The sequence below is a fragment of the Lissotriton vulgaris genome, chromosome 2_1 (genome assembly GCF_964263255.1).
Source record: "Lissotriton vulgaris chromosome 2_1, aLisVul1.2, whole genome shotgun sequence".
NCBI lineage: Eukaryota > Metazoa > Chordata > Amphibia > Caudata > Salamandridae > Lissotriton > Lissotriton vulgaris.
The window spans coordinates 1145965650-1146037738 of NC_141687.1; the positions used below are offsets into that span (position 1 = coordinate 1145965650).

The 72089-nt window shown below is 42.6% G+C and overlaps 1 protein-coding gene across 1 annotated transcript; it reads left to right on the top strand.

Moving 5' to 3' along the window:
- Positions 1-257: 257 nt before the first annotated feature.
- Positions 258-30001, top strand: LOC147731720 (uncharacterized). The gene is made up of 3 exons (XM_086954243.1): positions 258-2733; positions 6567-8892; positions 29997-30001. The coding sequence occupies exons 2-3, from the start codon at positions 6636-6638 to the stop codon at positions 29999-30001; spliced, it is 2262 nt and encodes a 753-aa protein (XP_086810369.1). The 5' UTR covers positions 258-2733; positions 6567-6635.
- Positions 30002-72089: the final 42088 nt, after the last annotated feature.

Sequence of the window (72089 nt, forward strand, 5' to 3'; positions counted from 1 at the left end):
TTGTCTCTCGGTAGGATCGAGAGACAAGAGGAGGCCAAAACAAAGGGGGAAATTACCATAAGGGGGCATAGTAGATCCTCGTTGACCCCCTAGGTTTTATGTGGAGGTTTTAAAAGGGCCTAGGAGGGTCGAAAAAAAAAGATTTTTTTTTGCGTGGTAAGCGCCAAGTTCGCGAACCGGATAGCTTTCTGGGCAGCGAACTTTATGGATAAAAGAATGAAAGACTTTTCTAATACTGTATGTTAATTGTTTGTTGTTTTTCTTGTTTTTTTTTGTTTTCTTTTTTTTAAAGTGTTTTTTTTATTTTGATTCTTTTTCATAATTTATTAAACTTTCTAACATTTCAGTGTCTGAAATGTCATTATTTTCTTGAAATATTGTTTGCAATCTGTGAGGTTGCAAAATGTCCTCATTTGCAAGGAGGACATCTACTGCTTGGACACATTGCAGCAGTTCATTATCCAAGCTTTCATCCATAAATTCCATGTCAATTGGTTCAATTAATTCCTGGCTGCTCTCTTGCAGGTCCATCTCAAAAGAAACTTGCTGCTCGCCTTCCATTTTGCCTGAAATTTGGATTAAAAAAATATATATTAGTAGAGATAGGGCACTGTTGGGATTAATTTTAGATAGGCAGTTTTTATCAGTGAATTTATCTTTTGGCAGTGTATAGTATGAGAGTGGAAATAGGACTATAAAAAAGTGTATGTGATTTAACCAAGACAAGCCTTACTCCATTGATAACTATAACAGAGAAGTCTATCTAAATACATTACTACTACAGAGGGATAGTGTATATCTAGCAGAAAAAGTCTACTATATTAAGTCATAGTGCACAATATATTAAATTATAACTTACCTTCACAAAGAAGTTGAAGTTTTTTGAAGCTATTGAAATAGGAGGTACAACAAGAAGTAGTAGTCAAAATGGCTGTGTTTCCTTCTCTCCCTTTATATATATACAGGTATATAACCAATTAAATGTCAGGTAATAAAAGTAGAAAATGAAAGTAACATTTTCATTGGTTGTCAATTCCAACAATTCAGATGTGTTTTGTGAAGTAATTTACCTCACGGTACTTGGAGAGGTCTACAGGCTAAATGGCTAAATGGAATTTCAATGAAATTTGTGAGAATGGAAGGGATTGTTATGTAGTATGAGCTAATCTATATTTGGTGAGAGTGTCTCTAGTCGTTTTTCTGTAAATTACTTTCCCGCCTTTTTTTAGGACCGCTTTCCGGGAAGCTGCCCGGTTAGCGAACCTTAAGCGTCACGGGAGTCCACCATTTTGTGTTTCGGTCGCATTAAGATACAAGATGGAGGGCAAATAATGTTTAGAATGGGTAGAAGGGGTCATGGTAGACTTATCTTGACCCCCTAGGTTTTCTGAGCGTGGCTGAGGAGGCTTATATGTGCGGAAAAAAAAACTTTTTTTTAAAAAATTCCGCGAGGTTAGCTTTCGGTTAGCGAACCGGGTAGCGCTCCGGGGAGCGAATTTTGTGGAAAATTAGTGAAAAAAGTTAGAGAAAAATAATAATTGTGAGTGATCAGATGTAGGGTAGCTCTGAGAAGAGCTTTTGGGTTTATGGTACATTTAGGTACTTATAAGTAGGTACCAATGCACAGTCTTAAATTCAGAATGAAAATTCTGTTGCCCTCATCTGAGAAGTGAACTCCATCTCCTCTGTAGATATCTTGCATGTAGTAACGCAAGTTATTGTTGTACAGAGAGCCCATTCCATGGTCTCTCATGTAAGCTGAAACAGATTTGTTTACATGCTTCCTCGCTTTCTCAATTTGTGGACAAAATTGGTTGGACCACCTCCATTTCTGTCTTTGGCATATATTGGAATATACCAAGGCAGTTTGAGGAAAAAGTGCCATTAATTGCTCAAAGGTGTCCTTTAAAAGCATTTCCAGACCTACCCCTGTCAAAGTGCCCAAATCATTACCTCCACAGTGCACTATTAACAGGTCAGGTTTAGGCAAATGCATAAAGGTTTTCACCAATGGTATCAATTGGTGACATTTTAATCCTCTTTGGCCCAACCACTTAATTTCCACATCTTGTAAATTGAGGTTACGTAAATTTCTGCTTTCAGCATACCTTTGAGCCCAGTGGATGTAACTATGTCCAACAATCCAGACCTTAAACATGGTGGGAGAAGGTTGTTCTGCAGTCAGATGAAGTGTGGTAATGAAAGGGCAGTTGAAACAGTAGGAGTTTCTAAAGAAAAAAAACTGTGGATTTACAATGCTAATGATTCATTAGCAGTGATTGGTGCATTTCCATTTCTGAAAACAGAAAGTTAGGGTGCATGGATGTGTTCTTTGAAAGATGTAATTTGAATGGTCAAGGAAGAAACATTTAATGAAAGATTGCACTGGATACGCAGGTGCACTGAGAGTTCAGAGTTCAATTGAAACATTGTTGTGTGAATTTGCAAACATGAGAGGTCTTCCAGGAGGTGGTTGCTATGGAAACAAGGCAGACAGGGCAGAGGGGGGAAGGGTTTTGATTTGAAAAAAGTGAGGGAAGAGGTATGATTGGCTAATATGAGAGATATGTGAAAAGAATATCTGTATTTCTGTGCTTTCAATAGCTGCAGCCTTTGGAGTGCATCCTTTTTCTTCTGCTGAAGACAATTTGGTGTATTTCTCAGACTGTTTTCAAAACTCAAAAAAATATTTGCTAAGGTGAGAAAAGATTTATTTAATTTAGATAGAGAATAGTATGATTTAAGGAGAAAATGATGAAGAAAGCTGTGTTTTTAAAATGTGGTTTTGTCTCTAGTGATATACAAATAGAATTTGTTTCTTTGAGAAATTGTAATTGCATATTTGGTGTAACATTCTGGCATGCAGTAACACAAGATATTGTGATATATGGAGCCCATTTTATGGTCTGTTATGTAAGCTGAAACAGAGATGTTGCTTTTAAAAACGATTTAAGAAATCAATTTCATTTCTGGATATGTACTGCTAGAGCTTCATAGGTTGTTTTGAGCCATATTTATAAGGTATTTGAGTGTCTAAGATGTTATGTTTTCCTTTTAAAATGTAAAGTGTTCCTCATGGGGCAAGTGTCTTGTAAATACGCTCCCACTTGTGCTTGGCAAATTTAGATTTTGATTATGGGAGTTACCTAGCCATGTTAATAGTGTCCCAAAAATGGTGCTAGTGAATTGCAGAAAACATTTTCATGTGTCTCAAGGACATTTTTAGTCATTTCTTCATGAATGCAGGTATATAATTGATTTATATGCTGTGTTTAAAAACGAATTTTGAAATCAATTACATTTCAGGATATGTTCTGTTAGAGCTTCATAGGTTGTTTGGGGTCATATTTAGAAGGCATTTTAGTGTCTTTGATGTTATTTTTCCCTTTTTAAATGGAAAGCGTTCCTCATGGGGCCCTGAGCAGTTCTTAGCCATGTTATTTAATAGGAAGTGGATAACATGGCTAAGAGCATTTGCTGGAAAGTGCATGAATATTGCTGACTTTTCTGCGATGTTATTTTTCCCTTTTTAAATGGAAAGTGTTCCTCTTGGGGCAAGTGTCTTGTAAATACGCTCCCACTTGCGCTTGGCAAATTTAGATTTTGATTATGGGAGTTACGTAGCCATGTTAATAGTGTCCCAAAAATGGTGCTAGGGCATTCCAGAAAACACTTTCATGTGTCTCAAGGACATTTTTAGTCATTTCTCCATGAATGCAGGTATACAATTGATTTATATGCTGTGTTTAAAAACGAATTTTGAAATCAATTACATTTCAGGATATGTTCTGTTAGAGCTTCATAGGTTGTTTGGGGTCATATTTAGAAGGCATTTTAGTGTCTTTGATGTTATTTTTCCCTTTTTAAATGGAAAGCGTTCCTCATGGGGCCCTGAGCAGTTCTTAGCCATGTTATGTAATAGGAAGTGGATAACATGGCTAAGAGCATTTGCTGGAAAGTGCATGAATATTGCTGACTTTTCTGCGATGTTATTTTTCCCTTTTTAAATGGAAAGTGTTCCTCTTGGGGCAAGTGTCTTGTAAATACGGTCCCACTTGCGCTTGGCAAATTTAGATTTTGATTATGGGAGTTACGTAGCCATGTTAATAGTGTCCCAAAAATGGTGCTAGGGCATTCCAGAAAACACTTTCATGTGTCTCAAGGACATTTTTAGTCATTTCTCCATGAATGCAGGTATACAATTGATTTATATGCTGTGTTTAAAAACGAATTTTGAAATCAATTACATTTCAGGATATGTACTGTTAGAGCTTCTTAGGTTGTTTGGGGTCATATTTAGAAGGCATTTTAGTGTCTTTGATGTTATTTTTCCCTTTTTAAATGGAAAGCGTTCCTCATGGGGCCCTGAGCAGTTCTTAGCCATGTTATTTAATAGGAAGTGGATAACATGGCTAAGAGCATGTGCTGGAAAATGCATGAATATCGCTGACTTTTCTGCGATATTCATGCATTGCGGCCGTTTTTTTTCACATTTGCAAGCACTTCTTAGCCATGTTATCGAATGGGAGGTGGATAACATGGCTAAGAGCATTTGCTTCAAAGGTTGTTTGGGGTTATACACCATTTTTGGGAAATTAGTAACATGCCTATCTAACTCCCATAATCAAAATCTAAATTTGCCAACCGCAGGTGGGAGCATATTTACAATAAATTTGCACTAGGAAGAATGTAAAATAGCATACTAGATACTCAAATGCCTTATAAATATGACCCAAAACATCTTATGAAGCACTAGTAGTGCATATTTCCAGAAATGTATTGGTTTTCATTTAATGATTTACTTCATTGGTAGGCCTTCACATGTTTTTTTATTTTGATATTTTTCAGTGAAAATCTTATCTGCAACCATGTGTTGGCCTCACCTCAAATAAACAAAACAGGTGATGGACTGAATGTGGATCAATGACACACATTTACCCCAGTCTAAAGATCAGGGCCTAAACAAATCTTTAGATAGGCTACATCTTATCGTCATCCTGAATTAATGATTTAAAATATTAGGGAGTGATTTATGAGTGTTGTATGCCTTTTTTGTACCATTGAGTGTCATTTTTGTGATGCAGTGCTGGTGGAAAACATTTGCTATGTTAAATAATTAGTACGGCATTAAGTTTTAGATGACTGTTATTTATTTACTGTTTGGTAATAGTGGTTAATAACATTTTATATTATATTTTTCCACAGATTCAACTGCAGATTCTTTCATAGTTTTGAAAATGCCTTCCAAAAGTCGCATACGAAAGGCTAGAAAACGTCAAAGACAGCAGGATGATGTTTTATTGCAGCAGTCCTCTTCCCCAAATACTTGTCAAAACACCAAGAAAGGTCCGGGTAAGAGCACGAAATCATTCTTAAGAAATATTTGTAGTAAAAAAAGTTTTGCTCAAAAAAATGTTTCAGTTCACAAAAAGAAAAGTAATTTAAATGGAAAGGAGAGACCCATCACAAATGTTACTGGTAGAGGAAGAGATAACTCTGTGCATGATAGTAGAAGGAAACAACAGTTTAGGGACATTCGAAATCGAATGTTCCGTAATAGGATATTAGTTAATTTATTGAAAAGTATTAAAAAGAAAGGCCAACAGAAAGCGGCATTTTATAAGAAGAAGAAAAATGTAGAGAAAATTATTGATCATGCTTTTGAAATTAAGCGAAAGTTGTTTATTTTGGTAATCAATAGAATTAGGAAACTAAGCAAGGTAATTTCTGATTTCAAAACAAAAAGTAGATGGAAGAGAGTAGTAAATCGTACTAACTTTTGTGAAGTTTTTTCCGGAGAATGGATGCATAGTTCAAGTTCTGAGGCATTTTTTAATGAGGAGACTTATTTTCAGGATAATGATTTGGTGCATGCAGTTGACATCAGTGGTCGAGCTTATGAAGTGAAGGATGGTTGTCCAGTTGAAAAAGAACAACTTGTGACAACAGAGACAGAAGAGGCGCTAAGTGATGAGGTTTTAGGAAGACGTCCTAAGGGTCCTGTGTACATTTGGAAGTGTAGTTCTATTTGCAGTGTGCGACAGGTTTCCATCAATTTGCTTTGTGATTTTATACGGACATTTAATAAGAAAAGTTTGAAGCAGAAAATGAAGTTGTTGCAGGATTTAGATCCTTGCAGAGTGAGACAAATGACAGGTTTGCGTGGTCATTCACTGGCTTGTCTTTCCAGGAGAGTATGCCAGAGTGTTTTTCATCATTTCAGGATGCTAGCAGTGCATCATAATAAAGTGAGAAAATTAGTGAGAATGTTGTATTATGCTAAGAGTCCAGCAATTATGCTTAAACAATTATGTGCTGCTCTTTTGCATGGTTCTGAAATAGATGTGAAGAATATTTGTGAAGAAATTGAGTTTTGTTACTTTGGTAGTAAAGATGAGAATGTTCAAATTGACCCTGAAGTAGAGGGTAATGTGGAAGATAATGTACAGGTTTCCAGTACAGATAATTTTCAGAAGGAAATTGCCACGTTTCAGATGAAATCAAGTGAGAGGCCTAATTTCACTTGTGTATGTTGTCGACGCACTTATTATAAGAATCAGACTAAGGTAGTGGATTTATATGCAAAAAGTGAAAGGGAAAATAATAGTGAATGGAAGGATTTTGCCACATACTTGATGGTAGAAAATTATTTTGATTTGGGATCGGATCAACGTGTGTGTACTTATTGTTGTAATAAATTAAACCAAAACCAGATGCCTGCTAGGGCAGTTCATAATAATCTGGAATTGGTTGAGATTCCTTCTGAATTGAAGGATTTAAATACTTATGAATCTATTTTGATTCAAAGTATCCATCCCTTTCAGGCTATTGTAAGAATGGAGCCGAAGACAGGGAAGTTGCCTCCAGCAGATTTACAGAGAGGATTAAAGGGAAGAGTTGTTTATTTGCCTCTAGATTTGAAGAAAAACATTAACACAATTGGAATAGAAAAAGTGGAAGAGGAACCTCTGGTTATCTTGGTTAATGGGGTTCCGACAAAGAATAAGAAAATATGGCAAGATTTAGTGGATGTTAGGAAAGTCAAAAAGGCAACAGTGTATTTGAAGAAAAATAATAAGTACTATAAGAATGTGTATGTTGCAGAAGAGGAAGTAAGTGATGAAGAGGATAGCGATTTGTGTGCTGGCCAAATTGAGAAAGTAGAGGCCTCTAAAAGTGAAGAAATATATGAACATTATAGTGTTCATCCTTTGCATTCCAAGGAAGTCATGGGGAATGCTATTGAGTTGTTTCAAATGAAACAAGCCAAAGGGAGTCCCATTAGTGTTTGGGAGGAAAGTTTGGAAGCTCGGTGTTTCCCACAGCTATTTCCCACAGGTCAAGGAGGAAGATATGATGAGCGACCTCATCAAATTCCTGCCTCTGAATACCGGACTTTACGATTGTATGCAGCAGATCCTAGGTTTCGGCAATGCATTCCCTATTTGTTTCATCTCCTGTTTGAAAGCGATCTGTCTGGACTGTCATATGCAGTGAACCACATCTTAAAAAGTGGTATACAGATGCGAAACATCTCGGCAAGTGACTTTATGCATAAAGTCAATGTCCAAGACAGTATTTTGGACTGTCACTTAATTAATCTCATGGCGTGTCAGCGTGGTACTAATGAGTACTGGTACCGTCGTCATGGTGATTTAAAATGTATGCTGAGGAACTTAGGAACTCCAACATGGTTCCTCACTCTGAGCTGTGCCGAGTATGGCTGGGAAGACTTACTTGAATTTCTACGAGAGGCAAATGGAAATATTGAAAACATTGAATTCAAGACACCTGGAGAACTGTGTTCTTTGGATCCAGTGAATGTATGCAGGTACTTCAATCATAGATTTGAAGCTATGATGTCTTTCATCACAAATAAAAAGAATCCACCTCTTGGAGAGGTGTTGGATTTCTTCTGGAGAAAGGAGTACCAAGCAAGAGGTGCCCCTCATATACATATGTTGTTGTGGATCAAGGATGCACCTAAATTTGGAACAGATCCGGATGACTTAGTGATGAATTTCATCGAACAGTATTCTACGTGTGCTGTTCCAAACGCAACGGAGAAGAAAAGTCTAAGAGAACAAGTTCTACGTTTCCAAAGCCATCGTTGTGGAAAGTACTGTCGTCGTAAATTCAGAAACAAGGACAAGTTCTACACCAAATGTCGTTTCAACTTTCCACGACCGGTGATTTCTAAAGGAAGAGTGAACAGTTTGATGTCTTCGCTGCGACATAATGTGACGAGGAAATCACCCAAGAATACATACAATTTGAAAAGAAACGAAGAGTCCAAGTACATCAATGACTACAACCCAGTGATTTTGTCCATGTGGAATGCTAACATGGATATACAGTTTGTGGCTGACAACTGTATGGCTGTGGCTCGGTATGTGACATCTTACATCACCAAAAAAGAAAAGACCGAACTGAAGGATATGTGGGAGGACATTTCTCATGAAAAGAGCCTCAGCAAGAAGTTGTACAGTTTCAGTCTGAAGATGTTGTCGCATCGAGAAATCGGAGCTTACGAATGTTCTGACCGGTTGTCTTCAGCAAGTCTCTATGCCAAATCCAGGAGTCTCGTTTGGGCGAGTCTTGGTCTTGCTGCAACGCGAAATCGAGTTCTAAAACCTGTCCGGGAAATTGAGTATTTGGCAGAAAAGGAACCAAACAGTACCGACATTTTGAAGACCAACATGTTGGATACATATTATCCAAATCGAAGCAGTCACCTTGAGAATGTTTGTCTATATGAGGTTCTCCAAAATTATATATTCAAGAGGAACATCAAAGAAGATATTGAGAAAGGAGTGTATGCTGTAATTGGAAGTGAGGGATGCCTGGTCAAGCAAAGAAAATGCCAATTAGTAAACCATCGAAAATTGAGTGGTGAATCTCCAGAAAAAAAGGAGTTTTTTTATTTAGCACTTTTGCAACTTTTCAAGCCTTGGCGTGCAGAAGAGGAACTGCTTGGAGATTTCCTCTGTTACGAAGACTCTTTCAATGCAGCCAAGGAGTCCATAGAATGTCCTGCTTTTTCTAAATATCAAGAAATGCTAACTTTGGAAATTGAGCAGGAAGCAACGATTGCAGCTGAGATTGCCAGAGACAGTTCTCAGGACAGTCAGAGTTCTGTTTCATTGAGTCAAGATCCACTTGGAGGACCTATTATCGAAAATGAAGCTGCCACTGCTATGAATGAAGTGGAAAGAGCCATGGCACATGCTCAGGAGGATTCAGTTAACTTAGAAGACTTGGAAAAACAACTCAACGTTGAGCAGAGGAAAATATATGATGAAGTTACCACGGAAATTGAGCACGGATTAAGTCATGAGAAGAACAAGTGCTCATGTACATCGTTGAAGCCTGTCCGACTGTACGTGAGTGGAGAAGCGGGAACTGGAAAAAGTTTCCTCATTAAAGCAATCTCTTGTTATTTGCAGAAAAGGACTGAGTCATCGCTGTCTTGTGTTGTCACCGCTCCTACTGGACTGGCAGCACATAACATTAAAGGTATTACTTTGCATCGTCTACTGATGCTGCCGGTGGAGCATGACAACAAATTACAATACAACAAGTTATCTGGAGATGCTTGCTGTGAAGTTTCCAGAGTCTTGAGGAAAATGAAACTACTTATCATTGACGAAGTAAGCATGGTTTCCAATGTCATGCTTGCCTTTGTGCATTTGAGAATGCAAGAAGTACTTAAAACTGAATATGATGTGTTATTTGGTGGGAAACACATCATTGTTTTCGGAGATCTTCTGCAGCTGACACCAGTAAAAGGTCAACCTGTGTTCAAAATACTCACGCATGAAGATACCAGGAAGTGCCTAGGGAGCATTGGCAACGTCAATATATGGTTAAACTTCAATTATGCAGAACTGCATCAAAATATGCGTCAGGCAAAGGATGAAGATTACAAGAATATTCTACAAGATATTAGAATTGGAAAAGTGACCGAGCATGGGAAAGAAGCTTTAAATGCACGATTACTGTCAAATTTATATCCCAAACAAGAAATTGTGCCTGAGAATATTTTTCAGAAAATTACTGAGAAGAAATCCGGGATATGTCTCATGCCAACTCTTGCAGAATGTGCCATCTTCAACAACAAAATGTTGAATTTAGAAAAGCAAGAGATTGTGAAACTTGAAGCTATCGACAAATTAGAGCATATGGGATCAACAATTATTTTGTCAGACAATTTGAAATCAAAATTGGATTCATTAGAGAAGACTATATCTAAAACAGCGGGTTTTGAAAAGACTTTGAATGTGTGTTTAAATTGCCGAATTATTTTGAGAAGGAATTTACATGTAGAAAGAGGTCTGGTAAATGGATCAATGGGTAATGTTGTTGATTTTGAGAAATACAGAAATAGAGATGGAATAGAATTTTTAAGAATTAAATTTGATGGCATTGAGGAAGTACAGCAAATTGGTCGTTGTTCTGCTAGGTTTTTGCTTGTTAAAGATTTATATGTTCGCCGTAAGCAGTTTCCTGTTTGCTTGGCATATGCGGTGACAATCCATAAATCGCAAGGTTTAAGTGTAGACTGTGCATTGGTGAATATTGGCAGTTCTGTGTTCAAGGAGGGTATGGCATATGTGGCATTGTCACGAGTTAGAACTTTATCGGGATTGTACTTGATTGACTGTGATGTCACAAACATTTGTGCGGATCTAGATTGTGTTAAGGAATATAATAGGTTAAGAAGAGAGTATGCACCACATTTGCCTCAATATCCTTTGTTTGAGAAACGTGTGGTAGGCCGCAAACGTAGAAATAGCAGTAATAGTAGGGAGGTTGTTGCAAAAAGACTAAAAGTCAATGAACCGAAAATTGTTAGCAGAAAGAAAGTGGATTCTGTTGAAGATGTTGTCGGTTTTCAATTTGAAAACAGTTCTGGTGTCAACTGCTATGCAAATGTAGTGGTTAATGTTCTCTTTTCACTAGAGAGTTTAAAAGAACAGATTCTGTTGAATTCTGAACAAATTTTATGCTGTTTTTTGAATTCTGTTTTCGAGAAATGTAGCACTGATCGAACAAAAGTAGAAAGTGTGTCTGAAGTTCGTTATCTGGTAGATGAATGTTCAGGTCAAACAGACTTCTCTGAAAATAATCAGCAAGATTGTCAGGAGTTTTTAATGTATATGCTTGATATATTGCAAGTTGAGGGTGTAGATGTAGATCACCTGTTTGGGCTTTCTTATCAATGGCAGCATGACTGCGAGAACTGTATGGTATCAAGTACTACTAGTGTAGACTCAGAAAGATTTATATATTTAACTTTGCCAGACAGTAAATCAGTCTCCTTTAATAAGCTAGTAAATGCAGCGGATCACAACATGGAGTGTAGCCAATGTAAATGTGATATGATGTCAACATTATTTATACGTAGATATGGCCAGTATGTCATTTTAATGATCCAACGTTGTAGGCCTGATGGATCAAAATTGTCAACTTTAATAAAACATTTTGTGGCTTCTCAGCTGTCAATATCAGGGAGGACTTTTGTTACTGTAGCAATTATCTATCACGATGGTCCATCAACAACATCAGGACATTATACAGCTTACTTAAAGTCTGGAAATGGCTGGTCATTCTGTAATGATTCCGTTGTAACGTTCAAAAAAAATTGCCATTTGACCTTAAAAATTCTTACCTGGTGTTTTTAAAACCAAAATTTTAAGTAGAGGGAATGTAAGTCTGCAATGCTGTCTAGATTAAAAATCCAACTATATAAACTTAATGCAAGTAAGTCTGCTTCATAGTAAGCAGTATCAGTGTCATAGGAAAAGGAAAACATGAGTGACAAAGAAGAGTAAGTTATTAGTAGTCCAGGATTGTGAAAATAATCTCAAATATTTTATTTTTGAAAGTTGCGAAAATAGAAAATGTCGGGATTTGATTGGAAGAATAACAAGACTTGCGAATCGCGGCAACATGATTTGGCCTAGTGGAAACATGTGATATAATGAGAGAAGTCTTTTTTTCTATGTAACATATTTTACGTATCGATGGAGGTTTTCTTTCAGAAAGTGGCGGGCTGAAAATATTTGTAGCACAACAGAGTGGATGCTGTTCATAGGAGATCGTTCGACGTCATTGAAAGTAAGTTAATTTTAAGGAGTTTTGAAATCAGATTTCGAAGGTTGTATGAGTTTTTTAAACACAGTCATTTTGATTGTGTTTTTTTTTCCCCGCTGTTGCATGATGAATACCTTCAAGTCACTGATTTAAGTGAAATTTGATACATTCTGAGAACAGCAAAAAGAAACCATTTAACATGTATAATTAATGTTATGCTTTTTGTCCTTATGATATACATTTAGAATTGTGAGGTACATATGGGTAAGCTGAGTTCTGTAAATATCAATTTTAATGCTTTCAGTGCTGTACTTCTGGGTAGTGTTTTTTTTAAAAAAAGAAAAGAGGCCTCACCTCAAAGAAAGCTCTTGAAAGCACACATCTTATTTGCATCCTAAATCAAGCATTTACAATGTTAGACACAATTTTATGATGGCTTTACATCTTTTTTGCGCTGCTATTGCATCACTATTGTGAGACATTAGCAGTGCAAGAAAAAAATCATGTTCCAAAATAGGGCTCAGTTCATCAACATCAAGATACAGTTTCTTTAGAATATATATCTTTAGGATTGTGTAGGGGACGTAGAGAAGCAGAGACTTCTGTAAATGTCAAAGTTGTTGAAAAACTGTTTGTTTTTGAACCTTTTCCCTTGTCTTTTCTAATTTTTAAATACATGTTTTAATATTTTTGGAAATGTTTGTTCTTTTTTTTACAGATTGAAAGTATGAAAAAATATTTAAAAAAAGGTAACAAGAATTATAAGGTAAATGCTTTCTACTCTTTTTACCCGCAATGCACTGCTGATGATGTTATTGACAGTATCTCTCATTTACTCTCTATAGCTGTCTTTCTTTTTACATTATTCTCTGTTTACTTCCCTTATACTAACTCTTCTTTTTTTTAAAAAAATATTTTTTTAGTTCGCTTAAAGTTCGCGAACCGGTCAGCGAACTTGAAGCGAACCAAAAGAAATAGAGCTTGCCAGAGTGATAAACATTCTAGCAATTTTGATTGAAAGGGGAGGTAGTTCTGAAAATAACTGTTTTTTTTGTTTTTGTTGTTTTATTTATTTATTTATTTTTTTTTAACATTTTTTGATTTTTTTGTATTTTTAGAACTGTTTTATGTTTTTTTTGTGTTTTTTTATGGAGGGGAGACAACAAAAAACAGGCATTGAAAACGGCTCAACTGGAGCAAAAAAAAAAAATTATTTCTTGGGTGCATTAGGGCATTTATGATTTTCGTACGCCATGTTCATCAGGTTGACGCTCATGTTGCCATATGACAACATAGCACCACAGTATATACAACTTAACTTCATATGCTGGAAGTTGGGTTGAATGTTTGGCACAGTTTCTTGTGCCTCTCTTCCCGTCAATGACATTGTGGAGGTCGATCTGGCCACAGGAGTTGACGTGGGATTGTCTTGAAGATCCCTTAACTCAGCCCTGCTGTAGTTTAAGGGGTGCCACCTGCTCATGTGTCGGTGCATCGTATAGTTTCCCATACTGTATTTCTTATCTGTGCCTCTCGACAATCTGTAATCACAGATGAGGCAGGTGGCATACTTAGCATTAACCTTCTTTGATCCAGGAGGGATGGAGAAAAACTGCCAGATGAAATTGGTTTTTCGTTTTGAAACCCGGGGCAACTCTTCGACAAATTGTTGTTCCTCTCTGTCCTCTTCTTCTTCTTCCTCCTCTTCCTCCTCTCTGTTAGTGATGAATTGACTAGGTGGTCCTCTCTTCTTATGAGGAGGTGGAGGTGGTGGTGGGGTTCCACCAGCTGCAGCCAGTACAGAAGCCATTCTTCAGATCAAGCAAAATGGTCTTTCTCTCACCAAGATGAAAGTCAGAGTGAGGAAATAAGGAGGGGTTTACATGATTTGGGGAGAGCAAAAGTTCTGAACCAATGAAAAGTGTTATTTTTAGGTCACATGACCTAGTCATACATCATTTGGAAACCAAAAGTGAAATGAACCAATGAAAAGTTTGATAAACAAGTCACATGACCTGTTCCGCTTACGTTACGCGGCGCGCGCCGCGTCCCAGATCGCTTCCGGTTCGCGGTCCCGACCACTTCCGGGAGCGCTAACGCGGCGCGTCATTAGACGCATTACGCGATAACGTGATACGTCGCGCTTCCGCGACGCGTCACAGTTCCGCTAACGTAACGTTGACCGGTTCGCGGACTAGATCGCGGCATCGAGATGAGCTAACGGAAAGCTTCCCGGTTCGCGAACTAGAAGCGAAGAAAAAAAAAATTTTAAAAAAAATTATCAATAAACATCTAAATATATTTTGGGATTTAAAGAAGAATACATTTTACAGCTACAGATGTTAGCTTTTAAAAAACCAATGAAATTCACAGAAAAAACCATAGGTTATAGACCATATATAGTTAGAAATTTGCATTTAAAAAACCATTGAAATTCAATGAAAAAACCATAGGTTATAGACCATATATAGTTAGGGATTAGCATTTAAAAAACCTTATTTTATTTGCACAAAACCATTGAAATTCCATATATAGTTAGTTGCACTAACTATATATCGCGGACCCGCAATCCACTGCTAATGATGTCACATATTACATCATTCATGACATGGTCAGTGACATCACTGATGACATCACTGATGACATCTCAAATGACATCACTGATGACATCACTGATGACATCTCAAATGACATCACTGACTTCTCATTTGACATTACTGATTACATCACTGATGATATCATTTATGTGATAATACATCTTCAGACTCTAATATAACCTTAGATACACTCAGTGTAAACAGGCACTCACAGACTGTCACACATCCATGGAGTTACTCACACACCTAGTCAGTCATGCAAAGAATCAATCACACCTCCATTTCCTCAAATATACAGTTATACACACCTTACGTATTCAAACATATACTAACAAATATTTACTCTCTTATACAATCCTTGATACAAGTTCACAATGATTCATACAGCCACTCTCACATTCACTGGCTCTTATGTTCAGTTATTTATATATGTCAACTCTCACATGGACTGTGTTTTACATATGTACTTACTTTGACATGTAGAACTGAGATATCCATTCACTCACCAATATACTCATGCACACAGTCAACTGTCCATACAGCTGTTTCTACATGCACTTTTGAACCCATACACCTAGGGAATCAACTGCTGACACATCTATGCACAGTTATATACCTCCCAGCCACCCACACACATACTCAGTCTCCCATACAAATACTTAGGCAACCATTCAATAACCCATATAGTTACTGATATAGCTACTGATTTAAACATGCAGCAGTTTACAGAAGACCATAAATAATGATTGCCAAATTAAGACACTTTAATCACTAACCCATGCACTCAGTGAGACACATTTAATCATTCTCTCATACAGTCAGTCATGCACCTACTAAATCCTTCATCCAGACACTTATACATCCACTCATTCTTCAATATGTAAGACATATTTTAACTTTACAGAAACATACAGTCACTGGGTGTTGTCATCAGTGATGTCATCAGTGATGTCATTTGAGATGTCATCAGTGATGTCATCAGTGATGTCACTGACCATGTCATGAATGATGTAATATGTGACATCATTAGCAGTGGATTGCGGGTCCGCGATATATAGTTAGTGCAACTAACTATATATGGAATTTCAATGGTTTTGTGCAAATAAAATAAGGTTTTTTAAATGCTAATCCCTAACTATATATGGTCTATAACCTATGGTTTTTTCATTGAATATATATATATATATATTACCTACTGGCGGTCGCCAGTAGGTATATATAGTTAGGATTTTTTCCCTATGGGATTTCTGAAAATTCTATGTCTAATAACTTTGGCGTTTGTGGACGGAATCGGCTGAAAATTTCAGGAAAATGGCACATTTTGTTTCTGAGCAGCTCCTGGAAATTTGGGGGGGTTCGTCAAGGGGGGGCCGAGAAAAAAGGGGGGTCCCAAAACGCGTTTTTCTCATGTTAATTTCCATAGGGCGGTTGGACTCACTTTTAGCCCGAACGGCTGAATGGATTTCCACGAAACTTGGCAAAATTGTAGGGACTGTTAGCCCGATGTGCCTTTGCTAGGTCTCAATATATGTGCTTCAGTGGATTTTGAGAAATTACCGTTTAAATCAAGATATATATCTGTAACAGCGCTCCGGGCAGCGATCCGGTTCGCGTACTTTTCGCGTTTCGGAACTTTGCGCACGGAAAGCTGATTGGCTTTTCGGTGTCTGTCAACATTCTAAACAGTCCGGTGCGGCCGCCATCTTGTCTCTCGGTAGGATCGAGAGACAAGAGGAGGCCAAAACAAAGGGGGAAATTTCGATAAGGGGGCATAGTAGATCCTCCCTGACCCCCTAGGCTTTATGTGGAGGTTGTAAAAGGTCCCTGCAGGGCAAAAAAAAAAATATATATATATATATTTTTGCGTGGTGAGCGCCTAGTACGCGAACCGGGAAGCGTTCTGGGCAGCGTACTATAAGGATAAAAGAATGATAGACTTTTCTAATACTGTATGTTAATTATTTGTTGTTTTTGTTGGGTTTTTTTTGTTTTCTTTATTTTTAAATTTTTTTTTATTATGATTGTGTTTCATACTTTATTAAACTTTCTAACATTTCATTGTCAGAAATGTCAAAATTGAATATAGGGTGTAACTTTTTTTCATTTTGAAGCAGGTTGTCCACTGCTTCAACACATTGTAGAAGTTCGTGGTCTCTACTTTCATCCATAAAGTCATCAATTTTGTTTTGGCTGCTCTCCTTCAGTTCAATTGAAAATGTAACTTGTTGTTCGCCTTCCATTTTGCCTGAAATTTTGAATAAAAAAATATATATTAGTAGAGATTGGGTACTGTTGGGATTAATTTTAGATAGGCAGTTTTTATCAGTGAATTTTTCTTTTGGCAGTGTATAGTATCAGAGTGGAAATATGACTATAAAAAAGTGTATGTAATTTAACGAAGAGAAGCCTAATTCCATTCATAACTATAACAGAGAAGTCTATCTAAATCCATAACTACTACAGAGGGATAGTGTATATCTATCAGAAAAAGTCTACCATATCAAGTTATAGTGCACAATATACTTCAGTTTTAAAAATAACAACTTACCTTCAGAAACAAGTTGAAGTCTTAGGTAAGTATTGAAATGTGATGTACAACAAGAAGTAGTAGTCAAAATGGCTGTGTTTTCTTCTCTTCCTTTATATATATTCAGGTATATAACCAATCAAATATCAGGTAATAAAAGTAGAAAATGAAAGTAACATTTTCATTGGTTGTCAATTCCAACACTTCAGATGTGTTTTGTGAAGTAATTTACCTCAAGGTATTTAGAGAGGTCTACAGGCTTAATGGCTAAATGGAATTTCAATCAAATTTGTGAAAATGAAAGGGATTGTTATGTAGTATAAGCTAATCTATATTTGGTGAGAGTGTCTCCAGTCCTTTTTCTGTAAATTACTTTCCCACCTTTTTTTTGGACCGCTTCCCGGGAAGCGGTTTAGTCCGCGAACTAGAAGCGTAACGGGAGTCCACCATTTTGTGTTTCGGTCGAATTAAGATATAAAATGGAGGTTAAATAATGTTCAGAAAGGGTAGAAGGGGACACGGTACAAGTATTTTGACCCCCCAGGTTTTCTGAGGGTGGCTGAGGAGGACCATATGTGCGGAGAAAAAACATTTTTTAAATAATTTTGGGCGGTTAGCTTCCAGTTCGCGTACCGGGTAGCGCTCTTTGAGCGTAGTTTGTTGAAAATTACAGAAATAAGTTAGAGAAAAGTATTAATTGTGAGTGATCAGATGAAGGGTAGCTCTGAGAAGAGCTTTTGGGTTTATGGTACATTTAGGTACTTATAAGTAGGTACCAATGCACAGTCTTAAATTCAGAATGAAAATTCTGTTGCCCTCATCTGAGAAGTGAACTCCATCTCCTCTGTAGATATCTTGCATGTAGTAACGCAAGTTATTATTGTACAGGGAGCCCATTCCATGGTCTCTCATGAAAGCTGAAACAGATTTGTTTACATGCTTCCTCGCTTTCTCAATTTGTGGACCAAATTGGTTGGACCACCTCCATTTCTGTCTTTGGCATATATTGGAATATACCAACGCAGTTTGAGGAAAAAGTGCCATTAATTGCTCAAAGGTGTCCTTTAAAAGCATTTCCAGACCTACTCCTGTTAAAGTGCCCAAATCATTACCTCCACAATGCACTATTAACAGGTCAGGTTTTGGCAAATGCATAAAGGTTTTCACCAATGGTATCAATTGGTGACATTTTAATCCTCTTTGGCCCAACCATTTAATTTCCACATCTTGTAAATTGAGGTTGTGTAAATTTCTGTTGTCAGCATACCTTTGAGCCCAGTGGATGTAACTATGTCCAACAATCCAGACCTTAAACATGGTGGGAGAAGGTTGGGCTGCAGTCAGATGAAGTGTGGTAATGAAAGGGCAGTTGAAACAGTAGGAGTTTGTAAAGAAAAAAACTGTGGATTTCCAATGCTAATGATTAATTAGCAGTGATTGGTGCATTTCCATTTCTGAAAACAGAAAGTTAGGGTGCATGGATGTGTTCTTTGAAAGATGTAATTTGAATGGTCAAGGAAGAAACTTTTAATGAAAGATTGCACTGGATACGCAGGTGCACTGAGAGTTCAGAGTTCAATTGAAACATTGTTGTGTGAATTTGCAAACATGAGAGGTCTTCCAGGAGGTCGTTGCTATGGAAAAAAGGCAGAGAGGGCAGAGGGGGGAAGGGTTTTGATTTGAAAAAAGTGAGGGAAGAGTTATGATTGGCTAATATGAGAGATATGTGAAATGAATATCTGTATTTCTGTGCTTTCAATAGCTGCAGCCTCTGGAGTGCATCCTTTTTCTTCTGCTGAAGACAATTTGGTGTATTTCTGAGACTGTTTTCAAAACTCAAAAAGTATTTGCTAAGGTGAGAAAAGATTTATTTATTTTAGATAGAGAATAGTATGATTTAAGGAGAAAATGATGAAGAAAGCTGTGTTTTAAAACTGTGGCTTTGTCTGTAGTGATATAGAAATAGATTTTGTTACTTTGAGAAATTGTAATTGCATATTCGGTGTAGCATTCTGGTATGCAGTAACTCAAGTTATTGTTGTATATGAAGCCCATTCCATGGTCTCTTATGTAAGCTGAAACAGATATGTTGTTTTTAAAAACCATTTTTGAAATCAATTACATTTCTGGATATGTACTGCTAGAGCTTCATAGGTTGTTTTGGGTCATATTTATAAGGCATTTGAGTGTCTTTGATGTTATTTTTTCCTTTTTAAATGGAAAGCATTCCTCATGGGGCAAGTGTCTTGTAAATACGCTCCCACCTGCGCTTGGCAAATTTAGATTTTGATTATGGGAGTTACATAGCCATGTTGATAATGTCGAAAAAATGGTGCTAGGGCATTCCAGAAAACGCTTTCATGTGTCTCAAGGACATTTTCAGTCATTTCCTCTTGAATGCAGGTATACAATTGATTTATATGCTGTGTTTAAAATCGATTCTTTTCTATGATGTTATTTTTTCCTTTTTAAATGGAAAGCGTTCCTCATGGGGCCCTGAGCAGTTCTTAGTCATGTTATTTAATGGGAGGTGGATAACATGGCTAAGAGCATTTGCTGCATAATGCATGAATATTGTTGACTTTTCAGCGATATTCATGCATTGCGGACGTTTTTTTTCGCATTTGCGAGCAGTTCTTAGCTATGTTATCCAATGGGAGGTGGATAACATGGCTAAGAGCATTTGCTGGATAATGCATGAATATCGCTGACTTTTCAGCGTGATATTCATCCATTGCGGCCGTTTTTTATCGCATTTGCGATAAACCTTGCTAAGGAGAAAATGATGAAGAAAGCTGTGTTTTTAAACTGTGGCTTTGTCTGTAGTGATATAGAAATAGATTTTGTTACTTTGCGAAATTGTAATTGCATATTCGGTGTAGCATTCTGGCATGCAGTAACACAAGTGTGCTTGGCAAATTTAGATTTTGATTATGGGAGTTACATAGCCATGTTAATAATGTCCAAAAAATGGTGCTGAGGAGTTCTTAGCCATGTTATCCAATGGAAGGTGGATAACATGGTTAAGAGCATTTGCTGGATAATGCATGAATATCGCTGACTTTTCAGCGATATTCATGCATTGTGGCCGTTTTTTATCGCATTTGCGATAAACCTTGCTAATAGCAATGTTTATCTACGATAAAAATCGCAGATGTGCGGCGATAAATTTTGTCTCTAAACAAGTTATCGCTAGTTGTTGGTAATATGCCCCCGGGTTTTTGTTTGCAGGAATCGGGATGCGGGAGAGTAGCACTGAAATCAGTAGTCTGACGCCTGAATCGGGAGGGTTGGCATGTCTTGATTCTCTACAGCTAGGGCCATAAACTACGGGGCATATTATCAAGCCTGTGCACTAAAATTATCGTCGCTTTATCGGCCGAAAACGGCTGATAAAGCGGCGATAATGGGCTTCATAATATGCTCTGTGGAATTCCAATCGAAGCCCATGTTAGATGTGAAGACATCTAACATGGGCTTCGATTGGAATTCCACAGAGCATATTATGAAGCCCATTATCGCCGCTTTATCGGCCGTTTTCGGCCGATAAAGGGACGATAATTTTAGTGCACAGGCTTGATAATATTTCCCTACATTCGCAGGGCTAGGTGATAGGCTGGGACCAGCCTGGCATGTAAAATGGCTGCCGTGCACGACAAAATTGTGGCATTGTAAAAAAGGCAAGTTGGCGCAGACATTGTTTATCAATAAGGATTCATTTATAACAATGGGGCATATTATCAAGCCTGTGCGCTAAAATTATCGCCGCTTTATCGGCCGAAAACGGCCGATAAAGCGGCGATAATGGGCTTGATAATATGCTCTATGGATTTCCAATCGAAGCACATGCTAGATGTGAAGACATCTAAAATGGGCTTCGATTGGAATTCCACAGAGCATATTATCAAGCCCATTATCGCCGCTTTATCGGCCGTTTTCGGCCGATAAAGCGGCGATAATTTTAGCGCACAGGCTTGATAATATGCCCCAAAATATTTTATCGCACTGAGAAATTGGTGGTCAACACTTCCTGATTTCCTTCGAATCGAACGTTAACAGACGTCACGCAGCAAAAAAAAAAAAAAAGCTCACGCACAGCCGCTGGAACACATGTATCAACATATATGAGACTCCTCAGCCACCCTCAGAAAATATAAGGGATTAGGATACGTCTCCCGCACCTCCTTATACCTAGTAATTTAATTAAAACGAAGCACAAAATGGCGTATTCCCGTGCAGTTTGCGGCCCAGTTCGGTGTTTGGGAAGCGCTTCTACCGTGAAAAATATATTTTTTTTATTTTCCCCAGGGGACCCTTTAAAAATCCCAACAACATTCCTAGGGGGTCAACAGGGGTATACCTTGCCCCCTTTCATTAAATTCCCCCTTCGTTTTTCACCTCTTCTTCTCTCTCGATCCTACCGAGAGATAAGATGGCGGCCGCTCCGGACTGTTCAGAATGTTGACAGACACCGGGGACCCAATCAGCTTCGCATTGCAAAGTTCCGTTTCGCAGGTGGAAGCGTATTTACAAGAAACTTGCACCATGAAGAACGCTTTCCATTTAAAAAAGAAAAATAACATCATACACACTCATATGCCTTATAAATATGACCAAAAACAACCTAAGAAGCTTTAGCAGTACATATCCAGAAATGTAATTGATTTCAAATAATGACTTACTTCATTGGTAGGCCTTCACATGTATTATTTCCTTTGTTTTCTTAAGTGAAAATCTTATCTGCAACCATGTGTTGGCCTTACCTCAAATAAACAAAACAGGCGATGGACTGAATGAGGATCAATGATACACTTTCACCCCAGTCAAAAGATCTGGGCCTAAATAAACCTGTAGATAGGCCACACCTTATCGTTATTCTGAATTAATCATTTAAAATATTAGGGAGAGATTTATGACTGTTGTATGCCTGTTTTGTAGCACTGTGTGTCATTTTTGTGATGCAGTGCTGGTGCAAAAGATTTTCTATGTTAAATAATAAGTAGGGCATTAGGTTTTTGATGACTGTTATTCATTTACTGTTTGGTAATAGTGGTTATTAACATTTTTTATTATATTTTTCAACAGATTCAACTGCAGATTCTTTCATAGTTTGGAAAATGCCTACAAAAAATAGAATTAGAAAGGCTAGAAAACGTCAAAGACAGCACGGTGATGTTTTATTGCAGCAGTCCTCTTCCCTAAATACTTATCAAAACACCAAGAAAGCTCCGGGTAAGAGCACAAAATCTTTCTTAAAAAATATTTGTAGTAAAAAAAAGTATTTATCGCCAAAATGTTTCAGTTCAGAAAAAGAAGAGTAATTTAAATGCAAAGGAAAGACCCATGAAAAATGTTACTGGTAGAGGAAGAGATAACTCTGTGCATGATAGTAGAAGGAAAGAACAGTTTAGGGAGATTCGAAAACGAATGTTCCGTAATAGGATAATAGTTAATTTAATAAAAAATATTAAGAAATGCAAACAGAAAGCGGCATTTTATAAGAAGAAGAAAAATGTAGAGAAAATTATTGATCATGCTTTTGAAATTAAGCGAAAGTTGTTTATTTTGGTAATCAATAGAATTAGGAAACTAAGCAAGGTAATTTCTGATTTCAAAATAAACAGTAGATGGAAGAGAGTAGTAAATCGTAGCAACTTTTGTGAAGTTTTTTCCGGAGAATGGATGCATAGTTCAAGTTCTGAGGCATTTTTTAATGAGGAGAGTTATTTTCAGGATAATGATTTGGTGCATGCAGTTGACACCAGTGGTCGAGCTTATGAAGTGAAGGATGGTTGTGCAGTTGAAAAAGAAAAACTTGTGACAACAGAGACAGAAGAGGCGCTAAGTGATGAGGTTTTAGGAAGACGTCCTAAGGGTCCTGTGTACATTTGGAAGTGTAGTTCTATTTGCAGTGTGCGACAGGTTTCCATCAATTTGCTTTGTGATTTTATACGGACATTTAATAAGAAAAGTTTGAAGCAGAAAATGAAGTTGTTGCAAGATTTAGATCCTTGCAGAGTGAGACAAATGACAGGTTTGCGTGGTCATTCACTGGCTTGTCTTTCCAGGAGAGTATGCCAGAGTGTTTTTCATCATTTCAGGATGCTAGCAGTGCATCATAATAAAGTGAGAAAATTAGTGAGAATGTTGTATTATGCAAAGAGTCCAGCAATTATGCTTAAACAATTATGTGCTGCTCTTTTGCATGGTTCTGAAATAGATGTGAAGAATATTTGTGAAGAAATTGAGTTTTGTTACTTTAGTAGTAAAGATGAGAATGTTCAAATTGACCCTGAAGTAGAGAGTAATGTTGAAGATAATGTACAGGTTTACAGTACAGATAATTTTCAGAAAGAAATTGCCACGTTTCAGATGAAATCAAGTGAGAGGCCTAATTTCACTTGTGTATGTTGTCGACGCACTTACTATAAGAATCAGACTAAGGTAGTGGATTTATATGCAAAAAGTGAAAGGGAAAATAATAGTGAATGGAAGGATTTTGCCACATACTTGATGGTAGAAAATTATTTTGATTTGGGATCGGATCAACGTGTGTGTACTTATTGTTGTAATAAATTAAACCAAAACCAGATGCCTGCTAGGGCAGTTCATAATAATCTGGAATTGGTTGAGATTCCTTCTGAATTGAAGGATTTAAATACTTATGAATCTATTTTGATTCAAAGTATCCATCCCTTTCAGGCTATTGTAAGAATGGAGCCAAAGACAGGGAAGTTGCCTCCAGCAGATTTACAGAGAGGATTAAAGGGAAGAGTTGTTTATTTGCCTCTAGATTTGAATAAAAACATTAACACAATTGGAGTAGAAGAAGTGGAAGAGGAACCTCTGGTTATCTTGGTTAATGGGGTTCCGACAAAGAATAAGAAAATATGGCAAGATTTAGTGGATGTTAGGAAAGTGAAAAAGGCAACAGTGTATTTGAAGAAAAATAATAAGTATTATAAGAATGTGTATGTTGCAGAAGAGGAAGTAAGTGATGAAGAGGATAGCGATTTGTGTGCTGGCCAAATTGAGAAAGTAGAGGCCTCTAAAAGTGAAGAAATATATGAACATTATAGTGTTCATCCTTTGCATTCCAAGGAAGTCATGGGGAATGCTATTGAGTTGTTTCAAATGAAACAAGCCAAAGGGAGTCCCATTAGTGTTTGGGAGGAAAGTTTGGAAGCTCGGTGTTTCCCACAGCTATTTCCCACAGGTCGAGGAGGAAGATATGATGAGCGATCTCATCAAATTCCTGCGTCTGAATACCGGACTTTACGATTGTATGCAGAAGATCCTAGGTTTCGTCAATGCATTCCCTATTTGTTTCATCTCCTGTTTGAAAGCGATCTGTCTGGACTGTCATATGCAGTGAACCACATCTTAAAAAGTGGTATACAGATGCGAAATATCTCGGCAAGGGACTTTATGCATAAAGTCAATGTCCAAGATAGTATTTTGGATTCTCACTTAATTAATCTCATGGCGTGTCAGCGTGGTACTAATGAGTACTGGTACCGTCGTCATGGTGATTTAAAATGTATGCTGAGGAACTTAGGAACTCCGACATGGTTCCTCACTCTGAGCTGTGCCGAGTATGGCTGGGAAGACTTACTTGAATTTCTACGAGAAGCAAATGGAAATATTGAAAACATTGAATTCAAGACACCTGGAGAACTGTGTTCTTTGGATCCTGTGAATGTATGCAGGTACTTCAATCATAAATTTGAAGCTATGATGTCTTTCATCACAAATAAGAAGAATCCACCTCTTGGAGAGGTGTTGGATTTCTTCTGGAGAAAGGAGTACCAAGCAAGAGGTGCTCCTCATATACATATGTTGTTGTGGATCAAGGATGCACCTAAATTTGGAACAGATCCGGATCACTTAGTGATGAATTTCATAGAACAGTATTCTACGTGTGCTGTTCCAAATGCAACGGAGAAGAAAAGCCTAAGAGAACAAGTTCTACGTTTCCAAAGCCATCGTTGTGGAAAGTACTGTCGTCGTAAATTCAGAAACAAGGACAAGTTCTACACCAAATGTCGTTTCAACTTTCCATGACCGGTGATTTCTAAAGGAAAAGTGAACAGTTTGATGTCTTCACTACGACATAATGTGACGAGGAAATCACCCAAAAATACATACAATTTGAAAAGGAACGAAGAGTCCAAGTACATCAACGACTACAACCCAGTGATTTTGTCCATGTGGAATGCTAACATGGATATACAGTTTGTGGGTGACAACTGTATGGCTGTGGCTCGGTATGTGACATCTTACATCACCAAAAAAGAAAAGACAGAACTGAAGGATATGTGGGAGGACATTTCCCATGAAAAGAGCCTCAGCAAGAAGTTGTACAGTTTCAGTCTGAAGATGTTGTCGCATCGAGAAATCGGAGCTTACGAATGTTCAGATCGATTGTCTTCAGCAAGTCTCTATGCCAAATCCAGGAGTATTGTTTGGGCGAGTCTTGGTCTTGCTGCAACGCGAAATCGGGTTCTAAAACCTGTCCGTGAAATTCAATATTTGGCAGAAAAGGAACCAAACAGTACCGACATTTTGAAGACCAACATGTTGGATACATATTATCCAAATTGAAGCAGTCACCTTGAGAATGTTTGTCTATATGAGGTTCTACAAAATTATATATTCAAGAGGAACATCAAAGAAGATATTGAGAAAGGAGTGTATGCTGTAATTGGAAGTGAGGGATGCCTGGTCAAGCAAAGAAAATGCCAATTAGTAAACCATCGAAAATTGAGTGGCGAATCTCCAGAAAAAAAGGAGTTTTTCTATTTAGCACTTTTGCAACTTTTCAAGCCTTGGCGTGCAGAAGAGGAACTGCTTGGAGATTTCCTCTGTTACGAAGACTCTTTCACTGCTGCTAAGGAGACCATAGAATGTCCTGCTTTTCACAAATATCAAGAAATGCTAACTTTGGAAATTGAGCAGGAAGCAACGATTGCAGCCGAGATTGCCAGAGACAGTTCTCAGGACAGTCAGAGTTCTGTTTCATTGAGTCAAGATCCACTTGGAGGACCTATTATCGAAAATGAAGCTGCCACTGCTATGAATGAAGTGGAAAGAGCCATGGCACATGCTCAGGAGGATTCAGTTAAGTTAGAAGACTTGGAAAAACAACTCAACGTTGAGCAGAGGAAAATATATGATGAAGTTACCAAGCAAATTGAGCATGGATTAAGTCATGAGAAGAAAGAGTGCTCATGTACATCGTTGAAGCCTGTCCGACTGTATGTGAGTGGAGAAGCGGGAACTGGAAAAAGTTTCCTCATTAAAGCAATTTCATGCTATCTGCAGGAAAGGACTGAGTCATCGCTGTCTTGTGTTGTCACCGCTCCTACTGGACTTGCAGCACATAACATTAAAGGTATTACTTTGCATCGTCTACTGATGCTGCCGGTGGAGCATGACAACAAATTACAATACAACAAGTTATCTGGGGATGCTTGCTGTGAAGTTTCAAGAGTCTTGAGGAAAATGAAGCTACTTATCATTGACGAAGTAAGCATGGTTTCCAATGTCATGCTTGCCTTTGTGCATTTGAGAATGCAAGAAGTACTTAAAACTGAATATGATGTGTTATTTGGTGGCAAACACATCATTGTTTTCGGAGATCTGCTGCAGCTGACACCAGTAAAAGGACAACCTGTGTTCAAAATACTCACGCATGAAGATACCAGGAAGTGCTTAGGGAGCATTGGCAACGTCAATATATGGTTAAACTTCAATTATGCTGAACTGCATGAAAATATGCGTCAGGCAAAAGATGAAGATTACAAGAATATTCTACAAGATATTAGAATTGGAAAAGTGACCGAGCATGGAAAAGAAGCTTTAAATGCACGATTACTTTCAAATTTATATCCCGGACAAGAGATTGTGGCAGAGAATATTTTTCAGAAAATTACTGAGAAGAAATCCGGAATATGTTTGATGCCAACTCTTGCAGAATGTGCCATCTTCAACAACAAAATGTTGAATTTAGAAAAGCAAGAGATTGTGAAACTTGAAGCTATTGACAAAATAGAGCATATGGGATCAACAATTATTTTGTCAGAGAATTTGAAATCAAAATTGGATTCATTAGAGAAGACTATATCTAAAACAGCGGGTTTTGAAAAGACTCTGAATGTGTGTTTAAATTGCCGAATCATTTTGAGAAGGAATTTACATGTTGAAAGAGGTCTGGTAAATGGATCAATGGGTAATGTTGTTGATTTTGAGAAATACAAAAGTAGAGATGGAATTGAGTTTTTAAAAATTAAATTTGATGGCATTGAGGAAGTACAGGTAATTGGTCGTTGTTCTGCTAGGTTTTTGCTTGTTAAAGACTTATATGTTCGCCGTAAACAGTTTCCTGTTTGCTTGGCATATGCGGTAACAATCCATAAATCGCAAGGTTTAAGTGTAGACAGTGCATTGGTGAATATTGGCAGTTCTGTGTTCAAGGAGGGTATGGCATATGTGGCATTGTCACGAGTTAGAACTTTATCGGGATTGTACTTGATTGACTGTGATGTCACAAACATTTGTGCGGATCTAGATTGTGTTAAGGAATACAATAGGTTAAGAAGAGAGTATGCGCCACATTTGCCTCAATATCCTTTGTTTGAGAAACGTGTGGTAGGCCGGAAACGTAGAAATATCAGTAATAGTAGGGAGGTTGTAGCAAAAAGACCAAAAGTCGATGAACCGAAAATTGTTAGCAGAAAGAAAGTGGATTCTGTTGAAGATGTTGTCGGTTTTCAATTTGAAAACAGTTCTGGTGTCAACTGCTATGCAAATGTAGTGGTTAATGTTCTCTTTTCACTAGAGAGTTTAAAAGAACAGATTCTGTTGAATTCAGAACAAATTTTATGCTGTTTGTTGAATTCTGTTTTCGAGAAATGTAGCACTGATCGTACAAAAGTAGAAAGTGTGTCTGAAGTTCGTTATCTGTTAGATGAATGTTCAGGTCAAACAGACTTCTCTGAAAATAATCAGCAAGATTGTCAGGAGTTTTTAATGTATATGCTTGATGTATTGCAAGATGAGGGTGTAGATGTAGATCACCTGTTTGGGGTTTCTTATCAATGGCAGCATGACTGCGAGAACTGTATGGTATCAAGTACTACTAGTGTAGACTCAGAAAGATTTATATATTTAACTTTGCCAGACAGTAAATCAGTCTCCTTTAATAAGCTAGTAAATGCAGCGGATCACAACATGGAGTGTAGCCAATGTAAATCTGAAATGATGTCAACATTATTTATACGTAGATATGGACAGTATGTCATTTTAATGATCCAACGATGTAGGCCTGATGGGTCAAAATTGTCAACTTTAATAAAAAATGTTGTGGCTTCTCAGCTTTCAATATCAGGAAGGAATTTTGTAACTGTAGCAATTATCTATCACAATGGTCCTTCAACAACATCAGGACATTATACAGCTTATTTAAAGGCTCGAAACGGCTGGTCATTCTGCAATGATTCCGTTGTAACTTTTAAAAAAAAATTGCCGTTTGACCTTAAAAATTCTTACCTGTTGTTTTTAAAACCAAAATTTTAATGAAAGAATCTCGGGATTTCCTATGAAGAATTGCAAAAGATTCATGAAGTAGAGGGAATGTAAGTCTGCAATGCTGTCTAGATTATTGGTGCAAAAGTTTTAATTATAATGTCAATTTAAAAATCCAACTATATAAACCTGATGCAAGTAAGTCTGCTTCATAGTAAGCAGTATCAGTGTCATAGGAAAAGGAGAACATGAGTGACAAAGAAGGGTAAGATATTATTAGTCCTGGATTGTGAAAATAATCTTAAATGTTTTCTTTTTGAAAGTTGCGAAAACAGAAAATGTCGGGATTTGATTGGAAGAATTACAAGACTTGCGAATCGCGGCAACATGATTTGGCCTAGTGGAAACATGTGATAGAATGAGAGAAGTCTTTTCTTGTATGTAACATATTTTTCGAATCGATCGAGGTTTTCTTTCAGAAAGTGGCGGGCTGAAAATATTTACAGCACAACAGAGTGGAAGCTGTTCATAGGAGATCCTTCGACGTCATTGAAAGTAAGTTAATTTTAAGGAGTTTTGAATTCAGATTTCTTAGGTTGTATGGGTTTTTTAAACACAATCATTTTGATTGTGTTTTTTTTTCCCCGCTGTTACATGATGAATACCTTCAAGTCACTGATTTAAGTGAAATTTGATACATTCTGAGAACAGCAAAAATAAACCATTTAACATGTATAATTAATATTCTGCTTTTTGTACTTATGAAATACATTTAGAAATGTGAGGTAGATATGGAGAAACGGAGTCTTCTGTAAGTGTCAATTTTAATGCTTACAGTGCTGTATTCCTGTGTACTGTTTTTTTTTGAAAACTGAATAGGCCTCACCTTAAAGAAACCTCTTGAAAGGACACATCTTATTTGCATCCTGAAACAATCATTTAAAATGTTAGACACAATTTTATGATAGCTTTACATCTCTTTTGTGCTGCTATTGCATCACTATTGTGAGACATTAGCAATGCAAAAGAAGCACCATGTTCCAAAATAGGCCTCATTTCTTCAGCATGAAGATACTGTTACTTTAAAATATATATCTTTAGGATTGTGTACGGGGCGTAGAGAAGCAGAGGCTTCTGTCAGTGTCAAAGTTGTTTAAAAACTGTTTCTTCTTGATCCTTTTCCCTTCTTTTTTCTAATTTTTAAATATATGTTCTAATATTTTTGGAAATGTTTGTTCTCTCTTTTACAGATTGAAAGTATGAACAATTTTCTTTTACAGTTAACAAGAATTATAAGGTAAATGTTTTGTACTTTTTTAACCTGCATTCCACTGCTGATGATGTCACTGACTATGTTATGAATGATGTAAGAAGTGGGCATGTTTTACTACAATGGTAGGTCTTGACAGCTATTATCTCCTCTGTATTCTTCAACAAGCATTAATTTTGATATGCAACCCTGAGTACGGTTCACTTTAAACAAACTTTTAGAGAGGACACACCTTATCGTGACCCTCAATCAATCATTTAGTCTATCACATTTAACATCTATCAGTTCTCCTGCTTCATTTCTTTAATCTTTACTTTCCTGTGTTTGCTACTTCTCTCATTCCTTTCTCTATTACTTAATTATTCTACTCCTTCCAGTATTTTTTTCACTCCCTCTCTTCTCATACTTCTTCATTATTATTCACTAATTCTGTCTCTATTAATGTTACTGTTTCTGAATGATCTCCAAAAATTTTTAAAACAAGAACAGTAAGTATAAGGATAGGAAACAGACATTTATGTTACAAGAAAGACAGCTATAGGAAGTAAACAAAAGATACTGTTACTCGCAATCCACTCCTGATGATGTCACTGACTATGTCAAAAATTATGTAATATATGACATGATCAGAAGTGAATTGCGGGTAACAGTATGTTTTCTTTACTCCCTATAGCTGTCTTTTTTGTAACATAACTGTCTGTTTCCTTTCCTTATACTTACTGTTCTTTTTTTAAAAAAAATTTTTGGGTTCGCTTAAAGTTCGCGTACCGGAGTGCGAACTAGGAGCGAACTAAAAGAAATATAGATTGGCAGAGTTCAAAGACTTCTACCATTTTTTTTTTATAATGGGAAGGTAGTTCTGAAAAGAACTTTTTTTTGGCTTTTTGTTATTTTAATTTTTTTTTATTATTTTTCTGAACATTTATTATATTTTTTTGATTTTTTCAGAACATTTTGTTTTTTTTTATTTTTTGGGGGGAGGGGGGAAACAAAAATGATTCATCGAAGAGGGCTCAACAGGAGCAACAAAAAAAAGAAGAATTTATTTTTGGGGACGTTTTGGACATACATGATTTTTGATTGCTCTCATTATAAGAGTTATGCTACTTTCTCGGTAGCATAATATTTGATTGCACCACATGCACATTTGTTTCACTTCCCCCATGTCCATTTGAATATTCGGGATCAACTCCCTTGCTTCTGTTCCCGAAACTTCTGGCACGACCGATCTTCTGGCTATTGCTGGGGAATTTTGTTGTTCGTCCCGAAGCTGAGCAGCACTATAATTATTTGGGTGCCACCTACTCATGTGCCTGTGCATTGTAAAATTCCCAAAACTATATTTTTTGTCCGTCCCCCTTGAAAGGCGATCATCACAGATACGGCAGAAGACATATCTGGCGTTCACTTTCTTTTGCCCTGGTGGAATTTAAAAAAATTGCCAAATGAAATTTTCCTTCCTATTGTATCTCCTGGGCTCCTCTGGCAAATATTCAGGCTCTTCCTCCTCTTCCTGATCTTCCTCTTCTTGAAAGATTGGTTGAGTAGGTGGTCCTTTTTTTCCATGAGGAGGTGGAGGTGGTGGTGGGGGAACACTACCAGAAGCAACAACTGAAGCCATTTCTCTGGAATGTACAAGGGTCTTTCTCTCACCAAGATGAAAGTCAGAGTGAGGAAAGAAGGAGGGGTTTTCATCATTTGGGAAAAGCCAAAGTTCTAAACCAATGAAAAGTGTTAATTTTAGATCACATGACCTAGTATTACATCATTAGGAAACCAAAAGTGAAATGAACTAATGAAAAGTGTTATTACCGAGTCACATGACCTGCTGTCTTTACGTTTCGCGCTTTGCGCCGCTATCCAATCCGCTTCCGGGTCCGCTAACTTGGCGCGTCGGATAACGTATTACGCGACAACGCAAAACGTCATGATAACGTAACAGTTACGCTTAAGGAACAATTACCGGCTTGCGCACCAAGTCGTGGCTTTGAATTGAGCTAACGGGAAGCTGACCGGTTCGCGGACTAGGAGCGGAACAATATATTTTTTTTTTTTAAATGTATAAAAGACATGTACAATATATTTTATGATTTAAAGAAGAATACATTTTACAGATACAAATATTAGCTTTAAAAAAACCATTGAAATTCAATGAAAAAACCATAGGTTATAGTCCATATATAGTTAGGAATTTGCATTTACAAAACCTTATTTTACTCGCATAAAACCATTGAAATTCCATATATAGTTAGATGCGCTAACTATATATCGCGCACCCGCAATCCACTGCTGATGATGTCACATATTACATCATTCATGACATGGTCAGTGACATCACTGATGACATCACTGAAGACATCTCAAATGACATCACTGATGACATCTCAAATGACATCACTGATGACATCACTGATGACATCTCAAATGACATCACTGATGACATCACTGATGACATCTCAAATGAAATCACTGGTGACATCACTCATGATATCATTCATGTGCTAATACAATGAACCTCTTTAGACTCTAATATAACCTTAGATACAATCAGTGTAAACAGACACTCACAGACTGTCACTCATCCATGGAGTTACTCACACAACTAGTCAGTCATGCAAACAATCAATCACACCTCCATTTCCTCAACTATACAGTTATACAAACTTTACTTATTCAAACATATACTAACACATATTTTATCTCTTCTACAATCCCTGATACAAGTTCACAATGATCCATACAGCCACTCACACATTCACTAGCTCTTATGCACAGTTATTTATATATGTCAACTCTCACATGTACTGTGTTTTACATATGTACTTACTTTGACATGTAGCACTGAGATAACCATTCACTCACCAATACACTCATGCACACAGTTAACCTCCCATAGAGCTGTTTCCACATGTACTTTTGAAACCACACATCTAGTGAATCCACTGCTCACACATCTATGCACAGAGTCATACACCTCCCAGCCACCCACACACACACTCAGTGTCCCATACAAATACTTGGGCAACCAATGAATAACCCATATAGTTACTCATATAGCTACTGATCAACACATGCAGCAGCTTATAGAACAACAGACATAATGATGCACAAATTAAGACAGTTTAGTCACTAACCCATGCACTCAGTGAGACACATTTAATCACTCACTCATACAGTCAGTCATGCACCTACTAAATCCTTCATCCAGACACTTATACATCCACTCATTCTTCAATATGTAAGACATATTTTAACTTTACAGAAACATACAGTCACTGGATGTTGTGATCAGTGATGTCATCAGTGATGTCACTGACCATGTCATGAATGATGTAATATGTGACATCATCAGCAGTGGATTGCGGGTGCGCGATATATAGTTAGCGCATCTAACTATATATGGAATTTCAATGGTTTTATGCGAGTAAAATAAGGTTTTGTAAATGCAAATTCCTAACTATATATGGACTATAACCTATGGTTTTTTCATTGAATATATATATATATATATATATATATATATATATGTATGTATGTATGTATGTATGTATGTATGTATGTATGTATGTATGTATGTATATATATATATATATATATATATATATATATATATATATATATTACCTACTGGCGGTCGCCAGTAGGTAGTTATAGTTAGGATTTTTTTCAATGTTAAATCTCAAAATTCTATTTGGAATAACTTTGGCTCCGGTTGACGAATCTGCCTGAAAATGGCCTCAAAATGGCCTCGCAGCGCCCCGGTCCTTCTCTGAAAGTTGGGGGGGGATTTGTCAAGCGGGGGCCGAGTAAAAGGGGGGTCCCAAAACGCATTTTCCCCATGTTAATTTCCATAGGGCAGTCGACCTCACTTTTAGCCCGAACGGCTGAATGGATTTCCACCAAACTTGGCAAAATTGTAGGGACTGGTAGCCCGATGTGCCTTTGCTATGTCTCAAGATATGTGCTCAAGTGGATTTTGAGTAATTTAGGTTCAAAAATATATATATATCTATAGCAGCGCCCCAGTACGCGCACCAGGGAGCGCTCCGGGCGCGCCACGCGACTTGCGCACGGAAAGCTGATTGGCTCTCGGGTGTCTGTAAACATTCGAAACAGTCCGGAGTGGCCGCCATCTTGTGTCTCGGTAAAATGGAGACATAAGAGGTGGAAAAATCAAAGGGGGAAATGACCATAAGGGGGCAGGGATAGACTCCCTTTGACCCCCTAGGTTTGATGTGGGGGCCATAAAAGGGCCCAGCGGGGCAAAAAAATATATATATTTTTTTGGGATTTACGCGGGGGAGCGCCCGGTACGCGCACCGGGGAGCGTCCCATGGGGAAAAATGAATAATAGAGTTTTTAAAAAATGTAGCCTTTTTTTAGAAATTGGAGGTAGTTCTAATAAGAACTGCTTTTTTTCTTCTTTTTGTTGTTTTATATTTTTTTATTGTTTTTTTGAACATTTTGTACTTTTTTTGGGTTTTCTGAACAGTTTTATATTTTTTTTGTATTTTTCATGGGGAGAAACGAAAAAACTGGGAATTGAAAATTGCTCAACTGGAGCAAAAAAAATAAATAAATAAATTAGGGTTGATTGGGGCATTTATGGTTGTCCCCAGCAAGGACGATGAGCTTTACGCTCTGTTCTCCGTAGGAGATGGTCTTCCCACAATATTTACAGATAATTCTGAAATCTGCAAATCGTGGCTGAATGCAAGGCATTGACTCACTTTCCTCTGGTGCCGACGGAGTGGGTTGCTTCCTTTTTGATGTGGTCCTTGTGGATTGGGAAGGGTTACTGGCCAGTTCCCTCATCTCTGCAGCAGAATAATTTATTGGATGCTTGCGCTGCATGTGGCGTATCATCGTGTTGTTCCCAAATGAATATTTTTTATTTGGGTTTCCCCTGGAAAGTTCCATGCCACAGATTTTGCAACTGACCTTGGCTGCATTTACTTTTTTCTTCCCCTCTGGGATAGAAAAAAACTCCCAAATAATGTGTGGTCTTGGCTGGTATGGGATATTGTGTTCTTCCAGCCATCTTGAACTCCCCTCCTCCTCCTCCTCTTCCTCTTCTTATTGACCACCAATGATATCTTGAGGTGGTCCTCTTGGTGGTTGTGGTGGTGGTGGTGGTGCAGATGCACCAGCTGCTGCTACTACTGAAGCCATTATATTGAGCAAAAAGGTAGAGAGAGCTACAAACAGGTCTTCCTAAGTCAAAGGACAAAGTCAGAATAAGGAAAAAAGGTGGGGTCTTTCATCCTTTTGAAAAAAAAAATTTATTGAACCAATGAAAAGTGTTATTTTTAGGTCGCATGACCAGGGGCTTCATCATTATGAAACCAAAACTGTTATGAACCAATGAAAAGTGTTATTTTCAGGTCACATGACCCGACGCGCTTACGCTACGCGCCCTGGGGCGCGCCCGGGGGCGCGTCGCGTAAGCACGTCGGACGCCTATGTTGCGCGATCGTATTCGCTCGAGTGCTTCCGGGTGCGCTTACGCCGTGCATATCACGCGGACGCGGCTACGCGATACGTCACAATCATGTTTTCGTTCGCGATATTGGCGCTTACGGGACGCTCCCCGGAGCGCGCCCCGGGGCGCTTTATAAAAGTACGCTTTTCCGGGCGCTTCCTGGGGCACGCACCGGGAGCGCTCCAAAGCAACAACAAAAAAAAAAAAGGCAAAATTGTAGGGACTGGTAGCCCAATGTGCCTTTGCTATGTCTCAAGATATATGCTCAAGTGGTTTTTAAGAAAATTAACTTTGAAGATATATATATTGGGCTACATTAGGCTATATATATGTTAGAGCCCAAATGTAGCCCAAATTTAGCCCAATGTAGCCCAAAGATGGCCACCAGAGACAAAAAAAACTAATGTAGCCCAAATATCAGCCAGATGTACCGCAACTATAGCCCAATGACAGAATGTACCAGAGTGTTCTAAAGAACTACTAGAGCGCTAACAGTCTTACTTATAAAGTGAGACTAATAGTAAGGAATTAGCATTAAAAATCCTTTGAAATTCACTGAAAAAACCATAGGTTTCACACCAGTTATAGCTAACTGGAAATTTTACTGTCATAAAACCAATGAAATTCCACGTTATAGTTAGTTGGACTCACTATAACTTGCGCGTGCAATGCACTGCTGATGACGTCACATATTACATCACTCATGACATGGTCAGTGACATCACTCATGACATCACTGATGACACCATCCAGTGAATGTGTGTCTTTCTAAAAAAGAAATATGTTTTATATATGTATATGTAAAGGTCGATGGAAAAATAAATGTTTAAATAAGTGTCTAAAAAGATATTTTAAAAAAAAATTTGATTGGTTAACTGGCTTATTAAGTGTATCTTAGTGAATACATATATTAGCGAGTAATGTTTAAATATTTAAATGTTTGTAACAGTGTTTCACTTTGTGTATAAGTGGCTGCATGGGTTGGTGAGTAGCTACATGTGTGTGTATATGGGTTATTAGATGTTTTTTTAGTATCAGTATGAGTGTCTGTATGGTTTGGTGGGGGTATTACTTAGCACATAGATGCATCAATGACTGACTCACTGTTTGTATGTGTTTTGAAGACAGCATATGTGCAGGACTGTATGGGTGGATGAGTGTGTATATGTGTGTGTTAGTGAGTGAATGGCTGTCTCACTAGTGTCTTTATCAGTAACAAGATATGTTTAATCTAGTATATGTGAGTATTGATGTATATAAGTGAGTAAATGAGAGAGTGAGAGATTGTAAGAATTCCTGTTTAAATAAGTATGTGTTTCTATAAGTGATTGTTTAAGTGAGTAAGTATGTGTAAGTTTCCTTAGAAGTAAGGTGGTAGTTTGTGTTTAGTTGTATATGCAAATAAATGGATGTTCAATAGTTTATTTGCATGTGTGAGTAACTTTTGGATGACTGTCGGTGTGTAACAGGATGTATAGGTGTATCACTACATATGATGAGTGAGTATATGTATGAGTGACTATATAGAACTGTTGGTGAATGAGTGGATGTGTATATAGATGGTGTAATTTCTGAATTGGTTGTTGTAACTGGTATGGGTATCTCCATTTTTTTGAAAATGTTAGTTTCTATTTTTGAATCTGTGTTTTAAGGGTTACATTACACTGAAAGGAGGTCTGTCGCTCTGTTACAAGGATGGTGTCATCAGTGATGTCATGAGTGATGTCACTGACCATGTAATGAGTGATGTAATATGTGACGTCATCAGCAGTGCATTGCACGCGCAAGTTATAGTGTGTCCAACTAACTATAACGTGGGAATTTCAATGGTTTTATGCGAGTAAAATTTCCACCTAACTATAACTGGTGTGAAACCTATGTTTTTTTCAGTGAATATATATATATATTCATTCGTTTTGATTGTCCTTTGTAGGAAGGTGGTCTAATCAGTTGTCTCGGTGGCCCAGTATGCGCCCCCCTTAAAAATCATTTCTAGAGATGCTACTGTCTTACTGTGGGAAATTTGTGCTTAACCTCTTTTGGATCTCAATTGGGTAGCTACTCTCTGCACCTTCTCAGCCACCCAGGCCTCAAAGAATATTCCCTTCCATTTAGAAAGGCTCTAAAAACTAATATATTAGGTCTCACCTACTAGACTGTGCATGCGCAGTCTGTTGCGAGACATATTGTAGGATTACCAAGAATATTAACTGGAGCATGGAACCTACCCATTGTTTACTGCTCCATGGCTTTCCTGTCACTCTTAGCCTGTCCAGGCAGTGTTAAGCCACGTTAAGTGGCTTAACGCTGCCTTGTAAATACGGCGAGGCCACTATCGCCACCGCAACGTCACTTAAAGTGATGTTGGGATGGCGATAGGGGCTCATAGATATGCCCCTCAGTTTCCTGCTTTATATTCATGTCCCAGCTTGTTACCCATGTGTTTGTCCCTTTGATGGAATCAGGGCCTGACTGGCCATAGCGGGCACTGGGCAATTCCCCGGTGCGCTGCACGGGTGGGGGCTGGTTTTGGGCCCCTGGTGGCCATTATTGTTACAGGACCGTTTTTGCAGCATAGCTGCAAAATCGCCCCGTACCATTATCGGCCGAAACCGGCCCGGCAAAGAGCTCGGCGACACCTCCAACCCCCCACCCCCTACCCCCGAGTGGGGAGGGGGGCGGCCGAGCACTTTCCCAGGGCCGGTTGTGGTTCCCAATCGGGCCCTGGATGGAACATTGCTTCTTTACCATCATATTTGCTTGGCTGGCTCTGATGCTTCTGCTGCATGCTTTTCAAGCAATACCTTTTTCATTACAGCTAAGCACTTAAAGAGTGTATGCATTTTTTCAAGATATTGCCTTCATACTTCTCTCCCACTGCACTTTGTTTTGCTCTCTGTCATCTATGTAATTCTCTCCACCTTCCTCAAATGGCGCTCAACCTCATGTACTTTACCCGCTCCTTTCTCACCCCTGTGCCTCTACATGCTCTCTTGTCTCCTCCCCACAAAGCCCTCTGTCTTGCTACCCACACCCTCATCTCTCCCGCCCGTTGCTTCTCCTATCCACCTTTTACTCTGCCGACTGCCTGCTCACCTCTGTGCTTCACAATGCCCACTTACGTTCCTCTCTCACACTTTGCTTATCCTCTCCTCTTCACTCACTTCCACACTCTTGTTGGTTCCGCCCCCGTATAGCTTCTGTTTATGTTACTTCCTTCCTCTTTCTATTTTTAAAAAAATGCTGTCATGCTTTTTAGGTCGAGCCTAAGGAGCATGCGCTGTCTGGAAGACATCCTGAATTCTGTATGTGGGATTTCATTCCGCCCCTCACTGCTGATTGTTAAGGAGAGTGTCACTCACAAAAGCCTGCTTCTCAATGGTATATTTGCTTTTTATATCCCACCTTCCTGTGTCTTGCTCCTCCCCTGGAGTATTTGCCTATTAAGGGTACCCTTTCACAAAAGGGGTTTCCCTTTGTGTTTGCGTACTCTTTGGTCATTCAATTTGCAGCTTGGCTGCCAGAGCAGTCGGTCACCAGGCACAGAGAGAGGCGAGCCAGGCGGACAGGAACTTTTTTTATGTAGAATGAGCACTTCTAATAAAGTGATTGTGTTTTGTTGTATCAGTGCTGCGTCCGTTTAGCTAACGACGCGCTTTCTCCTTCCTAAAACTCGATGTTTGTGTTGCTTTATTTTGAGCTGCTTTGATGCTTTTAGTGTTACTGTTTTGTGGCTTCGGGAACATATAGGAACTGTTACGGTGAAATTGGATTATGTTCACTGGGGTGGATTTACAAGGCCCATGTGCCACTTTTGCATCATTTTTAATGGGAAAAGTGACGCAAAAGTGGTGCAAGGAGCTTGTAAATCTGCCCCACAGTGTTTATTTATGAGCATGGCTGCTGATTCATGCCCATTGCACCATCCAGGTGGTTCTTTTGTTGGCACTTTCATGACGACATGATGAGGAAGCTGGAAACGTTTGGCACATTCTCTTTAAAAACACTGCATGTCAGTGACTAGTTAGTCGCTTAGACCGATTTAGTACTTTAGATCTCAAAGCACCTTGGTGGGTACAGCAGTTATAACTTAGGGAATATGGGGTCCAACTAAGAAGGAGGGGGTTTGAGTGCATGTCGGTCGCGATCGAACTCTCTTAAGATGAGGGTCAGTACTTTCTCCTTCCTCGCCCCTTACAGCAGAACTCTTTCTCCCCAGCTTGATTCCAGTGTCACCGTGTGTCCAGGGTCGTGTATGAGATGTCCAAATTCAGCACTCTGTAACTTATTTACAAGCCCCTTGGCTGCCAATGCGTCACGTTAAATAAGGGAAAAGTGACGCACCAGTGGCGCAGTGGGCTTGTAAATAAGCCCCTCCGTGTTCTCTGGCAACCTCAGCCAACCAAGAAGGAATCTAACCTGAGTGACCGAATGCTTTGCAGTGTTTTTCTGTTTTCCGGTTCTTTTGGGGGGCTCATCAGCAGTGTTGTGAGTGTGACTAATTAGGCAGATTTCAAGCACTTGTTTCACTGAGTAACTGTCAGAGGTGTTTGCAGGGCTGAAATAGGAAACAATGGCAGCGGTGAGATAAATAACAACTGTGGTGTCTTGGTATGTGTGTGATGTTCACCAAGTCACATGTCATATGGGAGGACTGCTAGTCCTATGTGCGTTATTCAAATTGGTGTGTGTGTCTTTGACAATACCTCCTCTAAATACCCACATCCATACATACATTCAGAATGAGGCATGCCTAGGAAGACGCTACAGCTCTTCACAGACTCTACAATGCAGCGGGCAAGGAAAGGAGCTAATTTGTTAAATATGTAGGGGGATATTCTCAAGAATGTGTGATAATTATTGCAAAATAAGCTTAACGCAACTGTGCACATCGCAGTCTATCGCGACAAAATAAAACTGTGTTAACATTGTATTCCCAACTCGGCTAGTATCAGCATAATTTACCAAAAGACCGCGCAAAAATCAACGCGACAACGAAAAAAGGCAAAACATGAAAAAAGTTGCAATGTGCCAAATCGCGATACAAAAATCAGTGACAACCAGCAACATGGCTGCAATTCCCACACTTCATGCGAGAAAAGGCACTATAAAAGCAACAAAGAAAACACACCAAAATCAAATCAAACTGCGTAGAACCATGGATGTACCCGGACCAAGTGCAGAGGACAAGCCGAACCCCACAAGCCCCATGGAGGACCAGCCAGGAACCCTGTGTTTGGGGAAGGGCAAGGAGAAGAGGAAGACCGGATCATCGTCATGGAGGTAATCGGACACTACCTACAACTGTTCGTCACTTCCACTGCGACATCCGCAACACAAACGGAAATATGGCAGTCCATCGTGAACAACTTGAATGCAATGTTGAGGAGGTCAATGGAGGAGATCAAGAGGCGCTGGCATGATATGCAAAGCCAAACCAAACAGAAACTCGCTAACAACAGGAAGGCAGCAAAGGCGACTGGAGGTGGGAGTCCTGCGCCAAAGGAGGAGCTGGATGAGCTGGATGAAATGGTGGCTACAGTCATCAGTGTGGAGACGGTGCAAGGAGTTGGAGCCCAGACACAGCTTGACATCACGTGACCCGACAGCAACAGGGTAACGACCAGTGACTGGGGGAACGGAGGGAGGTGGGCACAATGGCACACATGCACAAACATATGTAGCACACTGCACACGCACAATGATTGTGGAACATGTCCCTCATACCCTTGGCACACTGCAGCACACACACCAAGTAGGCCCCGGTCCACTATGTTCACAAAGGGGCCACCTGCCTATCATCAATCCCACCTCACGACACTGAGGTGGCCCAGTGTGGATCACATCCTCAAAGTAGCAGGTCACACTCTGACACATCCACGTGCACATACAACCCCAGACGTCAACAACACATCTACAGACAAACAATGCACAAGATTACAAAAACCATCCAAGAGCACAAATGACCCACGTCGTCAACATCTCAGCACATGAAAAGCACACAAGTCAAAGGCACTCCGCCTCAAAGGGATAAGTGGCTGCTAAATCACAGCTGCAGGGGCGACTCTCCCACAATGCAGGACACGCACATTGCAATCACAGCACATCAACATTGACAACAATGTGGTACAAAGTGCAACACTTACACCACATGACAGAGGACACAATTGGTGCCGCTTGTGCATAGAAAATGGCCAATCACATCTGGCATTGCCTGAAACTGTGAGATGACAATGTACGAGTACAACCTCACATCCGTCATGTAGTCGAAATGTCCACTGTCTCCCATCAAATAGCCAGCTCCTCCAAAACAGTCTCAATGTACATTGTCATGCTGTCTGTATGTAAACATGTACAATGCGTCAACATACATGGAATAAACTGTAAACCTGCATCTCCCCTTTATACTGAAGAGGGACAATCAATACCTCCTACAGAGCAGACCAGACATCTCTTCAGTGATGATAAAGAGGACCCCCTGGCCATCTGCTCCGACACCCCCCAATGGGTCGTAGCCAGCTTCCGCACCCCACCTCCAGGAGCAGGTCAGCCCAGCTGCATCGAGGTGACCCCACCCCCTGCACAGACCACTCAGCAGGAAGCACACACCACCACAGCTGGCTAACAGGACCCCCACGACCAACACATGGCATTCCAATGCCGTGTGCCCACGACCAACACATGGCATTCCAATGCCGTGTGTTAGGGTGCCAGGAGAAGATGGCTGGTCAGCTGCGGGTGGGGTTCAACCTCATGGCAGACAAACTAGATGCCATACGTGGCTGTCTAAGTCCCATCAGGGACCACTTACAGTCCATAACGGACACCCACTGTCTGCACCATGCTCTCCAACAATCCTTGGCTGACATCGCTGAGGCCATTACTCAGATACAAGATCTGTCTAGTCAGGCAGGCTACAGCGATGACAGCACAGAATTGGCACAGATGTAGAGGACAATGGAGAATATGGAGCTGATGCAGGCTGGAAGTATGGCCGCCACGGCTGAACACCAGCAAGATGTAGCTGGGATATTCCATGCCCTGCAGATCCTCATCTTGCCATTGGTGCCACAGAGCCTGTCCCAGATGACTGCTGCTGTAACATCAACAAACACATGTTCGCCCCCTGATGTGTCATTGGCACACAGTGATGCAGCCATAACACCACCACATACACCTGACACAGAAGACACATCAGACGAGTAAGATGTGGATGGTAATGACTGTGTGAGGAAGGAGAAAGTATCATCCATCCCTGCCATATGGCCCGTCCCTGCCTGGTTCAGCCCTATGCATCATGCCCTGGAACAACAACTCCCCCTGTCCCCCGAAACACTCTGCGACATTCAACTGGACCCCCACATGTCTGCTCTGGTTAACAATGACTCAGCAATCGGATGCAGACTGAGCTCTTCCTCTTCCGATTGACTTTTCATGCCCCCAAAGACTCTGGTTGGCCCTTCACTGGGCAACCATGTAATGTTGGCATGGCCATGTACTGCTCCAGCTCTGAAACTCTACGCCATTTCACCAGTCCGTAACACAGCCCAATAGTGGAGCGCCTCGATGTGGTCACTGCACATGAGGATTTGTGCAATCTCCCAATTCCCAACTGCCAGCACATATGCCAAATACCAAGGCATCCCATGCACAGGTATCACAGTTGCACTCCTGCTCGTGGGCCAACAGAGGGCACACACACAAGTCATAATCCAGTTCAGCTTCCGTTGTGTTGGATAGGTAGACATCCATGGGCCTCTCGAATGTGCATGATCAACAGTGGAACCAGGGCTGCACGCAGGTGATGTACGCTAGACGGAAGCTCAAACGGTAACTGATGTGCAACACTGCCAGTGGCAGTAATCCCAACAGATGCAGCATACATGCACGGTACAGTTCCATGTGACAGGAGTTGTGCATGTGCCCAGGATAGCCTGGCATTGAGTTAGTTGTTCTCGTAGAACCAGCACTCTTCTGACCTGCAGCAGTTTTGTGGATGATATGCCACAGCACGGAGCAATGATTCGTATGTGTGTGCAACGTTTGGACGTATGGGTTGTTTTTACTTATGTGTCAAGGGCATCGCATGCAGGTCAACCTCAAGCAGGGACAAGTGTGTGTGGGGTGTGGGCAAGTTGGTCTTTCATTATTGCAGTTCGTGGTGTGGGAGACGTCAAAATCTGGTATGGTATCTCTCTCAGGGGGTGCCAGCCACATTCAAGACCAAGGTCAGAGGTTCAGATGTCCTTCCGCCTTATGTTTTGAGACAAAGGAGCATTCATTAGGCATGGGCAGATTTCGCGGATCCACGATCCGCAAATTTGGGGATTTGCGTATTTGCAGATCCGCAAAATCCGCGAATTTGCGGATTCGCAGATTTTTTAAATGTGGGGGGGTCTGTGTGTAACTTTGCCATCACACCAAAGAGCGCCGGGGTCCCTCGAGTGAGCTGTCCATCAAGTGGGTATAGGGCGCGAAGACGGTGCACACACCACTAGTGTGTGGGGAGGGGCCAAATGGACGGGGCTTATATGCGAGTTCACATGCCTCTTGTGTGTATAAAAGGACAGGCACGGATCAGAGAAGCTCATGGTCACAGGAACTGCACAGGGATTGAGCTCGTGAAAGTCAATTATGCAAAGGCCTCCATCAAGCATCATAGCTAATTTTCGACGATAGATATGGGGGGAATGCACACCTATCCAGCCTCGACAAAACACACATTTTTGGGGGGCTGATTAACTTTGCCATCACACCAAAGAGCACCGGGGTCCCTCGAGTGAGCTGTCCATCAAGTGGGTAAAGGGCGCGAAGACGGTGCACACACCACTAGTGTGGGGGGAGGGGCCAAACAGACGGGGCTTATATGCGAGTTCACATGCCTCTTGTGTGTATAAAAGGACAGGCACGGATCAGAGAAGCTCGTGGTCACGGGAACTGCACAGGGATTGAGCTTGTGAAAGTCAATTATGCAAAGGCTTCCATCAAGCATCATAGCTAATTTTCGACGATAGATATGGGGAGAACGCACACCTACCCAGCCTCGACAAAACACACATTTTTGGGGGGCTGATTAACTTTGCCATCACACCAAAGAGCACCGGGGTCCCTCGAGTGAGCTGTCCATCAAGTGGGTAAAGGGCACGAAGACGGTGCACACACCACTAGTGTGTGGGGAGGGGCCAAACGGACGGGGCTTATATGCGAGTTCACATGCCTCTTGTGTGTATAAAAGGACAGGCACGGATCAGAGAAGCTCGTGGTCACAGGAACTGCACAGGGATTGAGCTCGTGAAAGTCAATTATGCAAAGGCCTCCATCAAGCATCATAGCTAATTTTCGACGATAGATATGGGGAGAGCGCACACCTACCCAGCCTCGACAAAACACACATTTTTGGGGGGGCTGATTAACTTTGCCATCACACCAATGAGCGCCGGGGTCCCTCGAGTGAGCTGTCCATCAAGTGGGTAAAGGGCGCGAAGACGGTGCACACACCACTAGTGTGTGGGGAGGGGCCAAACGGACGGGGCTTATATGCGAGTTCACATGCCTCTTGTGTGTGTAAAAGGACAGGCACGGATCAGAGAAGCTCGTGGTCACAGGAACTGCACAGGGATTGAGCTCGTGAAAGTCAATTATGCAAAGGCCTCCATCAAACATCATAGCTAATTTTCGACGATAGATATGGGGAGAGCGCACACCTACCCAGCCTCGACAAAACACACATTTTTTGGGGGGCTGATTAACTTTGTAATCACACCAAAGAGCGCCGGGGTCCCTCAAGTGAGCTGTCCATCAAGTGGGTAAAGGGCGCGAAGAAGGTGCACACACCACTAGTGTGTGGGGAGGGGCCAAACGGACGGGGCTTATATGCGAGTTCACATGCCTCTTGTGTGTATAAAAGGACAGGCACGGATCAGAGAAGCTCGTGGTCACAGGAACTGCACAGGGATTGAGCTTGTGAAAGTCAATTATGCAAAGGCCTCCATCAAGCATCATAGCTAATTTTCGACGATAGATATGGGGAGAGTGCACACCTACCCAGCCTCGACAAAACACACATTTTTGGGGGGGCTGATTAACTTTGCCATCACACCAATGAGCGCCGGGGTCCCTCGAGTGAGCTGTCCATCAAGTGGGTAAAGGGCGCGAAGACGGTGCACACACCACTAGTGTGTGGGGAGGGGCCAAACGGACGGGGCTTATATGCGAGTTCACATGCCTCTTGTGTGTATAAAAGGACAGGCACGGATCAGAGAAGCTCGTGGTCACAGGAACTGCACAGGGATTGAGCTCGTGAAAGTCAATTATGCAAAGGCCTCCATCAAGCATCATAGCTAATTTTCGACGATAGATATGGGGAGAGCGCACACCTACCCAGCCTCGACAAAACACACATTTTTTGGGGGGATGATTAACTTTGCAATCACACCAAAGAGCGCCGGGGTCCCTCGAGTGAGCTGTCCATCAAGTGGGTAAAGGGGGCGAAGAAGGTGCACACACCACTAGTGTGTGGGGAGGGGCCAAACGGACAGGGCTTATATGCGAGTTCACATGCCTCTTGTGTGTATAAAAGGACAGGCACGGATCAGAGAAGTTCGTGGTCACAGGAACTGCACAGGGATTGAGCTTGTGAAAGTCAATTATGCAAAGTCCTCCATCAAGCATCATAGCTAATTTTCGACGATAGATATGGGGAGAGCGCACACCTACCCAGCCTCGACAAAACACACATTTTTGGGGGGGCTGATTAACTTTGCCATCACACCAATGAGCGCCGGGGTCCCTCGAGTGAGCTGTCCATCAAGTGGGTAAAGGGCGCGAAGACGGTGCACACACCACTAGTGTGTGGGGAGGGGCCAAACGGACGGGGCTTATATGCGAGTTCACATGCCTCTTGTGTGTATAAAAGGACAGGCACGGATCAGAGAAGCTCGTGGTCACAGGAACTGCACAGGGATTGAGCTCGTGAAAGTCAATTATGCAAAGGCCTCCATCAAGCATCATAGCTAATTTTCAACGATAGATATGAGGAGAGCACACACCTACCCAGCCTCGACAAAACACACATTTTTGGGGGGGCTGATTAACTTTGCCATCACACCAAAGAGCGCCGGGGTCCCTCGAGTGAGCTGTCCATCAAGTGGGTAAAGGGCGCAAAGACGGTGCACACACCACTAGTGTGTGGGGAGGGGCCAAACGGGCGGGGTTTATATGCGAGTTCTCATGTCTCTTGTTTGTATAAAAGGACAGGCACGGATCAGAGAAGCTCGTGGTCACAGGAACTGCACAGGGATTGAGCTCGTGAAAGTCAATTATGCAAAGGCCTCCATCAAGCATCACAGCTAATTTTCGACGATAGATATGGGGAGAACGCACAAGCCTCGACAAAACACACATCATCCTGTAACTATTTTAGGATGGCGCCAGCAAGCTGCCAGCGCCATCCTAAAATAGTTACTAAATTAGCTTCATCAGGAAGCACTAATAGATAAAATAAAGCAGGTGCTCGAGCACCTGCTTTATTTTATCTATTAGTGCTTCCTGTTGAAGCTAACTTAGTAACTATTTTAGGATGGCGCTGGCAGCTTGCCGGTGCCATCCTAAAATAGTTACAACTTGAACTTTTGCCCCCCAAATCCACCGCTCGCGGATTCGCAGATTTTCGGTAAATTTGCGGGAGTTCGCGGATTGCGGATATACTGAAAATCTGCGAGCGGAACGGATTTTGCGCTCACCCCTAGCATTCATACCTAATGTTAGTCTGCTTGAATATTTGAAATGTGATGTGGCCTTCGCGCTGCAACTAAGGCCAGGCCTTAGACTTATGGTGCACCAATAGCTACACACACACAACAGTTGGCATTTATGAGCCAGGCGCCCGATTGGCATTGCACTCCATGTACAAAATCTCTCTTTCTCTCTCTCTCTTTTTCTCTCTCACTCTCCCTCTCTCTCCCTCTCTTTCTCTCCTTCTCCCTCTCTCTCTCTCCCTCTCTCTCTTGCTCTCTCTCTCTCTCCCTCTCTCTCTTTCTCTCTGTCCTTCGATGGGTGCCTGACACACCTTCTGATCTTGAATTTTGTCTTGCAGGTTGTGACTTACAGAGTGTCCAGGGATGACCCGCCATGACTCTTCCAAATAGCTGTTTAGAGTCAAATTTGATTATGATATTTTGTTTGGACTTTCAATGGTGAATGAATGATTCTCCTTTTTCTGACCAAACATGAATGTTAATTGTTGGAAATGCGTGACATCAGGCGAATTATTTTGTTCATGATTTTGTGAAGTAGATGTGCAATATCTTGGTCCGCGGGTGTGTGGGTGGTGGGGGGTGCCCGGAGTGGTGCCTCAGGGGATGGGGTCCTGGGGGTGGTGGTCGGGGGTGTTGTGGCCCTCTTGGGTGTCCATGGCATCTGTTGTTCTTCAGGTGTGGCTCTGGGCTGGGCTCCCTTTTATGGTGCAGGTTGTCGTCCGACTTTACACCAGGTAAGAGTAGGTGTTAAATTCCTGCTACTAACGCGCCTTATCGCATGTTTTGTGATCTTTTCACAGATCTGGCTGCTCATTGAGAATGTTGTGACGTGGTGTTTTCGCAGCTCTTTGCACGGGAACGCCTACTCTGCATATCATTAGCGTTAGTTGCCGGGGTCATCTGTGGTGATGTATTTTGCAGCTGCTATCGCAGGCGAACTGGTGATACCAGCTTTTGAATGGGGCGCTAAGTTTATAACCACTTTGGCTGAGATAAAGTGCCGATAACTCGGTGATAAGTCCTAGAGAATATGCCCCGTAGATTTGTAAAGTATTTACGAAAGTCCTCTAAATGTGACCATTCTTCCTAAACCATTGTGTCGGGTAGGGTTTTATTTAGATTATGTGTGCAATCAGAAAGTGATTATTCACACTAAAATTCCTAGAGTCTGAAGTAGAGGCACAAGTTGCTGTTGGCCTGTGTCTCGTGCTGCACATTCTTTCTCTACAATGTTAGTCCCTGAAGTATCTATATCTTTATGATACTATCTTGCAAAACAAAGTGGGCCTCTTTTATGTGTTTTTTGCCTAGGGCAGCGCAGCAGCAAGGCCGCAAGCAGACCTTGCTGCTGTGCTGCCCGTGGCAAAAGAAAAGGGCAGGAATGTGCGCTGTATCTATCAGTATGGGCAAAATTCCCGTCCTTTTCCTCTGCACCGGCGTACAAAGGGGAAACCCTCCTGCACAAAAACAATCACAAGAGGCTTTTTCCTCTTTCTATTTGTGCTGTAGAATGTGGCACACATAGATAGAGGAAAACCAGGAGAATTAAAGATATTTCTCCTCGTTTCCCTTGCGCCTCCCCTGGGGAGGAGTATGTTTTTGGCGCTGCCTCAGATTTACGATTTCTCGTAAATCAGGGGCAGTGTCAAAAAGCCATGCATGTTGCTGAGAACGCCCCCAGCAACACCCATGGAACTCCCTTTTCACGCAGTTTTCTGCGTGAAAGGGGCACTTATTTATAAGGCCATGAAAAGCCATGTAACGTGGCTTTACACGGCCTTATAAATGTGCCAGTGGTCCATTGCGCCACCAGAACGTAAAAAAAGTGACGTTCCAGTAACACAGGGCCTGATAAATGAGGCCCAGTGTGCGCAAGCTTACCAGTGATTTGTTACCTGGGCGTCTTATGCTAAATGCGGTGCCATTTTAAGGTCTATATAAAATCAGCCTCTTTATGCGTCCATAACCTTCTCTTCCCTTCTTTTTGTCTACTACTCTGTCTAAAGTTCATTCAACACTTCATGCACAAACTACCTATCCCTCTCAATCTTCCTTTCTATCCATCCAAAACAAATCTCACCCCTATCTATTCATCATGCCACATAATTCCACTACACAAATACACTACACAATTTAAACTCACACAATTTAACAAACTACTAACCCATTCAATTCAAACCACATAATTCGACTATAAACCAATATATCCACTCTACTGCAAACAAAAAACATAAGAAAACATAGTCATTTTCATCGCCAATTTATCTAACTTTCGCATATGCGAAACCGGATGGCCGCCTCAAAGGCTTTTTTTGATTTCTTTAATCATGCTGCGAAGCAGCAGGGATACAGTCTAATACAATTGGTAAAGCCAATGCTGGGTTTTATTTACTGTTAGGTTTTCCTGTCTTATTGTTCCAGAGCGCCAAGTTGTCTAGTGTTGTGACTCTAAACAATGTAAATCAAATCACCTTGTAAAGATTTTGAGCTGGTTTAAATGCCGAAATCCAAGCAAACCTGTTGCACGGGGCTAACTTACAAGTCTAAATTCAGCCCTTGCATATATGAAGTTAATACACGCTTGATAAGCGCATTTACGAAGAGGAAACCGAACTGCAAAATACCAGAGCTAGGTACTGTAAAATAAAGGGGGACAATTTATGTAGCAAAGGTGAGTGTTCAGTAGAACCCTACATTCTACTTAAATGTCACATCCTTCTCGTCAAGTGGGCTTGTCAAACGATTGTACCGGGTCCTGGGCCACAAACACAGAGCCTCTGACGCCATCTACTGGTAAAAAGCACCAGGTGCTCCACGTTGAGGCGTCGTCGTCATTAATAAACAGAGCAGGCTTGTTTTAAAATCTATTAATGGATGTTGCAGAACAAGCGCGAGGCCTGTGGAATAATAGCCCGTCTGACAATGGGAGGAAGCTGTATTCAGCAGAAACTTGTTGACAGGGTTCAGCCTCCGTCTCAAGGCACAATGCTTCTGGTTTCTGCTGGCTTAGATCCTTCAGCTGAATTAAACCTAAGCCAATGTGACGGGTATCTGTGTAATTATGCACTTTTTGACTTCACACACAGGAATAAGAACAATGCATATGAGGCCCATGCTTGCTCCTTTGGGGTTTAGGACATTCAGGCCTGCATATTTCCTTGATGCTAGTGATGGTTAGCAGATGGGGGGGGGGTGGTCTTTCAATATACACGAGATGGAAAGTCTGGCTCTGGTGGTAGCACAGTAACATGCTTTTTTTATATAAATGTTGCTGCTGAAAATGTACATTTATTGATCAGTCATGTAATGTTGATTTTAAGGATCTTAAACAATTCAATTTAAAAGCTCTCTTTTAATTTGATTTTAAATGTAGCTATGATAAGGAGTGTTTATGTTGTATAGAAGACCTGTATTGCGTTCAAAAACAGAAGGGAGAGGTTGGTTGGTGCAATGATTTCCAGTCGGGGGTTGGTGGGTGGAGGAGGTTAAGGGGCATATTTACAATAGTAATACCCGTGCTGTATTCCTACTAGTTATCAAAAGTCTGAAATGCACATCATGAACATCATGTTATACTCAAAGGACCACCAACAGTTATGGATATAGCACCAATAAAGCACACAGTACGTCAAATGTAAAAAACAATCAGAAAATAGTGTTTTAGGAAAATATATATATTTTTGTCTATTTATTCAAACAAACATTTAATCAACACAATTACAAATCATTAAAAAGCATACAATGGTATAGCATTTCATAAAAAAAATTCTTAAAAAACATCACATAAACATCAGGTTAAAAAGTTCAAAGGAACAGGGGTCGACGCGGCGTTTCGGTTACAGGTAAATAGAAAACCTTCTTCAGGACCAAGTTCTAGAAAGAAACATATAATTACTTTTCTTTGCAAACCCAAATCTTCATACAAAGTTATTTTCCAAAACAACATTTTTATTTAAACTATGGCATTTGACAATCGGTGCAGTTTTTACACTTGGAAAGTTTAAAAAAAGTGGTCGGAGGTTTAGGTATTGCTAAAGTGCGTCGCGTATTTCTACTGGAACCATTTTGTGGGTCACTATGTTAGCTGTCATAGTGATGAAGGAAATCACTTATGTGGGTGGGTTTTACTCATATTCACCACTATAAGGTTACCTGGCATAATTAAAAATACTGAGAGTGCCTCAATTTCTTATATATGGCACTAGTTAGTATGGCGCAATTTATATATTTGCGAAAGTGGATAGCTTTTGTAACTGTTAGGTCCACTTGAAGAATTACCTTATTAATTTTAGTCTCCTCCAAATAAATCCAGGAGGGCACTGGGCCGGTTCTGTAATCCGGTAATGAACTAGGATAAGTTCTCGCTGTTATGATATAGTTCATCAAGGTATCTGTAAATGACAGGTTAGGATTATGTTCTATGTTTATACTATAAACCTTAAAAGGTGGGACAAAGTTATGAATTGAAAGATACTACCTTGGAATTAAAACAGACGCTAAAAGCTGATATACAAGCGTATTTGAATATGCACGTGCATCATATACTTATGCCAGTCATTTAAATCTGGGTGAGTACATATGTCTAATTTATGCAAAAAAGACCAGTAGACTTTTGGATATTCCTCCTTACTTGCAATAAACTAATAGGGGCATTTATTTACAGCAATACAGAAGATATATATCGGTGGCTCCTACTACCAGAACAAGTTTTTCTTTTTTAATTCCAAGGTAGTATCTTTCAATTCATAACTTTGTCCCACCTTTTAAGGTTTATAGTATAAACATAGAACATAATCCTAACCTGTCATTTACAGATACCTTGATGAACTATATCATAACAGCGAGAACTTATCCTAGTTCATTACCGGATTACAGAACCGGCCCAGTGCCCTCCTGGATTTATTTGGAGGAGACTAAAATTAATAAGGTAATTCTTCAAGTGGACCTAACAGTTACAAAAGCTATCCACTTTCGCAAATATATAAATTGCGCCATACTAACTAGTGCCATATATAAGAAATTGAGGCACTCTCAGTATTTTTAATTATGCCAGGTAACCTTATAGTGGTGAATATGAGTAAAACCCACCCACATAAGTGATTTCCTTCATCACTATGACAGCTAACATAGTGACCCACAAAATGGTTCCAGTAGAAATACGCGACGCACTTTAGCAATACCTAAACCTCCGACCACTTTTTTTAAACTTTCCAAGTGTAAAAACTGCACCGATTGTCAAATGCCATAGTTTAAATAAAAATGTTGTTTTGGAAAATAACTTTGTATGAAGATTTGGGTTTGCAAAGAAAAGTAATTATATGTTTCTTTCTAGAACTTGGTCCTGAAGAAGGTTTTCTATTTACCTGTAACCGAAACGCCGCGTCGACCCCTGTTCCTTTGAACTTTTTAACCTGATGTTTATGTGATGTTTTTTAAGAATTTTTTTTATGAAATGCTATACCATTGTATGCTTTTTAATGATTTGTAATTGTGTTGATTAAATGTTTGTTTGAATAAATAGACAAAAATATATATATTTTCCTAAAACACTATTTTCTGATTGTTTTTTACATTTGACGTACTGTGTGCTTTATTGGTGCTATATCCATAACTGTTGGTGGTCCTTTGAGTATAACATGATGTTCATGATGTGCATTTCAGACTTTTGATAACTAGTAGGAATACAGCACGGGTATTGCTAAACATTGCATAAACGTATTACTACTCCATTTTTCTTACCCAACTTGGGGTAAACCTGTGGGACGTTCTTTTGTTTCCTAATCTTTCTCCCCTGTCCCAAAGTTGACAGTTAAGGGGGCCTCCTTTAACTTTATTCATATTTACAATAGAACGGCAGAGCGCAGTGGTAAGCTAAAATTGCAGTCAATCTGGAAACGCAGGGATACGCCGTATTTACAATAATACGGCGGACCCCTGCGTTTCTCCCTGCGCTGGCACTAAATTCAGCTGCCTAGCACAAACGCAAGCACCCTTGCACGATAGTGCAAGGGTGCCTGCACTGAGGGAATGATTGTTATTGTGCCTGAAGTTGTCTCTTCCTGCACATAAACAATCAGTAATGGTGATTTGTAACCCCTATGTGTGCTGCATTGTGTAGCACACAAAGCAGTTGCAAATCGTAATTTTTTAAAATTTTTGTTTTGTGCAGGAAGGGACACCTTCCTGCACGTAAACAATCATTCATGGCGATTTGCTGTTTCTGTGCAGCCCACATTCAAACAGCAAAAACAAAGAAAAATTAATATTTTTTCCTCTTTTCGTCATGCTAAGACCAAGTTATTTTTTATCTTAATTTTGGCACTTGTACATAGGGGATAGTGTCAAATCAATGGGTGTTGCGGTGGAATAGCCACGCAACACCCATTGCGACCCCATTCACGCTAAGTACAGCATGAAAGGGGGCCTTATTTACAAGGCGGTGTTAAGCCATGTTGAGTGGCTCAACGCCGCCTTGTAAATAATGCAAAGGGTTTATCACAAAAAGTGACATTCCTGTGGTGATAAGCCCTTGTAAATTTGCCCCTGAATGTCAGAGTCTGGAGCAATAACAGGGTGGGAGAGGGTTAGATCGGGGAGAGGGAGACTTGATTCCATGGCATAGCTAGTGTGGCATAGAGCCCTAGTACAAGGAAGGAAATGGGCCCTCTGGCTGCTCTTTGTACTGTGAACAACAACAATAATCAGGTTTTGGTTGGCCCCGTCAAGCTTCTGTGCCTTGGTGCCACTGCACCTACTGCAACAATGGAAGCTTCGCCTCTTGCATGGTTGAGGAAGGGGGGTTTGCCAGAGATGGTTCTCTTCTGATGGTTGTCTAACCTACAATAAAATGTTGGTTGAAGAGCAGGATTTTGTGCGCCTTGAAGTAGAAAGGGCTGGTGTCTGGTGGATTTTATTTGAGTTGAGGTTTCACAGCCTCTGTGTGTAACAGGTCAAATTTGGTGTCTGCACTTGGGCTTCTGGCAGCTCCTGAATTCCAGCCTGGCAATGCTGCTGCAGATTGGGAAGCCTCTCAGATATCTTTATCTTGGTCTCCAAGGACGATGTTGTACTATGACTGTCTAACAGATGATGCAGGAGATCTTGTAGGGGGTGCAAGTTAGTAGCAGGAGCCACAGGATTTCTCATAGAGTTGTGGTTGACCTGCAAAACTTTCCAAAGACTGTTCATGAGGTGAGCTGCTGCATGAAACGTGTTTAAACCCTTGCGAGGATGGTGGTCAGTACAGCACTTACACCACTACACAGAGGAATGATCAGCCCTTGCTGATTGTTCTGCAATCACCTTCAGGTAGGAAGAGCTTCATTCTATGGAGAAGTCAGTGCTGAGTCAGGCATTCTTGGTCTGGTGAGCTCTATGCATGCTGAAGCTGCGGCTTGTATCAAAGTAGAAACCCACAACTCTAGAGCCATGGGGGTATCGCAGTGTGAAGCCATCCAGATGTATTTCAATGAGCCATTTCCAGGATCAGATGTTGGCATTAGTGATGAGTAACCAGCCAGTCTAAGATAAGCCTTCAAGGTTGCGAATAAATCCACCAATCAGGTGATAATATATTTCTAGGGTAGACCATCCGGTGGAGTTAGCCATCATCTCAATAGTGGTGAATGCTAATTATCATCAGCCACTTGGACCACCTTGGGCTCCATGTACATTCTGGCTAGTATTACAAGAGAAGGGAGCCCTGCAAGTAACGGGGATGAACTCTGATCTGGAGGAACCGTCCAGGAACAGCTGTTACCTGGTCTTCACACATTTCTCAAACTATTGCATGGTGAGGGAATCAAACCCCTTCCGGTGCATTAGGGGTCAGTGAGAGATGAGGTTTGATGGTGTTGAACGCTTGTGCAGGTCATGAAAGCAGGGGCCCCCTTATCTGTAATATGGAGAGAACAGATAACCGCATGGGTAGTCGCTGATTCCATGCTGTAGCATCCTGAAGCCAGACTGTTAGTGTGCAGGCGGGGTTTGGACCTTCAACTAAACATACTTTTTTCTTTCCCAATTGGATAGTTATTTACAAGGTAATTGTGGTCCAGGTTATGCTTCCGTTTGGGATCTGTCTGGTCCTGAGGCCAAAGGGCAAGGTGTTTTTCAGAAAAGAGGCATTCCTGGAGTTTAGTAGTAGTGGCAAACTTTATCCAGATGTCTCAGTCTTGGGTGATGATGGAAGGTCACCTTGAAGGATGTAGCCTACTAGGAGAGGACTACGGGGCAGATTTACAAGCCCCTTTCGATGTTTTTGCATCGCAGTTGCGTCACTTTTTGTGACGCAGCAGTAGCATAAAAATGCGGCCCATTTACAACGTGACGCATCTAGGGAGATGCGTCACATTGTAAAGCCCATCATCACATTATACCTGCATCAGGTATAATGTATGCAGGGTGGGCGTTCCAACGCAAAAAAGCCTCGCAGAAGTACGCAGTGAAATCTACAAGATTTCACTGCGCCACTTCTAGGACGCCACTGCGTCAAATTCTTACGCCTGCTTGAAGTAGACCTAAGGAGTGACGCAGCACAATGAGGATAGGCCTCCCCCCTGCATTGCTGGAGTTGTGTCGTGCTTGCGACACAACTCCAGCAATGAGTGACTTTTGCGTCAACAGATGTGTCAGAATTTCTGATGCATCTGTCAATCCTTGCGCCATGGTGCGCCTTACCGTAAATACGGTGCATCCATAGTGGCGCAAGTGTTTCTCAAAGTGGCGCAGGGAAAGTGACGCATCGTCACAGATGCGCCACTTTCTTGTAAATCTGCCCCGCAGTGTGCAAGATCTTCTCTTGAAAGAGTGCAAAGGTTAGGCAACTGGGTGTGTTGCACATCAGTGTATCTCAAACTAAGAACATTAGCAGAGGGAAGACATTTCAAGGTGGAGACCACAATGAGACTGCAATGGTCATAAAGAAAATGTTTTTTCTAAAGAACTCCTAAAATGAGGGCTCGTTTTCATAATAACATATCTAGTCCTTGAAAGTGCTCCATTATATGCTAAGAAAGTACACAAATGGAAGTGTGAAAATCATAGTTCTGTATTGTTACCTAAAAGAGGTATTGGAGATAAGAGTGGTGAACATGATACATGGGTTCACACGGGTCAGAGAGGAAGACATAAGTAAGCTGCCAAAGGCCCAAGCAGACGTGAAAACTCCCAGCTTCATGACACATGATGTGCAGTTTAGAAAGCAGGATGGAGGAAGAGTCTGAAAAAGGGGAACAGGGGTAGAAAACCCCAGAAAAAAGGTCAAACTCATTAGCATAACTTTTTTTCAGCATTCGCAACCCAAAGCAATGACGAGGGCCCTCAGATGAGCTGAAAGAAACTGAAGGACATATTTACATAAATATCATGCAGCATAGCAAGCCACCTTGCTGCGCTGTGTGACAGGGAAAGGGCAGGTATTAAGGTTGACTGGTGCTCATGGGCATAGGGGCATTGCTCTGCCACTCTCGAGGAAGTGTGCTGAATCTCCTGGGTGAACTCTAGTGAACTTTGCAGATGTCCTACTGTGCAAGAACCAGCCTGGAGGGATTTTCTTCGACCTGCAGGCATAAGTTACAGCAGTGACATCACATGAGAGGGTGTGCTGAATTAGGGTGCCTATGGATCTGGTTTCTTTTGGGACGCATGAACAGTGGCCCTGGGAGGAGTTACAAAACTCCATGCACTTCAATGGCTGGGATTGGGGCAGGTCGATGAGGACACGGAGGGAATTGGTGACAAGAATTTATTGATTACCGGGCCAGGCTGTAGGAGCGGTACAGGGGGCTTCTCTCCAGGCAGTAACGTGTTTAGTACTGCATTTGGTTTCACTTTGGGAAAAGAATTATGGAGCTGAGCACATAGTGTGCTCTTTCTCTCAACCATAGAGACCCAAGAGAAAGAAGAAACCAGCTGCAGGCAACAATTGCACTAGGGGTCTAAGAGGTAAGTGTGCAGTTAAGCCTCTGCTTCAGGGGCATCCTCACTCCCAACCCCACCCCAAACCCCTCCCTGCTTTTGCAGCTACAGAGGAAGTGGGGGTTCTTGATGGGCCTCTTCTGTCAGCAACTTGGCAGACAAAGACTCATAATGAACGTGAGAGGGTGAGTGAGTGAAAGAAAGGATGGATGGATGAAATAGTGGATTGAAAGATGCATGGATTAATGAGTTAGTGGATGGATGGAAGAATCGAAGAGTGAAAGGGAGGATGGATGGATAGGTGAAAGGGTGAGTGGATGGACGACTGAAAGGATGTATCGATGCATGAAGTGAGAAAGGATAGGTGGATGGAATGGATGGAATGATGAGTGGAAGTGTAAAAGGGTGGATGGGTGGATGAATGGAAGGAGTGAACATATGGATGGATGAGCAAAAGGATGGGTGAGTAAAGGGATGCATATACAGATAGATGAGTTGAACAATGGATGGATGAGTGAAAGGCAGGGTAGATGGATGTCTGGATGAAAGGATGGATGGATAGATGAGTAAAAGGGTGAGTTGATGGTTGAGTGAATGAAAGGATGGACGGCTGAGTGAAATGGTAAATGGAGGGATGTATGAGTGGATAGATGGATGGAATGATCGATGGGTGGATGGATGGGACGAAGTGTGGATGGATGGGTGTAAGGATGGATGGCTGAGTGAAAGGGTGTATAGATGGATGAGCCAAAGGAAGGATGATGGATGGATGTGAAAGGATGGATGGATAGATGGAGTGAAAGGATGGATGGATAAGCAAAAGAATGGATGGATGATTGATTGAAAGGATGGATACATGAAAGAGGGCGGATTAGTGAAAGGATGGATGATTGGGTGGATGGATTGGTTTGATAGATGGGTGTCCCTGGACCATTGGCAGATCTTCTTTATGGGCTGCACAGCTAATCTTGTTTTGTGGTCCATTTTTTTGTATCAAGAGTGAATAATTATTCACTCTTGGTACAATAAAAATAAAATGCAGACCCGCTTTGGGTCAAGCAAAAAACTCGGCAGCTAGTGACATTGTTAGATTGCTGACACGGGTGCATGAAGTTGCCTGCACCATTCCAGCACTGTGAGCATGTCTGTTTAACTATGTGTCAGAGTTAAAGTGAGAGAGAGTCAGTGAAGGAATAAGTCAGAGTGAGTGAGAATGAGTGACAGTACGGACGAGTATGTTTGAGAATGAATGTGAGGGAGAATGACAGTGAGTGTAACTGAGTGTTGTGTTAATGTGTGTGAGGTACAGTAAGATTGAGTAATTCAGAATGAGTGGGACTGAGTGAGACAGAGTGGACCTGAGTAGGATGAATGAGACTGCGTGAATTAGTGAGTCTGAGTGAGTCAAAGTGAGACAGTAAACTTAAAGGGTTATTTACCAGAGGCCTGCGCTGCCGGAGTGCCACTTCTTTAGACGCTACTGTGGCGCAGGCCTTTCAATCATATCTATGAGGCAATAGATATAGAAAAGACAGGCAGCGCCAAGCGATACATGCCTTACTCCATGTCTAGGACATGTTATATGGGCGATGCAGTGCATGTTCCCACGCACCACCCATGGAATTTCACGCTGCCGCAGATTTACAAAGTCACATTAACCTGGGATAGTGACAAAACCTTATGCCTCCCCAGGTCAGGCGTAACAGGGAGAAATGCTTTTCATTTCTGCTAGGTTTTTTCCTCTTTCCATGTGTGCTGCATTCTGCAGCACACATAGAAAGAGGTCAATGCCTCTATAGATTGTTTTGTGAAAAAAGGTGTCCCTTCCTGCACAAAAACAATCCTGCCAACAATGTAGGACAAGGGTGCTTGTGTTGGCTCTAGGCACCAAATTGTGCACCAGAGCTGGCTGAAAGGACATGAGTGCACCATATCTTGTAGATACAGTGTATTCCTGCCCTTTTGATTTGGTGAAGGGCAGCACAGCAAAAAGACTTGAGGCGCTGTCCAATGCCAAATCTTTGTAAATGAGGCCCTTAGTGCAAGAAAGTGTGAGAAAACCCTTAAAGTAGAAGCTCATTGGAATTCAAACCAACGATTACGGCACACCACTTTTAAAGGTCACCAGCCGCCACTGGCAGGAATGCGCCGCATTTAACATACTACGGCGCATTCCTGTCTTTTCACAGTGCTGACGTACAATGTGCTGCCTAGAGCTGAAGCAGGATTGTCTTTTTGCAGGAAGGAACACCTTCCTGTACACAAACAATCCCCTGAGGCATTTTCCTCCTTCTATGTGTGCTGCAGAATGCAGCACACATGGAAAGAGTGAAAAAAACAGAGGAGAAATACAAATAGTTCTCCTTGTTATGCCTCCCCATGGTATTCGTAGCATTTTGACGCATTCCGAGGTCTACCACTAATGATAAATCTGGGAATTCATCAAAATCCATGGGCGTTGCGTGGTAACACCCACATACTACCCATGGAACACTTCTCTGGGCTAGAGTAACGCAATGCAATGATTTGCACTGCGTTGTATTACTCCAGATTTATCAAGCCACTCAGGACCACAACAGGTGGCCTTGTGTGGCTTGATAAATCTAACTTAGTAGTTGCATCGAGAAGTGTGGCTCAATGGTTAGAGCGGCAGACCCTGATGCAGAGGTCTGGCCCAGGACCAGGGTTCAATTCCCCACCTCGGTGGGTCTCGGGCTCAAAATTCCACGGACCTGATTATTCTCGCCTTGGTGCCTATTCCAATCATGGAGTCCCACTCTGCAACTCTGGGCAATAGCTTGCTTAATCTCCACAACGGCCCCCACAACGCTAAGGATGCCTGGCCTCCACCTTGGGGGTGCCCAGGAGTGGACGCCTCACAGGGAAAGCCAGGATGGGTGCCACAGCGGTATTCGTACAAGCGCCTCAAGACCCTTGCGGGTGAGTAGTGCGCTATACAAGTATCAATTTACATTACATTGTGCTTGAGTCCCTTTGCGTAGCACAGCGGCAGCGCAACTACTTGATAAATATGCCAGAATGTAATGGAAGAAACACAATGATGTCAAGCAAATAGGGCCTAAACACAAAGACCACTAGATAACTTGCAGGTTGCGGTGGGTATGGGGACATGCTTTAACAAGAGGAAAACGAAACCATGTAATATAGATTCATTTTATACTATGGCCAGAGTGATGGATGTGCTTAACTTAGATTACAGTAAAACCTTCAATACAGTTCCATACTGGGTCAAGTTACTTAGAGCAAACATATTGTGCAAATGGAAATCGATGTTTACAGTAATTGCATTTTAGCACACACTATCATTTTTTTGCATCAGTTGATGGGTGCAAATGACATTTTCTCAACAGGTTGGTGCGTGCAAAAATTGGAGCAATATTTTCCATATTTTTCATAACAAGTTTTAGTTATAAAAGCAATATATTTTTCTGAAATTATGTTCTTTAAATAAAGAGCACAATGCTAAAATGCACTTCACTTCAGAAAAGAGGCTTCAATCCGATTATGCATGCGGTAAAACAAACCACTTGAATGCTTCACTATTGGTCTTTATGTCCTTCTTGATTGAACTGCAGCACATTTGATTCTTATTTTTTTCATTTTTTGTCGTTTTAGGGTCTAGCCTACGTGAGCCTTGCTCTAGCGCATGCATTCTTGCTTGTAAAACACTATTGTTTACAAAAAGGGCTTGGGGCCTTCCCACTGCTTACCATTCATTGGTTTCAGTGCCACTCCTTTTTTGCTACCTCCTTATTGGACAGCACAGGCTAGATATCACTTCCTGTTTCTTCTCTGGCGCATGGACCAAGCATAGATTATTCATCTTAATTAGTGTCTCTCCGCTGCCCATGCTATGATTCACCTACTTTTTAAAAAACGTTCTTGCCTGTGTTGCTTCTTTGCCCTCCCACCCATCCCTTCTCTTTGTTGCTGCCGGCACCCCTGTCATTTCTCAGCTGCTCACGATGTGATTTAGGTACTTTTTAAATGTGTTACCCTTTTGCTCATGTTGCTTCTTACCCCTCTCTCCCATCACTTCTCTGTGTTTTTGCCCTGCATTCCCGCCATCCGTGCTCGCACATATACTGCCCCTCTACTTTTTAGGTTTCGCCTGGCGTCCGCTGCGCAGCAGCGTTCGCGCAGGCGAAATCTTTTGAGAAGCAGTATGTGGCTTTGTCCCGCCTCTCTCTTCCATTGGCTAGCTCCATAAATGGAGGCTAGCCATTGGAAGAGAGATAGGGCCGTCATTGTCCGAGGTGATTCGTGGGCGTTCTGTACATTTTTTCCCTCTCTGCCCCTTTTAAAACGTCATGCGGCGGTGGGCGGTGTTTTTTTTTTTGCAAAGGTTTGTTTTTGTTATTCCTCCGAAGATGGCGGCCAGGCAGTAGCTTACTTGCGAAGCTCCACAGATGAATGAACAGTCGCCATCACATGCTCGAGCGGAATCTCGCATCCGCGTTGTCAGCTGTGCAAGAGGCAGTCCGTGTTTGAGAGGCATTTATTTACCTCTCCAAGGCCTTCCGTTGTTTTTTTTTTTGTTTTGCCCCAAGATAAGCATCCCTCCCTCGCTGGCTGCGGCCTCTGTATGCTGGAGGCTTTCATTTGTGTACACGGACTTCAGTGCCGGTGACCTCTTCACACGAGAATTTGCCCCTCCATCTTCTCGTCCCTCGTGCGCACTTGGAAGCACACGGAAGATGCAGTCTCCCTCCTCAGTCTGCAGGGCGCCTGCACCCGCTCCCGATGCTGCAGCTGGGACTGGTGGGGGGAGTGAAGTGGACTCAGCCCCCCATTACCAAGAAACACCTCCAGCGCGGATCGACTACCTTCCCCAAGAGGCGTTGTGGACAGACGGAGGCTCTTCGCGTGCATCTATCCTCGGAAATATTTATTTCTCGGGGGCTTTTGTTAACCCCCACTGAGGCTTGAGGTATTTAGCTCCTCAGTTGGCTGCGTCAACCCTCACGGGCTCACAAGGATTGGATTTTGTGTACCGGTTGCAGGACCGCAGGGGAGAGGGTGAGCGAGAATAGGGGGCCGACCCCCTCGCCACCCAACCCAGACATGGTCCCTCCCGCCCTGTCACTGCTGCTGGGCCTGGGGCTCCTGCACGGTGTCGTTCTTCTGGGCTTGGCTATTGAAGGTGAGTGAGCCCCCATTCTCTTTTTAAATCACGGCCAGCTGAATAGTCATTCCCACCACAGCGGGCCCTCTTCCCGGACTGCTTGTCCTCTGCACCCGTGCCGGATTTGTAAAATGTGGCCCCTTAATAGCGAGTGCGTCTCTGTTGCTCGAGAGATGCCCCATACTTCTTGAAATACCACTGCTCCCTGAAAGATGCCCCCTTAGTGCCTGAGAGACTTTCACTGGATGTGCGCATTTTTTCCTCTAAGTATCCCGTTATGTTTGGAGATCACGCTTTCTTGCAAGATAATGTGTCCCTTTATCCTATGAGACGCGCAGCCTCTTTTACTTGAGATGTGTGCCTAATCTTTGAGATTCGCTTGCTGTGATTTGCACCCTTATTTCCTGAGGATTTTTGGTGTGTCCACTTTTCCCTGTCATAAGTCCCTTCCTTCCTCAGATGGGTCCTTACTCCCTAGGCTATGTTCTGTTGTCAGCATGTGTATAGCACGCTCGTAAAATAGTGCTGCTCGTAGTGCTGGCTTCAGCTTACGATTCCTCGGTTTCAGTCGCAGGTCCGGATCTCCTTGTAATGATGTGTTCTATTCCATTTGTGTTAATTTAACCCTGAAATAGATTATCCATTCGTCCTAGGGATGTATACCCTTCCTTGTTCCTAAGATTTTACTGCCTGCTTCTCCGATATTGGAGACCTCCAGTCCGAAGAAGGGCCCCCACCCCTCCCTTGCACCCTGATATTTGTCCCTCGTTTTCCCTCAGATTTAACACATGTGCCCGTTTTCAGAGAACTGTGCCAACCCCCCCCCCGGCTTCTCTAGTATGCACCCCTTTTGTTGCATGGTTCCCTCCTGCTTTGTAAGGTGCACCCCCTTCTGGTCTCCTGACAGATGCGTCCCTCAACTCCGGTGACCCTCACGTTTCATGGGATCCTCAGTGTACCCCCAAGAACTGTGCCTCCCTTTCTCCGGAGACACACGTCTCCAGAATTATGCACCCCGGTATTCCTTGGGCCGTTCGCGCCTGCGTGGCCTGGTTTATTCGCCTTCACATTTCGTTTGATTCAGGCCTCTTTAGTTCCTGGGAAGTTTATTCCTTCCATTATTTTCAGAGAGATGCGTTTCTGTGTGAGATGTGGCCTCTTTTACCCCGTGACCTGTGCCATCTGATTCCCCTGGAACGTGTGCCATCTGATTCCCCTGGAACGTGTGCCATCTTATTACCCTGTACCTCCTCCTTTCCTCATAGGTGGACCCCTAATTCCAGACTTGGAGAAAGTAAACAGTAGCCACGCACCTCCATTGTTTGCCACTGCAAGATGGCTTTATGTGTTTCGTCTGTTTGCAGTCACCCACAACATGTGAGCTCTTGTCGCAGCCCCCTCTCCCCCACACTGTATTGTTTGTAACAGAGCAGCAGCCGTTTGGAAAGGGTATATTTAAAACGACTCTAAATGTGGCTGCGATAAACTTGCAGCAGTGGTCTGGTTGTACCCCCTGCTTTAGGTATTGTTTCCAGCGCTGCACCATGTTTTGACCTGCCTGCCCATGTTTCCGTTGCTGAGGGTCTGGCAGAAACGTTTTACAAGTTGTGTTGTGATCACAAGTGTCCACGCTCATTGGAGGGGTGTGCCCTCTACTGTCCTCCAAGGTGTTTACCTGTGTGCTGCTGTTCTGACCTTTGTTAACATGTGTGCAAATATTAGTAGTAGTAAAGCTTTATTTCGATATAGAAACATATCATAAAAGCAAAACATAACAGCATAAAAACAATGGTCTAAACAAAGCAATTTACAATTCATATTACCATTAAAAACATTTCATATTTACACGAGATAATCTTAAAATTTATGAAAAAATGAAAAAGGGACACTTTACTGTATCGTCAGTTGTTTAGCAGATCTTATGCGCCAAGCCCAGCCTAGGAATTTAGCCAAACAAATGCCAAAAAAGGGTCTTGTATCTGAGAGCAGTATTCTTATAGCTTCCAGATGTGAGCGAGTTCCCAGGCTCCTACAAAGAGGCTTCAACCACCTCCGTCTAGGGGCCATATAGACTCGACACTCAAATAGAAAGTGTGCGACAGATTCAATTTTTAGCTCGCAGAATGGGCAATAGGGTACAGTTTGCAGTGGTGGTTTCCAGGTAGAGGTAAACTGACATAAAGGTAAGACCCCAACCCTGAATTTAAAATATAATGCCCTATCATGTGAACTGTGAATCAAGTCCAAATATGGTTCTCTGGAGGGGATATCTTTAACCATCAAGAAGTTGGCAACAGATCTTGGGTGATTTGATTTACCAAGTCTCTCGTTATCCACCCAAGACCAGTAAGCCTTCTTCAGTTCTTGTTTAGGAGGTCCTGTTTTATTTTCCCACGCAGCTCCTAGACCGAGCTTGTACAATGCCCTCTTGACCTCTCTGAGCCAGGCGATCTTATGCCAGCCAGGTAAGGACAGTACATCTTTTAGGGCGTCTGCATAGCTGTGGAGTTCGGGGACGTTCCAAATTCTAGACCATAGTAGTAAGGGGCGTAATTTAGCTTGCTCGCAGATTGGACGAGTACCTGCGTCCAGCAAGAGGGGGATTGTGGGGGTGCTCTGGGGTAGCCTCATCAGATCTTTGTGAAATTTATTTTCTAGGTGGGCCAAAGTATCCACTCTCTGGGTACCCCAAAGTTCTGCGCCATACAGTGCTGCACTCACAACCCTACCCCTATAAATATCAAGAAGTGCCCCAATAGGTTTTATGGAGGAAGCACGCTGCTCTTTAAGTAAAGCACCAACAACCCTCTTATGGGTTAGAAACACTTTTTGGTGATGGGCCTTCCAGCTCATACTATCACAAAGACGTATGCCTAGATAGTCAAATTCTTTGACCCGTTCTAATGTGACAGAGTCTAGAGTGGGGGGGTTTAACAGATTTCTTAGGGGGGTTGAGGACAAGAAATTTGGTCTTGCCAATATTTATGGCCAGTCCCTTGGTGTCACAGAAGGCCTTGAAGCTGGAAAGTAGTGACTGAATGCCTGCAGGTGATTTCGAAATCAGGAGGGTGTCATCCGCAAACAGGAGCGTCGGGATTTTCCTTCCAGCCAGGGATGGTGCATCTGCAGGATGTTGAAGAAGGTGCTCCACCACTCCATTGACGTAAAGCGAAAACAGAGTGGGGGCAAGCACACACCCCTGGCGGACGCCCCTGTCTACTGGAATACACGGGTTTTTTCTCCCTGGGCACCCCATCTGATTTGGGCAAAGTTGTTTTCGTGGAATTTTATCAGCAAGGCCAACAAATAGGGAGGTAGACCTAACTCGTCAAGGACCTTCCACAATAATGCTCTTGGAACCAGGTCGAAGGCTGTTTTTAAGTCTATGAAGACTAAGTATAAGCTGCCCCCTCCTAGCACCACTACCTTCCAATAGAGCATTAAAAGGCGGAATGTCTGCTCGACGGTGCCTGTCCCTGATCTAAAACCCGCTTGCAAATCAGACAATATCTGATTTTCATCCACCCACTCCAGAATCCTGCCCAATTCCACTTTCCCCGCTACCTTTTGCGTCGAATCCAGCAAACTGATGGGGCGGTAATTGGCTGGGTCTTCCCTGCTACCCTTCTTGAAAATGGGGACTACTTCAGCGCCCCTCCAAGAGTCAGGGAAAGACCCCCCCAACATAACCTCATTAAGAAGAGCAGCAATTAGGGGGGGCGTGGCTAGCAGCCGATCATGGCGGCAGCATAAGGGACGAGCTCCGCGGCTGAAGCGGCCTCTTCGTCGATCCGACACAAAATCCGTTACAACTTCAAGCCCCAATGGCAGGCACCGGATCCCAGGACCGGGCGGAGTGAGCAGCGACAAGCAGCGAGAAAATCCGACGTCCGTAGCCAAAGATACGTCGAAGCCTCCGACCGGCCTGCCAGCGCCTCCAGAGCCGGGACCTTCCTTGGCTGTTCACCCCGCCGGAAGTGCATCCTGGCCGGAGAACTTGGACCGGAAGTGCCCGCGCGGCGGTGGCCTCACCAACCCGACCACACCTCAGGAGGTCGGAGACGGCGGCTCAGGCAAATCAAGGAAACAGTGCCCAAGGGGGGGACGGCTGGAATCCTGACAGCATCGGAGGTCATCTCCTAAAGTGCCGGGAGCCTGGGCATAGACAACGGAGTGAGTACCCGCCATCTTGTGACCTGAACGTCGCTACGCACTTGGCGACCTACGGAGCACCTCCCGCCCCGAAGAAGCTCGCCCGACCTGTTCGGTGCTGTATCGGACTGGTCTGGGGGCCTGCACTGATCCCTACATCCTGGCGCGTAGGGGCACGAGGAGCACAACCTTCGGCGGCATGGCGGGGAAAGGCCCTAAGGGCGGCGTCACACAGACTCGCATAGATCGCTTCACCTCCGACAAGCCCGCCGGATCCCCGGCAGGGAAGGAACAGACCGGTAAAACAGCCGACTCCCCTGGGGGAAAGAAGGCCACGCTGGACGACGTCATGGTAGCATTGGCACAACTGCAAACAACTGTTGGCGGAATCTCCACGGACGTCACCCTACTTAGAGCAGACCTCCACAAAATGTCGGAGAAGGTCAAGAATATGGAGGTGATCACAAAATCACTGGTGGAAGACGTCGCGGAACTCCAGCGAGAAATGGGGAAGATGGCGCAGGACAATAGAATGCTCAGGGAGAAGCTGGATGAGCAGGAAGGGCGTTCCAGGCGCAACAATATCCGCATCATAGGGGTACCGGAATCGGAAGGCGTGAAGGCGATGGATCTCTTTGTAGAGAACCTGATCACCAACGAACTAAAGCCAAAGGGACTGTCCAACTTCTTTTCGGTGGAGAGGGCCCATCGAGTCCCGGGTGGCCAACCGAAGCCAGGGGCTAACCCGCGACCCATAGTGGCACGTCTGTTCCACTTCCGTGACCGGGACACAATCCTACAGGCAGCCAGGTCCTCCCCCCCCCCTCAAGATCCAGAACGCCACCATTGCCATCTTCCCCGACTACACCGCGGAAGTCGCCCGTCGGCGACGCACGTTTTTCGACGTGAAAAAGGAACTGAGGTCCAGGGAATTGCCGTATTCCATGTTATTCCCCGCCAGGCTACGGGTGGTAGCGGAGAACAAAACCTGGTTCTTCGACTGCCCCGAAAACGTGCAAGAATGGCTCGAGGGATGGAGACCGGGTCAGAACCACAGACGGACGAATCGCTCTAGAAAGGATCGGGCCGACGGCCATCGCAGAGACTCGCAGGCCTCCGGTGGGAGGCCGGACAACAGTGACTCTTTGGGAGCTGAGGGCGGCGTGGACGAGACTGAGGAACAATGAAAGCTTGGGGACAATTCATTCATACTTCAGTATTGAGACTAGTAAGCTGTGAAGCGCTTCCCGCCATTGGACACTGGGTGAAGGGCCTCCGGGGGTATGAATGAGAGACTGCCGGCTGCGGAGAGTCCCTCACCCCAACGCGCAAGTACACTGGTTTGGGGACGGGATATGCACTCTGCTAAGTTGGGGGGGCGGGCAGTTTTGAGTCCGTATAGCAGGGGGGCAGGGAGGGGGGAAGAGTTGAAAAAGTTTTTTCTACGGAACTGTTTGGTCCTACAAGTTTATGTTCTATGCACACTTAAGTATCTAGGCATGTTCTATGTAACCAAGATCTACTGGCACACTCGGGGCGCAGGGAGGTCTGATTGGGAGTCCAGCAATGGCTGCAACAGTTAGCCCAACCGCGAAGAACTCACTGATTGTCATGTCCTGGAACGTGAGGGGCCTGGGGGATAAGATCAAGCGAGGGCTAGTGCTGCAGGGGATAAGGAGACGGGGCCCGGCTCTCATTCTCCTGCAGGAGACACACTTGTCGGGAGCGGCCACGAAGGCCCTGGATAGGAGAGGCTATCATATGGTAGTGCATGCGGAATTCACCTCGGGGTCCCGTGGTACTGGCATCCTGCAGAAAAAATCTTCCAAGTTCATCGTCAAGTCTACAGCAACGGATGACCACGGCAGATTCGCGGCAGTGCATGGCCAGTGGGAGGGGAAGCTCTTTAATATTGTCTCTGTCTATATCCCCCCAGCTCTACACTCTGAGGCCTTGCCGGATCTGGGCAAGTTCCTGCTAACACTCCCTGATGGGGAACTACTACTAGGTGGGGATTTCAACATGGCACTCACAAACTCAGAAGACCGCTTCCCCCCACGTGCGCACGCAGGTGGACCCAACAGGCTCCAGACATTCTTGACTGCACAGGGGTTGGTGGATGTATGGCGCGCTCTGCACCCTACTCAGCAACAATACACATACTACTCGGCCACACACAATAGCCTGTCTAGGATAGACTACATCTTCACTTTGATTAATGGACACCTTACGATAGCCGAAACCGAGATACTACCACGGGGGGTCTCCGATCATTCGCCACTCACATTGACACTCACCACTTCGACCATGGCGCGGCGCAGACTATTCCCGATTTTCCCGGGCTACCTCAAAGTGCCCCGGATTAACAAGGATCTTAAGAAGGTAACCCAACAGTACTTCGAAGAAAACCAATCCTCGGTGGCCTCCCCCTCCATACTGTGGGAGGCATATAAAACAGTGTTCCGGGGTCAGGCCATAGCAGCGATAGCGCACCACAAAAAGACGCACAGACGGGAGGCCCTCGAGATGGAACTAGGCCTAGAACGGGCCAACACGGCCCATATGGCGAACCCCTCTGACGACACGCTCCACGAACTCCAGATCCACCAGCACCGCCTCACAGATCACATGCGCAGGGTCACGATGTCGGACATTGCGGCTACACAGCACAGGGTATACGATATTGGAGACAAGGCCAGTAAATTGCTGGCATGGTTAGACAAAAGACAGGGGGGGGGGAAGAATATCTTGCAGATCATGGACCCACAGGGCAACAACCATACCCGCCCCGATGAGATAGTAAACGTCCTCGCCGATTATTTCGCCTCAGTCTACACCCCAGAGTTAGTGGTAGAGGAGGGGGAGGTGCAGACTGCCCTTGCCCATGTTCCCTTGCCAGAGCTGACACCTGAGATGTCCGAGGATATAGACGCACCTCTCACGATGGAGGAGATCCAGATGGCCATAGGCGCCCTTCATCCAGGCAAAGCGATGGGCCCCAGCGGGATACCCATTGAGTGGTTGAAAGTCTTGGCCGAATCATTAAGCACACCCCTACTCAATATGTACGAGGATTCTAGAACACAGGGAACGCTGCCGCTCGATCAGCGGATGGCTACTATTGTGGCGATACCGAAGCCAGGTAAGCCCCCCAACGAATGCACCTCGTATAGGCCGATCTCCCTTTTGAACCCGGAGGCCAAAATTATTGCCAAAGTGTTGGCGAACAGGATCTTGCCAACTCTGTCACACCTGATCCACCCGGACCAGTCCGGATTCATGCCACATCGCAGCACTGCTTTAAATCTCCGCAGGGTGCATGGCGTGTTGGCGCGAGTTCCACTACTGCAAGAACCGGCTGCCATCCTCTCCTTGGACGCCAAGATGGCGTTTGACATGGTGGAATGGAGCTACCTCTTCGCAGTACTCACGCGTATGGGTTTTGGCCCGGTGTTCCTTTCCTGGATACGAATGCTGTACAAGGACCCGGTGGCGCAGGTGGCGGCCAACGGCCATATTTCAAACACCTTCCCCCTAGGCAGAGGCACTCGACAGGGCTGCCCGCTTTCACCCCTGCTCTTCGCCTTAGTTTTAGAACCACTGGCGGTTACGATTCGTACTACCCAGCTCCTGAGAGGGATACAATGGACCCCGTTATGGGAGGACAGAGTGTCTCTCTACGCAGACGACATGCTGATCTATCTCACAGATCTGGAGGAGAGTCTCCCTAACCTCCTGGCTCTTTGTACGGCTCATGGGCGAATCTCGGGTTACACCATCAACTGGGCTAAGTCCACCATTTTTGAACTGCGAGGCCCACTCCCGCCTCTCCCGGATTCCTGCCCACTGGAGCTGGCCCACACGTCATTTAAATACCTGGGGATTCATATCACCCGTAACGAGGCAGATTTCTCACGCCTCAACCTACTACCCCCCTTAGCTCGTCTCCGAGGAGACGTGCGACACTGGAAGGATCTCCCCCTAACACTCCTTGGCCGTGCGGCACTATTTAAAATGATGGCTCTGCCGCGCTTCCTATATGTGCTGGAGAACGCCCCGTATCTGGTGCCGGAGGGCTACCTCCAGAAAATAACGGCGCAAATCTCGGGCCTGTTATGGGGCAACCAGCCAGCCCGCATTTCCCACACTAAATTGAACAGGGGGTGGTACGACGGGGGCATCGCCCTTCCGAATGTACAGTTGTACTACTGGGCGGCCCAACTCAAAATCATTAACCAATGGATGCATGCCCCGCAGGACGACCCAGCGTACAAGGCCGACAGGGCACAACTGGGTGCCAACACCTTATTGGCCCCACTGTATCACCGTGGAGTGGCGGCAAAACTCACGGGGCCTACGAAACACACAGTCCGTATATGGTACAAGGCGCAGGCAAAGTTGAAGTGGGATGGCGTCATAACGAAACTTACACCCCTGTGGGACACAAAGGCGTTGGGCCATTTGCGGCGCTCCAAGGGCTTCACACAATGGGACAGCATCTGCATCTCCACGGTGGGGGACATGTGGACGAGGGAAGGAGTGATCTCATTTGCCACTTTGCAGGACCAATATGAGTTGGGGAACACAGAGCTCTACAGATACATCCAGGTCCGACACGCACTCCAGGCAGCAATCTCACCAGACGCACCCCTGCCCGAATCCTCCCCTCTGGAGGATCGGCTACTTACTGACTTCATGCAAGAAGGGGCGACATCGCTGACATACCGCAAGCTGATTAACAATATGCCTGATCCACTGGGGAAACTGAAGGGCAAATGGATGGCGGAAGTGGGTGACCTGGATGACAATGACTGGAACGCAGCCATGGCATCCCCCCGTGAAGCAGGCATATCATCTAAATTTCGCCTAGTGCAGCTAAAATTTCTTCACAGAATCTACTACACCCGTACATTACTTCACAAACTGCACAGGGCGGATCATCCATATTGCCTTAGGGGCTGCGGGGCAGAAGGGACCTTCATACACACGGTGTGGGAATGTCCATTGTTAGTTGGCTACTGGCAACGGGTAATACGCACGATGGCCCAAGCTCTTCATACCACCCTCACCCTAGACTCACGGCTCTGTCTGCTAAACATCTGGGGGCCGACTGACCTCACCTTTCATGCAAGGACCTGGGTCACAGTGGGGATGGTAACAGCGAAACGGGACATAGCACAGAAGTGGGGGTCGGCTGATCTCCCCACGCTACCCCAATGGCTCCGCAACATGGACATGCTCATGTTGACTGAAAGGGCGGTGTATAAATTGAGGGGTAACCCACGTAAATGGAACGGGGTGTGGCAATCCTGGAACGCATACAGGGGGGATATCTGCGAACCATTGGAGGAAGATGATGATGGGGGGTCGGACAGTGACGAGGAGCGTTGATTGGGCTGTAACTAGGTGCATAGGGCGAGCGCAACGGAGGCGGGTGGGTGCAGCCGTGGGAGGTGGCATGGGAGGGAGTGGGACATAGGGGGGCTGTGCAACAATACGCTGCTCTCTTTACAGATGGACTGTGCTACGAGTGCCGAAAGCTACTACCTCAAGTACGTGCCGGACTAAAGTGTGCTGTTTTTACTGTTTTATGTTTATTGTAAGGTGCGAACGGCAAGA

Coding starts and splice junctions, on each gene's coding strand:
- LOC147731720 (XM_086954243.1), top strand. CDS start 6,636: ATGGTAGAAAATTATTTTGATTTGGGATCGGATCAACGTGTGTGTACT.